The 71,513-nt window shown below is 43.8% G+C and overlaps 4 protein-coding genes and 2 long non-coding RNA genes across 7 annotated transcripts in view; 5 read left to right on the forward strand and 1 right to left on the reverse strand.

The window, feature by feature from the left end:
* Positions 1-1,567: 1,567 nt before the first annotated feature.
* On the forward strand, positions 1,568-6,467 carry LOC143498954 (E3 ubiquitin-protein ligase TRIM35-like). Its single transcript, XM_076993862.1, has 7 exons — positions 1,568-1,608; positions 1,750-2,229; positions 2,574-2,669; positions 2,780-3,010; positions 3,343-3,365; positions 3,691-3,809; positions 5,586-6,467. Exons 2-7 carry the CDS (start codon positions 1,825-1,827, stop codon positions 6,128-6,130), a joined length of 1,419 nt encoding a protein of 472 aa, XP_076849977.1. The 5' UTR covers positions 1,568-1,608; positions 1,750-1,824; the 3' UTR covers positions 6,131-6,467.
* Positions 6,468-20,527: 14,060 nt separating this feature from the next.
* On the forward strand, positions 20,528-21,752 carry LOC143498974 (uncharacterized). Its single transcript, XR_013126028.1, has 3 exons — positions 20,528-20,692; positions 21,275-21,459; positions 21,678-21,752. It is a non-coding gene; the product is annotated as an uncharacterized LOC143498974 (long non-coding RNA).
* Positions 21,753-24,829: 3,077 nt separating this feature from the next.
* On the forward strand, positions 24,830-38,969 carry LOC143498953 (E3 ubiquitin-protein ligase TRIM35-like). The gene is made up of 7 exons (XM_076993861.1): positions 24,830-24,890; positions 25,032-25,511; positions 25,858-25,953; positions 26,064-26,294; positions 26,635-26,657; positions 35,768-35,886; positions 37,168-38,969. The coding sequence occupies exons 2-7, from the start codon at positions 25,107-25,109 to the stop codon at positions 37,713-37,715; spliced, it is 1,422 nt and encodes a 473-aa protein (XP_076849976.1). The 5' UTR covers positions 24,830-24,890; positions 25,032-25,106; the 3' UTR covers positions 37,716-38,969.
* Positions 38,970-39,117: 148 nt separating this feature from the next.
* Positions 39,118-40,873, forward strand: LOC143498973 (uncharacterized). The gene is made up of 3 exons (XR_013126027.1): positions 39,118-39,781; positions 39,865-39,961; positions 40,295-40,873. It is a non-coding gene; the product is annotated as an uncharacterized LOC143498973 (long non-coding RNA).
* A 5,553-nt stretch (positions 40,874-46,426) lies between these two features.
* On the forward strand, positions 46,427-55,899 carry LOC143498956 (E3 ubiquitin-protein ligase TRIM35-like). 2 transcript variants are annotated; one of them, XM_076993865.1, is made up of 7 exons: positions 46,427-46,507; positions 48,818-49,147; positions 49,484-49,579; positions 49,681-49,911; positions 50,124-50,146; positions 50,530-50,648; positions 54,212-55,899. In XM_076993865.1, the coding sequence occupies exons 2-7, from the start codon at positions 48,893-48,895 to the stop codon at positions 54,748-54,750; spliced, it is 1,263 nt and encodes a 420-aa protein (XP_076849980.1). In that variant the 5' UTR covers positions 46,427-46,507; positions 48,818-48,892; the 3' UTR covers positions 54,751-55,899. The 2 variants fall into 2 exon arrangements, with proteins under 2 accessions (XP_076849980.1, XP_076849981.1); XM_076993866.1 differs by lacking the exon at positions 46,427-46,507 and adding an exon at positions 48,558-48,611.
* Positions 55,900-64,010: 8,111 nt separating this feature from the next.
* The window catches only part of LOC143498951 (E3 ubiquitin-protein ligase TRIM35-like), a 37,480-nt gene continuing 29,977 nt past the window's right edge, over positions 64,011-71,513 (reverse strand). Inside the window, exons 5-7 of the mRNA XM_076993860.1 lie at positions 68,593-68,629; positions 66,730-66,823; positions 64,011-64,896 (exon numbers count right to left, since the gene is read on the reverse strand). Coding sequence (XP_076849975.1) covers positions 64,340-64,896; positions 66,730-66,823; positions 68,593-68,629 — 688 coding nt within the window. The 3' untranslated portion in view covers positions 64,011-64,339. The remainder of the gene's footprint in view (positions 64,897-66,729; positions 66,824-68,592; positions 68,630-71,513) is intronic.

Here is a 71,513-nt window from a genome sequence, read left to right on the forward strand (position 1 = left end):
TCACTAGTCACTAGTTAGCTTTCTCTGCATTCAACTGATACATCAGTTGCTTCCGCTAACTCTAGGGAAGTCCATATTAGGAGATACACACACGTGAGGCAAAGTAGCCTGCTGGGCGCCTATGTTTTGGAACATGCTGTGCTTAAGATAACTTGCTTGCTAGAACTGCTGAATTGTGTTTAGGATTGTATATAAGCAGGGGGACTGCCCCCTTGTTCTCAGAGTTGTCATGCTTGAATGAGACTCTCATGTCTGTCTCTGTCTTGTGTTTGTCTTTGTCCATTTTATATATTTATATATTTCATCTATTTTCAGAAAAGTTCCCATGCTTTTCAATGAAGAAATGATTTCGCTAACACATGCTGATACTGTTGATAATGATAGAATGCTTTGCAATGAAGAAATGCTTTGCCTATGTACATAGATGTCACACAGATAAAATGATTAAACCTGGTACTGAGTTTCTGAAAAAAATATATGTTCAAATCTCCACTCTTCCGGTTCACTAGGTCCCCTAATCGTTTTCGCAGGGAAAATAGGGGTCCTGGTAGGTGAAGTAAAGCATGGTGTCCTGTATCCCTGCTCTCCCCTCCTGGGGAAGTGTCAACACCCCCCACAGGATGAGCAGGAGTATAGGGGTCATGGTGGGTGATCGTTGACCTTTCTTGACAGTTGTTGTGCTTGGAGTGCGAGCACGCCCACTCTGCACTCCTCCCACTCACCTGAGGCACCCTGAACACCCTCCCTTCACCCTATAGGAGCTGGGGTGCAACCTACTCCATGCACTCTGCCTCTGTGCTCACCAGCTCCTCCTCCTTTAACCCTTCACGACCACCCAGTCCCCTGGTTTCAGGTTGTGCTGCAGACTTTCCCGTGGCTTAGGCAAGGCCTCTTACACCGACCTGTGAATTAGTGACAAAACAAAAAACAGATTTGCACAATAATTCAGCATGCATTTGGCGGCCTGCCAAATTTTTGAAATCAACAACTTTGATTTTGCTGGTCCAGTGTCAGGAGTCTTGGCTTTTAACAATATATGTATTCATGGCAACGTGTGTTTAATGTCATTTCATTTAATTAATGTAAAAAATATTAAAGTTTTGAAATGAGATCTGATTCATCTTTTGACCTACTGAGTTTAGTCATTCTTTAATCACCACTTTATTTATTTGGCTGAGGTTACCGTGATTGAAACTCTTCCTCCACTCTCTGCTCTCCTGGTTTCTGCCCTTCTTACACACTGTGATCATTCTGTGAACAGTTACTCCAGGAACCAGTGTCAGGTGTCTTAGCTTTTTATGACATATTCATGATAACATGCGTTTATTGTAATTTCACATCTTTAAATTAAAAATATTAAGATTTTGAAATGAGAACTGATTCATATTTTGACCTCCTGAGTTTAGACATTCTTGTATGACCATTGAACACATCCTAACAGTGATCTGTTCTACAGCTGCAGAACTGTCGCCATCTGGTGGAGAAATCATGTATGTTTTGCAGCATATTAGCTCTTAAACCGAAGCTCCTCCTCCCTGTACAGACCTCCCTGTTTGAGGAAGTAAATCTGGGAATGACACACACAGTCTTTATTAATTCTGCGTTCAGGTGAGTTATAAATATTATGAAAACCTCTTAACTCTGGTATTTACTTCTTTCTGCCTTATTTCTGAAAGGAGTCTAAACTCCCTCAGCTGGATAAAGGACTACAGTGACTGATTCTCTCCTGTGCTACTGTGTTTATTACAGACGATCTAAAAGTGAAAGTGAAATTTGTACAGAAGGAGACATTACAGAGAAACAGCACAGCAGCTGTTGGAGGAAATGGCTGCTACAAACCCTCTGTCAGAAGAAGAGTTTTCATGTCCTGTGTGCTGTGACATCTTCAGGGATCCTGTTTTACTGTCATGTACCCACAGTGTGTGTAAAACCTGTCTGCAGCAGTTCTGGGAAACCAAGGGATCTCAAGAATGTCCAGTTTGTAGGAGAAGATCTTCTAAATCTGAACCTCCCCTTAATCGTGCATTAAAGAACCTGTGTGAGTCTTTTCTAGCGAGCAGGAGTCAGAGATCTTCAGCAGGGTCTGAGGTTCTCTGCAGTCTGCACAATGAGAAACTCAAAGTCTTCTGTCTGGAGGACCAACAGGCTGTATGTGTGGTGTGTCAGATTTCAAAGGAGCATAAAACTCATGACTGCTGTCCAGTAGAGGAAGCTGTGTGTGACTTTAAGGTATGAAATATACACTAATGTTTAACTGTAATGTTTTTCCAGTGTTTACAATTATCTTGAAATATATGTTAGACAGTCTAGATTAAATTTGTCAGATGATGAGATTTCAGACAACTAAATCAGACCTTCATTCATCGTGAAAATATAAATAAAAATATTGATATACATCCTGCTACAATATATCATACATCTCAATTTGATAGTAAAAGGATGATAAGGAATCATAGTAATCATGCCATTGTGTTCAGTCATTATAATCACTGTAATCTCCAGCACATCTATACAGATGCAGTGATGAGTCCTATAAGACTCACACTGTCCTCTACTAAACCCGTATTTTACAGAACAAACTCAAGACCTCACTAGAGTCTCTACAGCAGCATCTGAAGGTCTTAGAGGAACATAAACAAGTCTGTAAGAAAACAGCAGCACACATTAAGGTGAAAGGTCACTTTGAGTTCAGAATGGTGCTGTGATCACTGTCCACATACACCATAATGAAACACACACATTTGGACAGTTTATATTTCCTCATCATCTCCCATTCCAGTATCAGGCCCAGCACACAGAGAGGCAGATAAAGGAGGAGTTTGAGAAGATCCACCAGTTTCTAAGAGATGAAGAAGCAGCAAGAATAGCTGCACTGAAGGAGGAAGAGGAGCAGAAGAGTCACATGATGAGGAGGAAGATTGAGGAGATGAGTGGAGAAATAGCATCTCTTTCAGATCAAATCAGAAACACAGAGAAGGAGATGGAAGCTGAGAACATCCCGTTCTTACTAGTAAGAATCACTCAGTCTGTATCTTTCTCTCTCTCTCTCTCTCTCTCTCTCTCTCTCTGTCTCTCTCTCTCACACACACACACACACACACACACACACACACACACACACACACACACACACACACACACACACACAAATGCATAAGTAAAATGTTTTGACATTTGTTTTAGTTTGTGTGTGTGCGTGCGCGCGTGTGTGTGTGTGTGTGTGAGGGTCTTTAGACACATTGATGTTATCATATAAGGAAGATGCATGTTTGACCCTTATATAAACAAAATGACTAAAATTTGATTTCACTTTCTGTGTTTGTTCCTCTGTTTCCTTATCAGAACGTGTCGTCCACACTGAAAAAGTAAATGATTATTATTTCTGTTTGATATATTATGTTACACATTGTGTTTGTGAAATTGTTCTCATACATTCAAATCTTCAGTATGTGGTCTCTGTTATTTCAGAAACATGATATATGAAGACGGTATTTAAGAAAATATAAATACATTTTTGATACTGATTATGTGCAAAACGTGGTTAGATACACTGATATGTTTAATGAAAGATAATAATACAGCTTTGTATATTTCATGTGAAATTTTTTTCATGTGTTAATTTAAATGTTAAATAATTAGAATATGATATATGCTAAAATATTATGATAATACAGCTTTATACACTTCCAGAGTTCATCACACCCCAAAACAACATGAGAAGGTGTCAGGAGCTCTGATCAATGTAGCAAAACATCTTTCCAACCTGAAGTTCAGAGTCTGGGAGAGAATGCAGAAGATTCTCCAGTACTGTGAGTTTTGGTGTTCTTTGATTAATTAGAGTAATTCTGTTCTCCTCACAATTAGAACTCTTTAGAGAGAGAAACATTAACATTGTGTGTTTGGTACATGAACTATTCCAGTATTAAAGGCTGTATTAGTATAAACAGTGAGGGGGACGACCAGTTGACTGCTGGTCTGAGGAGAGACAGTCAGTCCATGAGGAGATCTACACCACCCACTCTCCACATCTACACACCACCCACTCTCCACCTCTACACACCACCCACTATCCCCTCTACACACCACCCACTATCCCCTCTACACACCACCCACTATCCCCTCTACACACCACCCACTCTCCACTCTACACACCACCCACTCTCCACCTCTACACACCACCCACTCTCCACTCTACACACCACCCACTCTCCCCTCTACACACCACCCACTCTCCACCTCTACACACCACCCACTCTCCACCTCTCCACCACCCACTCTCCACCTCTACACATCACACACTCTCCACCTCTACACACCACCCACTATCCCCTCTACACACCACCCACTATCCCCTCTACACACCACCCACTATCCCCTCTACACACCACCCACTCTCCACTCTACACACCACCCACTCTCCACCTCTACACACCACCCACTCTCCACCTCTACACACCACCCACTCTCCACCTCTCCACCACCCACTCTCCACCTCTACACATCACCCACTCTCCCCTCTACACACCACCCACTCTCCACCTCTACACCACCCACACTCCACCTCTACACCACCCAAGCCTCCATCCTATTAAGAGGAGTCGTAGTGTTCAGAGTAGTGAGGTTGTGAAGGTGGAGATCCTAGCAGTGCTGACAGATGGAGGTGGAGAAGGTTCTACACCCTCATTGTTCCAGGACCAGAACACACCACTCCAAACACCCAGACACATCTCCACCTCCCCACAGCCCAGAGTCCAGCTGAGCCCAAGCAGACACCCCTGCTCCAGCCTCTATGGGTCGGCGCCCCCCAGGGACCAGCAGGTTCCCTGCATGTCAGCCAGGACCCTCCCTTGTCTGTTTGTCTGTCCCTGTCGGTGTGTGTCCCTGTCACCATCTTAGTGTCTGTCCCTGTCCCTGTCTGTGTCCCTGACACCATGTTTGTGTCAGTACCTGAGTTTTCCTTGGTGTTGTTGTCTCCACATCACTGTGTCTGTCTTTCTGTGTCACTGTGTCTGTCCTTGTTGTTGTGTGTGTCGCCCCCTGTTGTCCTGGGGAGGGTGTTGTAGTTGTGGCACGTCGGTGGACTCCTCCCTGGAGGATCTGCTCCTGGGGGGTCTGGACACTGTGGTCCTCGTCCTCTGGTCCCGTCCTTCAGTCTGGGGACAGTCCACTGGTGTTAGTCACTCTGGGAGTAGTGCCCTTTAGTGCGGGAACTGTAACATTATCCACCCACTAATGAGGACACACACACACTTCAGTACACAGACACTAATAATACACACATGCAGTGTGACACTCAGTGTAACAGTAACACTGCACTAGTTAAGTGTCACATGTGATACTCAAATAATGAATCCAAGACATGTAGAAATATATTAATGAATAAAATAGACACAATTTCAAGTGTCAAAACAACAAGCACACAAGTACTGCAGTGTGTGTGGTGAACACACAACATCACCATCACTTCCCTCTTATCAACCTACTGCAGCATTTCACTCAGAGTAAAGGGCCTGCAGTCTGTAGATGTGACCTCATCACATAAACACATGAAGAACATGATGATTCATTCTGTTCTCTCTCCTCAGACCCTGTTACTCTGGACCCCAACACTGCACATCCAAACCTCCACCTGTCTGATGATCTCACTACTGTAGAATACAGCCCACAGAAATCACTGCTTCCTGATAATACAGAGAGATTTGATAAGTCTGTGTGTGTCCTGGGCTCTGAGGGCTTTAACTCAGGGACCCACTGCTGGGATGTTGATGTTGGAGACAGTGAACACTGGATACTGGGTGTAATTAGCGAGTCTGAATGTAGAAAGGGAGAGAGGGTCTGGGGTTCAGTGTTGTGTTTATGCTACAGTAAAACCATTGGTAAATACTGGACATGCTGCCCAGGACAGAAACGTCACCTCCTCACATCTAGAGAGAAAGTGCAGAGGGTCAGAGTTCAGCTGGACTGGGACAGGGGGAAAGTGACATTCACTGATCTTCTAACCAGTTCACACCTGCACACTATAACACACACTTTTACTGACACTGTTTTCCCTTTTTTCTATAATTACAGTTCCTCTCCTATGAGGATCTTACCAACAAATATATCAGTAACAATGGAACAGCAAAGTTAATGTTGCCTTGAATTAATCTGCATACATGTAATAATGAACATTAGATTATACACTGTAAAAAATGATTTTTTGACTTTATAAATATAATTAAGTTTTTAAGTACTATCTAAAAGAATAATCTAGTATTGTGAGACGGACAGATAGTCGGACAGACCGACTTCCGTACTGGACGCTGCACTCGGTGTGCTCACTCTTCCTCTCTCTACAGAGCTACAAGAACCTTCTGCTTTAGAGGCATTTCTCCCAGTCAAATCAGAACCAACACAATCACTGATACTGATACACCGTCACGCAAACATGGAGCGCTGGCTAAAACGCAAACCTCCATCATCTCAAATTGAACCCAGGGGTGTAGTGGGGAGGGGGGGGGGGGGGGGGGGGGGGCTGGGGGGCATTCGCCCCGTCAACAACTTACCCCTAACCCCCCTCACACTCAACAACTTACACTCGCCGCGACCCCTCAATTATTTTTTTAGGACTACACCACTGATTGACCCCGACTACCCCACCTCCACCTGTATCCCCTGTTTAACCTACCCCACCTCCACCTGTATCCCGTTTAACCTACCCCACCTCCACCTGTATCCCCTGTTTAACCTACCCCACCTCCACCTGTATCCCCTGTTTAACCTACCCCACCTCCACCTGCATCCCCTGTTTAACCTACCCCACCTCCACCTGTATCCCCTGTTTAACCTACCCCACCTCCACCTGTATCCCCTGTTTAACCTACCCCACCTCCACCTGCATCTCCTGTGTAACCTACCTGCTTTTAGCCACTATGGCCCAAAGCTCTGGAATTCTCTTCCTGAAGAGCTCAGAGGCATTTCATCCCTGCATAGTTTTAAGAGCAGTCTCAAAACATTCCTGTTTAGATCCGCTTTTAGTTAAGAAACTCTATCTTAATAGTTTTATCTTATTTACTTTACTTTTTATTATCTTACTTACTTCACTTTTTACTTTTTATGTTATTTTAATATTTTTATCTTTAATTTCTTTTAACATTTTCTTCTGTCTTTTTGTCTTTGTCTTATCTCCTTTTAATGTTTCTTTTATTTATACTGTAAAGCACTTTGAGTTACATGTATGTATGAAAGGTGCTATACAAATAAAGATTATTATTATTATTATTATTACCCCACCTCCAACTGCATCTCCTGTGCAACCTACCCCACCTCCACCTGTATCCCCTGTGTAACCTACCCCACCTCCACCTGCATCCCCTGTGTAACCTACCCCACCTCCACCTGTATCCCCTGTGTAACCTACCCCACCTCCACCTGCATCTCCTGTGCAACCTACCCCACCTCCACCTACATCCTCTGTGTAACCTACCCCACCTCCACCTGCTCAACAACTCTCAATGGCCGAGTTTCAGTTATCCAGACCCTCAATTTCTGTGCCAATCATGTTACCCACTGAACAAGGTAACATACTTTGCCATGTAACCATAGTGAATGTAAATGGAAGTTACTGATCTCTGATGTATAAAGAAAAAGCTTATCAAACTCATTCATTTATTTAAATCCTCCTTCCTTATTCCTCCCTCCCTAATTATTGTAGCATTTAATCAGTGGAGTCAAATTAAACACACTGAAAAGCATAACTTGTACCCAATGAATTCCTTGGAGTCTGTTCATTTTCTAAGAAACAACACACACAAACATGGGTCACAAAACCCATATCCCAAAAACTGTATCCCGTATTTTATTTTCAGTAAAACAGCCCTAATCATTTGCATTCGTGTTTCCAAGCCAGCCTGATAATGTCCTTCTCTCCCCATTCCTGGTAAGATTGCAGGAATGTGAACTTCTCCTCACTCATCATCATCTTCCTCAATGTCCTCACCAGGAACGTGTATGCCAGCCTGCACTGTAATGTTATAAAGCATAGCACATACACTATTATGTAACAGCTCCGTGCTGGTGAATACAGAAGCCCCCCTGATGACTTTTGAAGGCACTGAAAACCCATTTTCCTGACCATCCTCATATGTTTTGGTCTTGCCCTCAGCTTGGATTGTTTTGGACGGAAGTATTTGATACACTAGGCCAAGTTTTTAACACCCCTCTGCCCCCGAACCCATTGACAGCTGTATTTGGAATTCCACAAACCTCTAATATGCTCGTCTCTGAAAGACGCGTCCTGGCTTTTACCACACTGCTTGCCAGACGTACTATTCTCTTCAAATGGAAGCAATCTTCTCCACCTACTCACAACCAGTGGCTCCATGAGGTGATTCGATACATTTACCTTGAGAAAATGCGCTCTTTTAAATCTGGGGTTCTTCAATCTTTTCAGGAGACATGGGGACCCTTTTTTATCGGTTCTTTATGACCAGAACTTCCTCCCGGTATGACGTTCCAGATATTCTTAGCTATTCTCCCCATGGAGGGGAATATAAGATTTGTGTTGTATCTGCTTGTCCAATGACCTGCAGTATAGACATGTAACTGGAATTCTACCTTTTGTATTTTTTTATTTTTTTATTTTTTATTTTTATTTTTATTATTATTATTATTATTATTATTATTATTATTATTATTTTTGCTTATTCATTTATTTATTTTATTGTATTACTTTTCTGTTGCTGTTGTCTTTTTTGCTTGGTGGGGACGGGAGGGGGGGTTGTTTGATTCTGGGGTAGGTTCTCTTAAGGGTTAAACAGTTTTTGTCATTTATCTTCTGTAAATACCAATCTTTATTTTTTGCCAGGTGTTCTGCGGTTTTGTATATCTGTGTTGTGTTATAACCCTGAAAACTAATAAACATATGGGTACAAAAAAAGAAAACACATTTTCCAAATACCCAACGCTCGCTCCACAACACTGTGTGTTCTCCAGTGTGCCATGTTGTAGTTCTCTTCAGTCTCTGTCTGGGGGTTCAAGACAGGAGTTAGTAAATGTGAGTGGAGTGGATAACCACTGTCACCCAGCACATGTCCACCAGCAAACGCACCCTCAGTTGCCATCTGACACACTACTGAATTTGTCCAAATGAAAGAGTCACTTCAGGCCACTTGACACCATCACCACCATCACAACCACCAGCAGCACCAACACCACCATCACCACCACCAATAGTTAGGGCTCAAGAGGCTGGGGATGAGTGTGTGTGGGGATGAATGTGTGTGGGGATGAGTGTGTGTGGGGATGAGTGTGTGTGGGGATGAATGTGTGTGGGAATGAGTGTGTGTGGGGATGAGTGTGTGTATGGGGATGGGTGTGTGTGGGGATGAGTGTGTGTGGGGATGAGTGTGTGTATGGGGATGAGTGTGTGTGGGAATGAGTGTGTGTGGGGATGAATGTGCCATCCACTACACCAACAATTCCAGGAATTGTTGCAATGGCATGAAAACATATTTTGGTTTCTTGCAATGCATCCCTTGTTTGTGGAAATGTGATGTATGTTGGTGCAGGTCACAGAAGAGCTTTAGTCACAGCACACACACATTTACACACAGCAGCTTTGATTAGACTGTAGACATCACCAAGAGTGCTGCCATCCACCACTGGTATAAAAACAAAGTGCTGTCAGTAGCTGAATGGTGGGATTGAAGCAACATTTCTTCTGGTGCCTCTTGTTAACTCCTCCTGTATGAGACCAAAGAGAGCCATGATCTCCTCCCTAGGCAGGTGGTATCTGTCACACAGTACATCATCACGAAGATCAAGTTGACCCACCCTTAGACGCAGAACTGAGTTAAGATGAGCTGCCTGTTAATGATGATTACAGCGTCTTCTTTAACGATGTCTTTAGTTGAGAACCAATATTCTTTGTATAGCTGTCATGTTCACCACATAACCACCATTATCAGCATTCCTCTTGGTTACTTATGTGTAAGTAATTAATGAATGAATTTGATTTGGTTAAGAGTTAACAAGCTTAGTAGGCCAATTTGTAACCATTGCTTGGGGAACAATATATTATTTGAATTCTACAACTGTTCTACTGGAAAATTGCATATATTAATAAATACTATGTTGTACTTTAACCAATTTCAATAGTTTGTTTCATGAAAACAATAATTTCAATTTAGTATGTATATTTATGCGCAGTATTGAACTAAAGACCTTGGGTCTAATTTATTGGATGCAATTACATTTTCAAAAGTACATTTAACTTAATGGATTCGTGTTTGTACGCACGTGTGTGCAGTTCGGAGCATTTACAAAGGGATAATTAGCAGCCTCTTTCGTTTTTCAGACAGAACTGCACTCGCTAAGAACAACTTAACGAGTTACAACAGGGCCAGACCACTTGTTTGTGAACCTACAAGTTTAAGTATGACGTGGGTTACGAAGGCTTTTGGGAAACCAGTGTAAATTTAAGAATGTTCGTAAGTACGAGGTTACAAAGTACTTTAAGAACATTACGGGAATCTCAATCCTGTTCAGTTAGAATGCAACAATGATTGTGAATCAATTTCACCTGCTGTTGTGCAAATGGAACAGACAACAGGTAGAAATGATAATTAGCAAGACCCCCCCTATATAGCAGTGGTTCTTCAGGTGGTGACCACAGACCTTTTCTCTGTGGTATGTTTTGGTCACTTTGGTATTTTGTCAGTTCTCTCACCATAGAGGTATCATGATGCTGTGTCTACAACCCACAGAAGTTGCCCAGGTAGTGCAGCTCATCCAGGATGGCACATCAATACGAGTTGTGGCAAGAAGGTTTGCTATGTCTGTCAGCACAGTGTCTAGAGTATGGAGCAGATACCAGGAGACATGGAGGGGGCCGTAGGAGGGCAACAACCCAGCAGCAGGATCACTACCTCCTCCTTTGTATAAGGAGGAACAGGAGGAGCACTGCCAGAGCCCTGCAAAATGACCTCCAGCAGGCCACCAATATCCATGTTTCTGCTCAAACTGTCTGAAACAGACTCCATGAGGGTGGTATGAGGGCCTGACGTCCACATGTGGGGCTTGTGCTTACAGCCCAACACCGTGCAGAGTGATTGTCATTTGCCAGAGAACACCAAGATTGGCAGATTCACCATTGGTACCCTGTGCTCTTCACAGATGAGAGCAGCTTCACACAGAGCACATGACAGAGTCTGGAGACACCGTGGAGAATGCGCTGCTGTCTGCAACACCCTCCAGCATGACCGGATTGGCAGTGGGTCAGTAATAGTGTGGCGAGGCATTTCTTTGGAGGGCCTCACAGACCTCCGTGAAAATTAAAATCATGTTCTCATAATTATGTAAATATCTACTTTAAAATGTTTCGCTGTGCTCCTATTTAATGAATAAATACCATATAAGCGGATGTTTCCCTGCTTTTTCCATTAGCTCCGTCTTTGTGTTTTTTCTCGAGTTTCTTTAAACTTTATTTATTGTCTCTAGGTGTGACGTTCGTGGGTCGGCGAAGGACGAGACACAGAATCCTTATTTTCGACTGACGTCACTTTTAATCTTTAACGTGTATTGCGCAATAGCGCACGAGTAACACTCCTCAGACACACACACAACGTGTAGACTTAGACAACGACGAGCACAGGACACTAAGCAAGCGCACATTAAATAGACAAACCACATTATCCCCACGTGATCACGAGACGATTCACAGGTGAGACTATTAATCACACGACAAAACCCTAACCACGGATATCCACTGACGCAGACAAAGCACGTAGACAACGTTGACACACGCCCAAAAGGGAGGGGCCGGGGTCCTCAACGTGACAGACGCCCCCTCCAAGGGCACTACCCGTCCCGGGGTGCCAACAGGACCGAGTGCCCCGAACCCACGACGATGGGCGTATCCGACGCGCTCAGTCCTGCGTCTGGGAGGTGACTGCCCTTGGCGAAGCGTCCGCTACGAATCGCCTAGCACACCCTCCCTGGGAAGACGGGGGAAAAGACACACCAAACGGAACATTCACAAACACACACACAGGCACGCTTACACATAGTGGCACAAGAGGGAAAAATGGGTTAGGCACACACACGGGAAGACTGACAAACACTGGAACACACACACATGACATAGGCGCCAGGCTTCGCGCCAGAAGGAGAGCGAGTAGGGGAGAGAGGTCCGGAGCTGCTGGCGCTGCGTTGGGCAATCCCCCTCCTGCCTTCGCTGCAAACCCTCCGCCGGGTGCAACGCGGCTGGAGGACGTGCCCGGTGCAGCGCGGCGGGCGGACGTGCCCGGTGCAGCTCGGCGGGCAGACGTGCCCGGTGCAGCGCGGCGGGCGGACGTGCCCGGTGCAGCGCGGCTGGTGGAAGCGCTCGGTGCAGCGCGGCTGGTGGAAGCGCTCGGTGCAGCGCGGCTGGACTCTCCCCCCTGCTGACCATCTGACACGCCCACATCGCTCCGTGACCGCCCTCTGGAGTTGACAGCGGGCGCGTCCACCTCCATCTCGGTCGCCTCGCTGCCCCGGCTCCAACTCATGGGCTGCTCCGGGCTGCCACCCCGGGAGCAGTCCATCCTCTCTCCTCCGGAGCGATCGGAGGACGTGGTCCACCTCCCCTTCACGGTTCCCACGGAGGAGGGAAGGCTCTCTTCTTTGTCCTCCGTGTAGGAGCCTTCTTCCTCGGTGTAGAGGTCGCTGTCCGCGAACTCGGACACTCCCGAGCCCACGGACAGAGGATAGCCCTCTCGCTCCTCCTCCTCTCCGCCTTCCTCTACGGAGGGAGTGGGACCTACGGGCGGAGGGAGGTAGTCTTCTTCCTCCGACTCCTCCTCCTCCTCTTCCCCGTAGTCGACGGTAGACGCTTCGCACTCGGACGGAGGGTAATCGTCTTGCTCCTCCTCACCGTAGTCTACGGTAGACGCGTCGCATATTGAGGGGGGATAACCCTACTTGTCGTATTCCTCCAGCTCCTCCTCCTCGTAATCCTCCGCCCCGAACTCGCTCTCTGGGGTGGACTCAGTAGCACCGATAACGCAGGAGCCCACCCTCAGAGGCGAGAGGGCGCGGGAAGGAGACGGGTGTCTGGCTAGCCAGCCCTTCACTGCCTCCTGGCGGAAGACCACCGCCCACTCGGGACTGGAGGTTTCCCGAGCCAACCTCAGCAGGTCGGCACACAGCGGATCCCGTTCCAGCTGTTCCGACGTCGGCGTGACGTCGCCGTGCAGGGGTGAGTCCTCCCTCCCCGCAAGCCCACCCTCTGGGGGCGTCCCTGGCTCGTAGAACTCAGGGACGCTTACCCGTATGGGCGAGAGTCCCCGGGAAGGCGTGGGGTGCCTTTCTCTCTATACCCGTACCGCTTCCTTGCGGTACTCCGCCGCCAACTCGGGAATTGCGGTCTCCTGCGCCGCGCACAACATGTAGGCGCAATCGGGGTCAGCCTTCAGTTGCGCCAGAGTCGGCGTGGAGGAGGGCGATGCGCGGCGATGCCGCTTGCAGGGCTTCTTGCCCTTCTTCGGCTTGGTCTTGTAGCCCGGCATGTTGGTGTCTCAAACGGCTCGTCGTTCTGTGACGTTCGTGGGTCGGCGAAGGACGAGACACAGAATCCTTATTTTCGACTGACGTCACTTTTAATCTTTAACGTGTATTGCGCAATAGCGCACGAGTAACACTCCTCAGACACACACACAACGTGTAGACTTAGACAACGACGAGCACAGGACACTGAGCGAGCGCACATTAAATAGATAAACCACATTATCCCCACGTGATCACGAGACGATTCACAGGTGAGACTTATTAATCACACGACAAAACCCTAACCACGGATATCCACTGACGCAGACAAAGCACGTAGACAACGTTGACACGCCCAAAAGGGAGGGGCCGGGGTCCTCAACGTGACACTAGGCTTTTACGCACGCCCAGTGTGCATTTTATTTATATCCTAAGGATATTAGAATATATTTAATCGTAGTATGGATTGCAGCGAGGAATATCGAGTCTATTCCCGGGAACAATTGCAGAGCGTCTGTCTCATGGGAGACGCGGGGGCATTGTACAATCCCGGCGTTGCTGAGGCGGAAGTATCGGGGCTCGCTAACTAACAAAACCGACGAGCTGGCTAGTCTGGTGAAGAACCAGAAGGTCTACAGGGAGTGCAGTGTGCTGTTTCACAGGACAAGGACCCGAAGCTCAGCGGGAAGCGCAAAGGTGGGGGGCTCGCTCTCTTCATCAACACCAGGTGGTGCAACCCTGGCCATGTAAGCGTGAAGGAGGTTATCTGCTGTTGGGACATAGAACTGTTAGCGGTGAGCCTCCGACCATATTACATGCCGCGGGAGCTCTCACATGCCATCTTCGTGTGTTTACATTCCACCCCGGGCGGACGCGCAGGCAGCGTGTGATGTCATCCACTACACTGTCGCAGCGCTACAAACACAGCACTACAGACACAGCACTACAGACACAGCACTACAGACACAGCACCCTGACACCTTCCTTCTGATTGCTGGTGACTTTAATCACGTCACACTGGACTCACACCCTGCCTGCCTTTTTCCATTTTGTGGACTGTCCCACCAGGAAAAACAGGACTATTGACGCATACAGGGCCACGCCACTACCACCACAGGGGAAATCAGATCACAATCTGATGGTTTTCCTACAGCCTCAGTACAAACCACTGGTACTGAGGCAGCCCTCTACCTCTCACTCATTAAGAGTTTGGTCTCCTGAAGCAGAAGAAGCCCTCATGGACTGCTTCAAGACCACTGATTGGATCGTGCTGCTGCACCCACACGGTGAGGACATTGAGGGAGTGACACTGCGTTACAGACTACTTGAACTTCTGTATGGACGTAGCTGTTCCCACAAGGACTGTACGCTGATTCCCTAATAATAAACCCTGGATCACCAGCAACATCAAGGACCTCCTCAATCAGAAGAAGAGGACGTTCAAAGATGGAAACTTGGTGGAGCTGAAGCGTGTACTGGGGAAACTCAAGGTTCGTCTAAAAGAGGCCAAAGAGTCCTACAGGATAAAGGTGGAGAGAAGGCTGCAGGACAACAACATGAAGGAGGTCTGGGGTGCAATGAAAACAATCACAGGGTGCAAGAACAATAGCAGCAGCTCAGTGGATGGGGGTGTGGACAGAAAACCAGTTCAACTACTTCTACAACAGGTTTGACTGTCCTGCTCACGGCATGTGCTGTCCAACTGGGTTTGCTGCTCCAACATGTCTTCAACCTGAGTCTACGCTTAAGGAAGGTTCCTGACACGTGGAAGACAACATGCCTCATTCCAGTTCCCAAAAGGCACACCCGAAGGAGCTGAATGACTACAGGCCAGTTGCTCTGACATCCCACGTGATGAAGACCATGGAGCGACTGCTGCTGTGGTCACCTCAGACCTCAGGTCCACCAGGCTGAGGACCCACTGCAGTTTGGCTACCGGGAGAAGGTGGGGGTGGAGGACGCCATCCTCCATCTCCTGCTCAGAGCTCACTCTCACCTGGACAAGGGGAGCGGTGCTGTGAGGGTCATGTTCTTTGACTTCTCCAGCGCCTTTAACACAATCCAGCCCCTACTGACTGAGGGCAGTCATGGCCTAGTGGTTAGGGAACTGGTCTTGTGACCGGAGGATCGTGGGTTCGATTCCCAGACCTGAGTCCATGACTGAGGTGCCCCTGAGCAAGGCCCTTAACCCTCAATTGCTCACTTGTATAAAAATTAGATAAAAATGTAAGTCGCTCTGGATAAGGGCGTCTGCCAAATGCCGTAAATGTAATGTAATGTAATATGCCAATGAATAAGGATTTTTTGAAAAAGCAGTTTTCACAGTCAGTTGAAATGAGTAGATCAGAAAGGTGTTTAACTTTTGATATTTATTGCACATCAACAGACCAGTGCAGGATAAAATCCTTTAAAATCCCAAATCTTTGGGAAAAAAAAGAAGCAAAAGTAAACAGTTACACTATATACAGTACAGTGCATTTACATCTATCAAATTAAATTAAATTCTCTCAACCTGAGACAACTGGTTTGTTCACAAAAGAAGTAAACTTAACAATTAAACCTCTATACTTATTTAAATAAATCAAATACCCAGTCTGGTAGACATTCAGGAACTTCAAGTATTTTCTAAAATAATGTTTATATCGCCACCTGGAAAATGATAATTTTTTTTCGGCTTGCTCCTGACTCGCCATTTCTGCCTCTTCTCCGTTTGTGTCGTGTGCTTCGGCGTGCATGTAAAAACACTGGCTCTGATTGGCTACCATAACGCTGCCTTAGCCAATCGCTTACTGACTTGTTAAGTTAAACAGGTGTTACACCGAGAACCGTGATCTATCGAGATCTGTTTCTCCTCACTAGCCTGGACAGCGGTCCGCTCGCATTACTGTTAGTATATCAATATATAGTAACGCACCGCTTTTAATGACCAGTAACGTCAACGGCGTTGTAACGACAGGAAAAGTAATTAATTATATTATCCCGTTACTGACAAAATGACGCCGTTACCTAACGCCGTTATTTTTAACGGCGTTATTCGCAAGACTGGTAATCACAGCACATAAACACAGCAGAGGTTGGAAACCAGGCAGACAAATGAAATGAAGGATAAACTTATATATATGGAAGATAACTTATATATAAGTTGAACATTCATTCATTCATTCATAAATTCATAAACAAAACACCAAAGAAGTTCTTCAGAAACCAGGAAATGGAAGAGCGTCACAGTTCACCCATGACCTCCATGTCCATCCTCACACAGCTGGTCAGTGAAGTCAGATAGCCGGAGCTCTCAGGACAGGAGGTCATCAAAGATGACCAGTGGGGTCAGTGTGATCCCAGTGTGTCCTCATGTCCAGCACACTTTCCACTCAGTCTGTCAGGCAGTGAAGGACTTTGGTTCTTCTCTTTCTATGCTCCCTCTTCTTTCTTTCTTTCTTTCTTTCTTTCTTTCTTTCTTTCTTTCTCTCTCGTTCCTCTCAAGCTGAACATTACTGTTTTTCTCAGCACCTTTTCTCTGATTCCTTCAGCTTTTCGTCCTTCTGTCTCTTCTTTGTCTTCATGCTTTTCTCCTTTTTTATTTCATTGTTCCTCCTTGAACTCTTCCACCAGTTCTGTATTCATGCTCCCACACAGGTCCTTTTCTCCTCTCTCACTTTCTCTTTTCTTCTTCTCTCACTTTCTCTCACTTTCTGTCCTTTTCCACTCCACCTCTTTTCTTACAGCTTCTTATCTTTCCTTTGCCATCGTTCTATCCAATTCTCTCATTTTTTGTTCCATCTCAGTCCATCTCGCTGATCCTCTCAAGTTCGTACTGCAACCTTTCTCTTTCATAGGCCATTTTTTTGTTTTACATATTGTCTGCATTCTGGCCTTCAGTTCTTTCACCTCTGCAATTCTTGTTCTGCTTGATCCTCTGTCAGTCTCTCCATCTCTCTCAGTCTCTCCATCTCCTTCAGTGTGTTCAGTGTAATCTCTCTGGTCATCACATCCTCCATCTTTCTCTTCTCTTTCTTGCATTATGAATAGGGGTGTCTAAATCCTTGATTCGATTGTATTTCCGATTTTAGGGTCACAATTTCTTTAATTAATATTAATATTAATAACAAATAATAATAACAAAAATGAGAGGTCACAGAGGATACCTGCTATCTAGTGGCTTTTTTGGTAGCAGCAATGTGCACTATTAAAACAGCAATGTGCAACATAAAATAAATAATTAAAAATACAGGAACAGTCATGTACAAAATAATAGAACAAATAGAGCCATAATCAATCAATCAATCAATCAAATTTTATTTATATAGCGCTTTTTACAACAGTTGTTGTCACAAAGCAGCTTTACAAGTGCCGAGTCCTAGCCCCCAGTGAGCAAGCCAAGGGCGACAGTGGCAAGGAAAAACTCCCTAGTTTTTTGCATGAGGAAGAAACCTTGAGAGGAACCAAGACTCAGGGGGGGAACCCATCCTCCTCTGGCCGACACCGGTCACCATGACAACAACAACAACAATTTAGACAGAAAGAAGAGAAAGAAAATGAAAAATATGTAATAATGTCCATCATGATGTATGCATCCGGTTAGGCAGGAGGTGGCTGGCTCAGGATGGATCGCTGGTCTCCTCATCTCATTATTCCTCAAACAGGCGGGCAGCCATGTGGAGAAATGAAACAGGGAAAATTAGCTCTGTATGAGGACATATACAGGACAGGTAAAATTATAAACATTTCCGGAGTGTGGCAGCAACTCCGGCATTTAGTTAAATTATTACAGCCTAGCTAAAAAGGCAGAACCAGAAGGTAACATAGGCTTGGGGGTATTCTGAGACAATGGCATCCGTCCACTGCACTGTCAACAAACTTGAGTGACCACGAGCAGTGACAGGACGACAGCACCAGCGCCCCAGTCTACCATAAAACCCTTTGTCTATGAACCCCTGGATCTGTACTTTTATCTAAGGGGGATATTAATTATCAAACGCTAAACTAAATAAGTGGGTTTTCAACCTAGACTTAAAGATTGTGACTGTGTCGGAGTCCCGGACGCATTTAGGAAGATTATTCCAAAGCTGGGGGGCCTTACAAGAAAAGGCTCTTCCCCCTGCTGTTACCTTATTAATTTTTGGAACTAATAAAAGACCAGCACCCTGTGATCTTAGTGGGCGTGGGGGTTCGTAATAGGAAATAAGTTCCTGAAGGTACTCAGGAGCAAGCCCGTGCAATGCTTTATAAGTTAATAAAAGAATTTTAAAGTCAATACGGAATTTAACTGGGAGCCAATGCAGGGCTGATAGGACTGGACTGATATGCTGAAATTTTCTAGTTCTGGTCAGAACCCTGGCTGCGGCATTTTGAACTATTTGAAGTTTATTTAGATTCCTATTTGAACATCCTGACAGTAGTGCATTGCAGTAGTCTAATCTAGAGCTAACAAAGGCGTGCACCAATTTTTCCGCATCATCCTGTGATAATGCATTTCTTAATTTAGCAATGTTACGGAGATGTAGAAAAGCTATCCTAGTAGTATTATCTATGTATTTATCAAATGATAGGTCAGAGTCGAGTATGACGCCTAGGTTTTTGGCTACTGTGCCAGGTGTAATGGGGTAGCCTGCGAGATTAAGCATTAGATCTGGAATTTTCTGTTTTGAGGCCTTAGGGCCCAGAAGAAGAACTTCTGTTTTGTCCTCATTAAGTTGGAGGAAGTTTAGAGACATCCAGCATTTAATATCTTTTACACAGGCCTCAATTTTTCTTAAACTGAGTTTGTCATCAGGTTAGGCTGATATGTAAAGTTGAGTGTCATCTGCATAGCAGTGAAAATTGACACCATGTTTGTTTATAACTGTGCCCAATGGTAGCATATATAATGTAAATAATAGTGGTCCTAGAATGGAGCCTTGCGGGATCCCATATTTAACTTTTGTACGTTTGGATGGAATATTATTGAGCTCTACAAACTGATAGCGATTTGTTAAGTAAGAATGAAACCATGAAAGGGCTGTGCCAGAGACTCCAACCCAGCGTTCTAACCTTTCTAGCAAGATCCTACGATCAATTGTGTCGAAAGCTGCACTAAGATCAAGAAGCACTAACAGCGATACATAACCTTGATCTGAAGCAAGGAGGAGGTCATTTGTTACTTTAACTAATGCTGTTTCAGTACTGTGATGGGGCCTAAAACCAGATTGGAACTTTTCAAATATGTGATGCCTATGCAGATATAGGCATAATTGCTGGGCAACAGCTTTTTCTATGATCTTAGATATAAATGATGTGTTTGAAATGGGTCTATAATTAGATAGTACAGTAGGATCAAGATTTGGTTTCTTAATTAGAGGTTTAATAACTGCTAATTTACATGATTTGGGCATGTGACCTATTGTAATGGATGAGTTAACTATAGTTAGAAGAGGTTCAGTTACCGCTGGTAATACCTCTTTTAATAACTTTGATGGAACAGAGTCTAGTGTGCAGGTAGCACAATTTAAGGAAGAAATTATTTTCTCTAATTCTGATTGTGGGAGTGGATGAAAAGCATCAAGTTTTTCTCCCAGTATGCGATTTAAATCGATGTCAACCAAACCAGATGACATACCAGTTGTATTGCTAATAAAAGGTTTTATATTTTGTCTAATATTCTCTATTTTATTATCAAAAAAATCTATAAATACATTACTAGTGAGGTTTACTGGAATCTGAGGTTCTGCGCCTGCTTGATTTTTTGTAAGTTTGGAAATAGTATTAAAAAGAAATCTAGGATTGTTTTTATTTTTCTCTATCAGTGAGGCTAGGTATGCTGAGCGTGCTTTAGCGAGTGCCCGTTTGTAGTCAATGATGCTATCCTTCCAGGCACAGTAGAATACTTCCAACTTAGTAGATCGCCATTTACGCTCTAATTTACGTACATAACAACTCTATCCTACCAAAATTTCTTAAAAAACTATTTCTTTAATGTCTTCATACATGGAGGGTAACACTTTAGTTGTAAGATGCGACCCCTTATACTTTCACGAGTGACCCAGAGCCCTATAGAGAGAGAGAGTCGCGTCAACTCCGTTCACTCCAATGGACCAGTTTTTTACAGCAATGGCGGATCGTGGAGCCTGTCAATAGTTCCCGGAAGTTAGCAGCAAATACGAGCAGCGCAGTCAAACTGGAGCAGTGGACCATCTGTGATACACTTTTACAGGTTAGTACGCTTAAAAAATCAGATTGTGTATTATAAGGACATCAGAATCAAATTAGCATGTGCATTAAAATGTGAATTAAATCATTTTAGTGAATTATCCACCTCTTAATAAGCAGATTTAGGGAACTAAATCTATGCTAAGACAACGCGAATACGGTTAGCGAGATTTCACATTAACGACCGACAGCCTATTAATAGTAAATTCCTCTCTTAATGCCATCTCACCTAAACACGATGTTTTTGCGGGGTAGCTATAAGTATTGGTTAAATATAACATTTGAGTATGATTGTAGAGTGTGTTGGGTCGAGGAGGTGAAATGAAGATATCCATTTTGGAGTACCAGCTAACGTTTTATTTCCTTTTATTTTATTTATTTATCCTTTTATTTATTTTATTTTCCTTTTTATTTCGTTTTATTTATTTTTATTTTATTTTATTAACGTATTTACTCAGTTTTTGAAACTGCTGGATATAAAAGACATATACTATTTAGTGTGATTAAGTTTTAAATATTCTGTCACTTAAAGAAATAATATAATTATTAGGAGTTCATACTTATTATACCTGTGTCAACACTATAGCTGTGATCAGCAGCTATGGGCCCTGTCTTTACAGGTCCAGTGGTGCATCGTAGTGCAGGGGACTTCCTCTTTCTGAGTGCGGGGCGATGCACAAAAATGGTGGGAACAGCATCTGCTCTCAGCCTGGTCTTGCCCTGTTTGGTTCTGATGAACTGGTCTGCCTCAAAATGTGCCTGCAGAGTGATGTGAGTTTACTCCTCACACATGACAACTCAGTTTTGTCTACCCATATACATATCCCATAGTGGGTGAATACACAGTATTAGAGAACACTTACTGGATACGTATACACTCATTACACGTATAAAAAACAACCAAGGATGTGCAACAAGTTCAAATTCATATAACATCAATACTCATAATAATAATTTTCTCCTGTCTTTTTCTCCTCTCTCTCTTTAAGCCAAAGAACCATAGGGGATTCAATGGAGCCTGCAACTAGATAGCACCCTCAACCTGCACCCGAGTCTGTCTGGAGTCTTTGATTTTTTTTGTTCACTATTCTGTATTTTAATAAATGATGCATTAAGCTTTCCAATGGTGTGTTTATTGTGAAAAGTGCAAATGCAGTGTTTGATGCTTACCTCACATATATATTTGCTGTTGTAATCTTTAGTGAGGGTAAGATTGCTACTGCTTAGTTGAGACAACCATTTTTTTCTCCTCTCAGTATCAGTGGGGAAACCATACATTTTTGCTTGATTGGAGCATCCCCATGCAACACAGCAAACCATGGTGGACACTACACAAACAACACGGAGGAAAAGACACAGAAAAACTGCTTGACGATGTTCATATTTGAGATTATTAGAGATTTATTTAATGAATTAATTGTTGTAAATAAGTGTATTAAAAAGACAAGATATATATAATTTATCAATGTATTTTAATGTCATATACTTTCTGGATGTAAATGTAATTTGTTTTAATGTACCCTTTTAAAGTATATTTCTGCACAATGAAGTCAAAGAAAATTTTCCTTCTGTCAGAGAATGTACATTAGTCATTTAGATTACTTAGGTCCCCAATACCATGGGATTACAGAAATAACCATAATTTAAAGATATGTTAATGTTAGAAAATTATTCTAATCTGAATTTCTCACCCCTTCCTGTCCCTCTAAATATATAAATGAACGTAATATATAACAATTATAAAACAATCAAAGCATTAAACAGCAATATGCTCTAAAATTAGCCTAAAGTTGGTCGCCATATGTTCAGAATAATCCTCAAATCGCAGTTCTGTCTGTGTGTTTGTGCACTCAAATTGAACTTCCTGGAACTATCTGAAGCCTCCGTGAATCACGTGACCATCAAGCGTTTTGAACTTCCGTTGTCGCGACTCTCTCTCTATACGGCTCTGGAGTGACCGTAGCACTCGACTCCGCCCACCTCGCGCGAACCTCTGCGAACTGTGGAGGCATTTATACTTGCCGCGTCACATTCTTTGCAGTGTTGTCCGAAACAATATGTGGTAGTATAAAGAAACACCCCTCAAAAACAGGAAGGAACATTTACCTGACGAATTTTAATTTTGCTTTGTGTTTCAGATGTGAAAAGTGCTGGAATTTTGGCTAAAGTACTTGAAAGTGCTTGAAATTGTAATTACTTCGTTTCACAACAAATGGCTATCTGACTGAACAGTTCTCTTGTATTATGTTAACAAATACGAGCCTCTTGTAATTCCAGGACTAAACATGAGAGAATGTGAAGTGCTTTAATTCCACCTTGTAAAGGTGTATGAGCCCAGCAAACATGACTTTGTGCATTGCGCTGAAGCGCAGGGCGTGCAAAGTTACAAAATTCGAGAGGTGAACGACCTCCCGAATTGCCTGTGCGTGAGGCTCTCGTGCATGTGCGGAGCCACAGCGATTACGTCATTTTCAGCACGCGGACCCTCGCGCCGCTCGCAAAGCGTCAGTATAAACCAGATTGTCGATCCTCTTTTTGACTTTGAGGCTTTAGATCGTGACATAATTTCGATCAATTTTAATTAAATATCGAAATCGTGACACCCCTAATTATGAATCTCTCCAAATAGGTCACTCTGTCCTTTATTTTCTGGAGATCTCGTTCCATTTCATTCTTCTCCCAGGTCAGGTCCACCTTTCTCTCTTCCTCTGTTCTCCTAAGTGAGAGTGATCACTCTCTTTCTGTTGTGGAGTGTATCTTCCTCTCAGTGTGACACTGTACAGATGTCTCCATCACTCTTTTTAGTGAGGGCTCCTTCACTTGACCGTTCCATTCTTCTCCACTGCAAAGCTCTGCTATCATTGTTTGCAAATAGTGTAATATCATTTCAATGGTGTCTAAGGACCTCCTGGTGTTTTCAAATTCTTCCTCTCTTCTCAGTACTGCACTGTTGAGCTGTAACAAACGGACACTAGCGTTAGTGTTAAGATCTGGTGTTGCTGTTCCTGATCTACTGAGGATGGGCCCCTCTTGGGTTCTGTCCTACGTTGCTGACTGTTCAAACTGTGTCTGCCACTGTCTCTCACACACTCCTGCCTCAACACCTTCTAAAATATGCAATTAAAACATGTAACATCAACATTTTAACCACAGAGGGCATGAGCCAAGGAACAGTGAGTGAATTAATCTTGTTGTAGAAACCATGAAGTGATAACTCACTATTCTCACTGTAGGCTCAAACCTCTCCAATCATTCATCTAATCATTAGTAACAATAGTCCAGAGTTCTCAGTACTTTCAGCTGTGGTTGTTTCTGCTGGAGTGTCTCTAGCTGCCTCTCTCTCACACACTCCTGACTCAACACCTTCAATACACAATTAAAACATGTAACATCATCTATAAACACAGAGGACGAGAGCCAAGGAACAGATATTGAATTAATGTCAGTATACAAAAACTTTGATATGATAACTCTCAGTGATTTGATGACTTGGGCCTCTCTGAACTTTATCCACCAATCATAATAACAGAGTAGAGAGATCTGGTCATGTGACTCACATTTCTCATTATCTTCAGGTGCTCCATGTTTGATCTATTTTTCCTCTCTGCTCCTCCAGTGCAGGAGTCTCTCTGTCTCCTGTCTCACTCTCACACATAATGTCCTCCTGTCTCCTCTCTCTCTCTCTCTGTCTCTCTCTCTTCAGGTCTCTTTTTCATCTCCATCTCTCTCTGTATGGAGCTGTTCCTCCACTCTCTGCTCTATTGGTTTCTGCCCTTTTAACACAGTGTGATCAATCTGTGATGTTACTCCAGTGCTGGTCCAGTATCAGGAGTTTAGATTTTAATGACATGACAACAAGTGTTTAATGTAATTTAATATTTTCATATTTAAAATATGCTGAAATGAGATCTGATTCATATTTTGATCTACTGAGTTTAGTCATTCTTGTATGACCATTGAACACATCCTAACAGTGATCTGTTCTACAGCTGCAGCTCTCTACACTCTGCCAATACAGAGACAGATGAGGGTCGCCTGATTCACTTAGTCGTAATGAACTGTCGCCATCTGGTGGAGAAATCATGTATGTTTACCAGCTTATTAACTCTTAAACAGAAGCTCCTCCTCCCTGTACACACCTGCCTGTTTGAGGAAGTAAATCTGGGAATTACACACATAGTTTTTATTAATTATGCGTTCAGGTGAGTTATAAATATTATGAGAACCTCTTAACTCTGTTGTTTACTTCTTTCTGTCTTATTTCTGAAAGGAGTCTAAACTCCCTCAGCTGGATAAAGGACTACAGTGACTGATTCTCTCCTGTGCTACTGTGTTTATTACAGAAGATCTAAAAGTGAAAGTGAAGTTTGTACGGAAGGAGACATTACAGAGAAACAGCACAGCAGCTGTTGGAGGAAATGGCTGCTACAAACACTCTGTCAGAAGAAGAGTTTTCATGTCCTGTGTGCTGTGACATCTTCAGGGATCCTGTTATACTGTCATGTAGCCACAGTGTGTGTAAAACCTGTCTGCAGCAGTTCTGGGAAACCAAGGGATCTCAAGAATGTCCAGTTTGTAGGAGAAGATCTTCAAGAGATGATCCTCCCTGTAATCTTGCACTAAAGAACCTGTGTGAGTCTTTTCTAGCGAGCAGGAGTCAGAGATCTTCAGCAGGGTCTGAGGTGCTCTGCAGTCTGCACGATGAGAAACTCAAAGTCTTCTGTCTGGAGGATCTACAGCCTGTGTGTGTGGTGTGTTGGATTTCAATGGCACATAAAACTCATGATTGCTGTCGAGTAGATGAAGCTGTGTGTGACTTTAAGGTATGAAATATATACTAATGTTTTAACTGTAATGTTTTTCCAATATTTAAAATGATCTTGAAATATTTGTTAGACAGTCTAGGTTAAATTTGTCAGATGATGAGATTTCCGAAAACTAAATCATAACTTCATTCCCAGTGAAACTTAATATAAATAAAATATTGATTTACAACCTCCTACAAAGTATCAAACATATCCTTTTGATAATAAAAGGATGAAAAGGAATCATAGTAAACATGCCATTCTGTCCAGTCGTTAATCTCTGTAATCTCCAGCACATCTATATAGCTACAGTGATGAGTCCTGTAAGACTCACACTGTCCTCTACTAAACCCATATTTTACAGATCAAACTCAAGATCTCACTGGAGTCTCTACAGCAGCATATGAAGATCTTAGAGGAACATAAACAAGCCTGTGAGAAAACAGCAGCACACATTAAGGTGAAAGGTCACTCTGTGTTCTGAATGGTGCTGTGATCACTGTCCACGTACACCATAATGAAACACATACATTTGGACAGTTTATATTTCCTCATCATCTCCCATTCCAGTATCAGGCCCAGCACACAGAGAGGCAGATAAAGGAGGAGTTTGAGAAGATCCACCAGTTTCTAAGAGATGAAGAAGCAGCAAGAATAGCTGCACTGAAGGAGGAAGAGGAGCAGAAGAGTCACATGATGAGGAGGAAGATTGAGGAAATGAGTGGAGAAATAGCATCTCTTTCAGATCAAATCAGAAACACAGAGAAGGAGATGGAAGCTGAGAACATCCCGTTCTTACTAGTAAGAATCACTCAGTCTCTCTCTCACTTAAACAGACGTACAAAACATGTTAAATACACCAATGTAGAAGAAAAAGAATCACTCACTGGCCATCTTTCACTACCTCTCTCTCTCTCTCTCTCACACACACACACACACATGCATAAGTAAAATGTTTTGACATTTATTTTTGGGTGTGTGTGTGTGTGTGTGTGTGTGTGTGTGTGTGTGTGTGTGTAAGGGTCTTTAGACACATTGATGTTATTATCATATAAGGAAGATGCATGTTTGACCCTCATATAAACAAAATGACTAAAATTTGATTTCATTTTCTGTGTTTGTCCCTCTGTTTCCTTCTCAGAACGTGTCGTCCACATTGAAACAGTAAGTGATTATTATTTCTGTTTGATATATTGTGTTACACATTGTGTTTGTGAAGTTATTCTGATACATTCAGATCTTCAGTATGTGGTCTCTGTTATTTCAGAAATATGATATATGAAGAAGGTATTTGAGAAAATAAAAATACATTGATACTGATGATGTGCAAAAAGTGGAAAGATACACTGATATGTTTAATGAAAGATAATAATACAGCTTTATACATTTCCAGTAAAAGATTTTTCACGTGTTAATTAAAATGATAAATAATTTGAATACGATATATAATAATATATGTAACCCAGGTTATAAAAGCTTAGTATTTTAATTTTTTAATTAAATAAGCTAAGAACATATAAATAAATAAAGACACAAAAGTAACTTTATAAAAGAAACTTTATTCACTTGATAAATAATAATTATTTAATAATTATTATTAATTTAATTCCCAGCATATTTCACAGCCCTCCATAGTACGTCACACGCTACAGCCAATAAGGTGGTTAATTAAATCGATAGGCGCGGGAAATACTGTCGACCTGGACCCAGTTCTTCCTTTTGGTTCGAGCAGCCATCGTGAGCAGAAGGCATTTCTGTAAGAAAGTTAACAGAAACGTGATTCGTGATAAAAACTGCCGTGCTGGCAAGTAAAGCCCTCTTTAATTTAAAACGCGGAGCGGGTGGACCCAAGAAGCGCTTTATATTGAACGGGGAGTGTTTACTGTTGGGATACACGGAGTTTTGCATTGAGTTCAGATTGGACCCCTTTTCCATTTGATGGCGAGCCTCCCTGGATTTCGACTCTGGAAGCAGTCTGCAAGCGCTGTGGACAGCTGTGATTAGTGAAAGTGAAACTATTCGTTTGCTGTTGCTGAATTTCCATTCATCTGCAGAGCGGTAGGAGAAACGCGTACTTTTCCACAGACTGGATATTCCAACTGCCACCTGTGAAACAAACGGACATTAGTTACACTCACACACACAGATCACAAGAGAAATTATATTGTACAACTATTTGAAATATATATAGATATTTTATTGCTGATTGTAATTGACACCAACTAGTGAGTATATATATATATATATTATATTATTATTATATATATAATCTACCTATAGGTATTATCCTTATTGAATGTTATGATTGTTTTGTTTTATTTTTATTTATTTTAAAGAAAAATTATTTTTGCTTACCTTGTCATTAAAAAGAGGTTATCCCTAACCTCCAAATTCCAAAGCAGTGGTGCGGTGTCATCTCTGGTGTGGTGTCCTTGGCTCCGTAGACGATCCTAGGTTTTCTGATTGGCCCACAGTATTCCCTTTATATTTCCTATTAATTAACCTCAAACACTTACCCTTTGTATTCAGTATTGGTTAACTTATTTCAACTTCCTAGTCAGTCCGTTACATAAAACTTGGCGAGCCAGCCAGGAGCCTATTTACGCACACCCGAGAGCAGCACTGAACCACTGCCTAATCAAGCTAAGTTGTTTCACACGCTAACAATGGAGTTCATTGAATGTAATGGTGTAAAAGTCTCTAACTCTGTGGTAGTTAATGGATTAACTGGGCCAGACTATGATGAAGAGGTGCTTGCATTTCTGAAAGAACATGGTTCCATAAATAGGACGCTAAAAATAGATGACGTTAGTTCCGAGCTACATTCACAAGTAATTGTAGAATACAGTTCCGGTTCTGCTTTGCAGACATTAGAACCCCTTCTACCCTACCGCTGTACACTCACTGATAATACTGTGTGCTGCGTACGAGCTCTAGCGAGTGTTTACAGTCGGGGGGTGGGTAGTAAGATTACTCACACTTATGTAGGTGAGCTACAGAGAGTAGCTAAACTAAGTGGGAGGGATCTAGAAGAAGTCTTAAGAGAAGCCCTGGATCAGATAGGTGGTATCATTGACACACCCGATGTGGTTGAGTCAAAAATGGACTTTCATCCTGCATCGAGCCCCGACCAAACATCAGATCAAAACCCGTTAGAAGTTCCGTCCCAACACATAAGTCCAGAGTCTTCAGCCACAACATACTTGCAGCTGTTGGATTCAGCCTATGGTACTGTAGAGGATGGAGAAGAGTTGTTTGCGCAGTTCATGGGCACCCTGCAAGATGCAGGAGAAAAACCTTCAGCTTACTTGCAACGCCTTCAGTCTGTACTGAGTCAAGCTGAAAGAGCAGGTGGAGTTAAGGCTCGTGACATGAACCAGCATCTCCTTAAGCAGTTTTGCAGGGGCTGCTGGAATGAAAGTTTGCTAACAGACCTACAGTTAGAACACAAGCTAAAACACCCCCCACCATTTGCTGATATACTGCTGTTACTGCGTACAGCTGAAACCAAGCAGGAAGCTAAAGTTGCACGAAGAAAACAGCATCTAGGCCAGGGGTGCTCATTACGTCGATCGCGATCGACCGGTCGATCGCGAAGGAAGTGTCGGTCGATCGCGAAGGAATGTGCGTAGATCGCGTCACATAAAATAGTAGTAGATGAATCACACATCTGCACTGACGGTTGTATTTTGATTGACATTCACGGTAGCCAATCTGCAATCCACTCAACAAATTACGTTCGCCACCCCCCCCCCCCCCCCCCCCCCCCCGCTCAACAAATTACGTTCGCCACCCCCCCCCTCAACAAATTACGTTCGCCACCCCCCCCCCATCCCCGCTCAACAAATTACGTTCGCCGCCACCCCCGGTAGATCTTTCTGACTTGGTCATCTTATAAGTAGCTCGCAAGCTGAAAACTGTGGGCACCCCTGATCTAGGCATAGTAAAACAAAAAGCAGCACTGCACTTACACACTACTGACAACAGTGGTGAAGTTCCAGTGCAGCCAGTTCCCAGTGAAATGAGTGAACTAAAGAAAGAACTAGCTCAAATTAAAAGCCAGCTAACTTCCATTCTGGCACAAAAAAGTGAAAGAAAAGCCCGTGTGAAGTCAGAATCCTCGACAGGAGAACCACTGACAAAACCTAGACCTACAAGACCTGACCATGCGCAGAGGAAAGAAAGAAAACCTCACGCTAAGAAAAACACCAGTGAAAAGCCAAAGCCTTGGTATTGTTTCCATTGTGGAGAAGATGGACACATTGTGGCTAATTGCGAAGCTGAAGCTAACCCTGCTTTAGTTACTGCCAAAAGAAAAGAGTTAAGGGAGAGACAAAGAGTATGGGAGGGTGAACAGAGTCCTTTAAACTGAAGCCAGTTTCTGTCATGGGACAGTCAGGAACTAGGGCTCATTCACGTCCCACTATCAGGAAACCAGAAAACCCACATATTCGACAAGCTTCACTGAAATGTGCACAAACAAGACAGTCATGCGCTATACCTAAAGGACTGATAGGAACCAAATGTACAGCTCAAGTGAAAATTGAAGAAACTCAGACAAACTGTCTACTCGACACTGGTTCCCAGGTAACCACAATCTCCCAATCGTTCTCCAACCAACACCTACCAGCACACCAGATGAACCCACTTGGTGACCTGCTGGGAGTAGAAGGAGCTAATGGACAGACGGTACCTTACCTGGGGTATGTAGCTCTAAGTATCACTTTTCCCAAAGAATTTGTTGGAGTGGAGGTGGAAGTGCCGACACTAGCACTGGTCGTTCCGGACTTCGAGAGTTCGAAAGCTCAACCCCAAGTCCTCATTGGTACGAATACTCTAGATGTTTTGTATATGTCCGTCACTGACAAGGTTGTGGAAAGACACTATCCTCCTTTGTACGGTTATGAAGCTGTATTAAAAATACTCAGAGCAAGGCATAAACAACAACAAGACCTCACTCATGGGTTAGTCAAACTCCACAGCAAGAACCCTCAAGTCATTCCCGCTGGAGAAGATGTGGTTTTGGAGGGTTATGTTTTAGTCAACCAACAGACATCAGACACTATGGCTGTTTTAGAGCACCCCACATGTTCCACCTTGCCTGGGGGACTATTAGTAAAGCCCTGTTTGGTGAACATTCCTGCTAAGCTACCCCAAAAAGTATCCGTGATGTTAAAAAATGAATCTGAGCATGACATAGTGATGCCCCAGCAGTGCATCATTGCAGAACTCAATGCTATTCAGGCTATACTACCCCAGTCATCCAGCTTAGCTGGGCCTATGTCAGTCAAACCTGAATTGAATTTTAATTTTGATGATTCACCCATTTCTAATGAATGGAAAGAGCGCGTTACGAAGATGTTGGGAAGCATGCCTGAAGTTTTTGCACAAAATGATCTAGATTATGGGAGAACTGATAAAGTCAACCATCACATAAAACTCTCTGATGAGACTCCATTCAAACACAGAGCTCGACCTATCCACCCGCAAGACCTGGAAGCTGTTCGTCAGCATCTTCAAGAGCTGCTGCAGGCTGGTATAATCAGAGAGTCTGAATCCCCCTTTTCGTCTCCTATAGTAGTCGTGCGGAAGAAGAATGGCGACGTTCGCCTCTGTATAGACTACAGGAAGCTGAACCTTCAAACGGTTAAAGATGCTTATGCTCTTCCAAACTTAGAGGAGACCTTTTCCACCCTCACAGGATCAAAATGGTTCTCAGTGTTAGATTTGAAATCGGGGTACTACCAAATTGAAGTTGAAGAGGCTGACAAACCCAAGACTGCATTCGTGTGTCCCCTTGGTTTTTGGGAATTCAATCGTATGCCGCAAGGGATCACAAATGCGCCAAGCACATTCCAACGCTTGATGGAAAAATGTATGAGTGGTATGAACCTCAAAGAAGTCCTTGTATTCCTTGATGACTTGATTGTTTTCTCCAAGACTCTGGAGGAGCACGAAGCAAGACTGCTGAAAGTTCTGAATCGCCTCAAAGAATATGGTTTGAAGCTTTCTCCAACTAAATGCAAGTTTTTTCAAACTTCCGTCCGATATTTGGGCCACATAGTTTCCCAAAATGGAGTCGAGACAGACCCTGACAAGGTAGAAGCCCTAAAGACATGGCCAAAACCTGAAGGGTTGAAAGAGCTGAGATCCTTCCTTGGTTTTTCAGGCTACTACAGGCGCTTTATTAAAAATTACTCAAGTGTAGTCAAACCACTCACAGACCTCACTGTTGGATACCCACCATTGAGGAGAAGTAGCCAAAACAAGAAAGAACAAAAGCAGTATCACGATCCAAAACAACCATTTGGTAGTCGCTGGACTCCTGAGTGCGAACGCTCATTCCAGACCATCATTGAAAAACTCACCTCAGCACCTGTCCTAGGGTTTGCAGACCCCCAGCTTCCGTACGCTCTCCACACTGATGCCAGTACAACCGGAGTGGGAGCAGCTTTGTACCAAGAGCAAGAAGGTAAAATGAAGGTTATTGCTTATGCAAGTAGAGGGTTATCAAGAAGTGAATCGAAGTACCCTGCACACAAGCTTGAATTTTTGGCACTTAAGTGGGCAGTCACGGAAAAATTCAGTGACTATTTGTATGGGAGCCCATTTACTGTTGTGACTGACAGTAACCCACTAACATACATCCTCACTACTGCTAAGATGGATGCCACAAGTTACCGGTGGCTAGCTGCGCTGTCAACTTTCAACTTCAAGCTGAGGTACAGGGCTGGGAGGCAAAATTCAGATGCTGATGGTCTTTCTAGAAGGCCTCATGGTGAGCTGACCAACGACACTGTTTCCAGAAAAGAACAGGAACGAATCTATCAGTTTGCTAATACTCACCTGGAAGACTCAGATGTTTGTGTGAGCCAAGATGTCGTCAAAGCTGTCTGTGAAAAGCATTTTGTGAGACATACTTTGGATGAATGTCAGCATGACAATGACACTGTGGCACAGATACATTCTCTGGTTGTTTCTTCAGATTCCATTTCAGATGGTTTAGTTGATGAAGAACAAAGTGGGTTGCCAATAATACCACAAATGTCTGAGGGAGAGATCCAGAACCAACAAAGAGCTGATCCATGTTTAAGGGAAATCATCCACCAGCTGGAGACGGGGCAGACCATTCCTCCAACAGTCAGGAGAGAGCTACCACAAGTCACCCATTTCCTGAAACAATGGAAGAAGCTAAGGTTGTACAAAAACATCTTATATCGTCAGCGCTTAGACGAGGACAGTCCTACTTACCAGCTGGTCTTGCCTGAGACATTAAGAGCGGTTGTTCTCAAAAGTTTACATGATGACATGGGTCACATGGGAACAGAGCGGACACTCCATCTGGTAAGATCTCGATTTTATTGGCCAAAGATGTCGGATGACGTCGAAAGAAAAATCAAGACCTGTGACAGATGCGTCAGAAGGAAGACACTGCCAGAGAAGGCAGCACCCCTGATGAACATCACTTCGACCAGACCACTTGAACTTGTATGCATGGATTTCCTATCCATAGAGCCTGATCGAAGCAACACCAAGGATATTCTCGTGATTACAGACCATTTCACGAAGTATGCTGTAGCGATTCCCACACCAAACCAAAAAGCCCAGACTGTAGCAAAATGCCTCTGGGAAACCTTCATAGTACATTATGGGATCCCAGAATGTCTACACAGTGACCAAGGTCCTGATTTTGAATCCCATGTTATTAAGGAATTATGTCAGATTATGGGAATCCGCAAGTCACGTACTACGCCATATCACCCTCGCGGGAATCCTGTAGAACGCTTCAACAGAACTCTGTTAAACCTCCTTGGCGTTCTGAACGAGGAAGACAAGTCAAAGTGGAAGCAGTTCGTCAAACCCTTGGTGCATGCATACAACTGCACAAATAATGATGTGACTGGGTATACTCCATATGAGTTAATGTTTGGGAGACAGCCAAAACTACCTGTAGACCTAGCATTCGGCTTACCTCTGAGAAATAAGCATTATAAGTCACATTCCCAGTACATCCAAGATCTTAAGTCGCGTCTAGACGAAAGTTTCAAGTTAGCCAAGCAAGGGGCGGACAAAATTGCAAAAGCTAACAAGATCAGATTTGACCGGCGTGTCACGATCTCCAAACTAGAAGTTGGAGACAGAGTCCTTGTAAGGGCAGTCAGACTCCGTGGAAAGCACAAACTTGCTGATAAGTGGGAGCCGGACATCCACATAGTGGTGAAACAGGCTGAAGACTTTCCAGTCTACACGGTCAAGCCAGAGACTAAAGATGGTCCGCTCAGAACTTTGCACAGGGATTTGCTACTCCCTTGTAATTTCTTGCCGGAAACTACTCCAGAACTACCTGCTTCAGAACCTCCACAAAGACCTAGAACACGACAGTCTGTTGAACAAGAAGCTGTAAACCAAGATTGGGACTTTGATGTTGAACACCCATACCAGAGAGTCACAGAGCGACCAGTTGTCAGACCAACCCGTTTCACTACTATCTATGAAGTACCTGTGAGAAGAGAAATCCAAGAGAACCTGCTTGCAAAAGACTTGCCTGAGGAGAACCTGCCTGAGGAGAACCTGCCTGAAGAGAACCTACCTGCCAGTGATTCATCTAATACTCCTGATGACAACTTAAATGTCAGTGAACCTAGAAGTGGAACACGTGAAGAAATCAGACCTGAAAGCCTTTCAGTACACTTGCCATCAACATCCAAACCTGAGAGCATTGAGCCTGCTGACATACCTGCAATGTCACCTGAATCCCTTGTTGAGTTGGAGGTTGAGAAAGATCAAGATTCAAGTGCTCAAGTGGATGCGGAAAGACAAACCGAAGATGTTCTGCCTGGAGCTGAACAGAATGACGTGAGTGAAGATACTGACTCCAGTAACCCAGATTGTGTCAGGCAGTCCACCCGTAAAAGAGAGAAACCTGAGCGCCTACACTATGCTCAGTTGGGAAACCCAATGGTCTCCATTGTCCAGTCCTTATTCCATGGTCTGAGCTCAGCTTTCACAGAAGCCTTGAGAGACAGTCTAGAACCTGATTACTTACCTCGTCCCCATCCCAAACCTATAACTACACAGCCACACAGATGCACAGGGACGTGCATAAGTTCAAGCGGGGAGGGTGTAACCCAGGTTATAAAAGCTTAGTATTTTAATTTTTTAATTAAATAAGCTAAGAACATATAAATAAATAAAGACACAAAAGTAACTTTATAAAAGAAACTTTATTCACTTGATAAATAATAATTATTTAATAATTATTATTAATTTAATTCCCAGCATATTTCACAGCCCTCCATAGTACGTCACACGCTACAGCCAATAAGGTGGTTAATTAAATCGATAGGCGCGGGAAATACTGTCGACCTGGACCCAGTTCTTCCTTTTGGTTCGAGCAGCCATCGTGAGCAGAAGGCATTTCTGTAAGAAAGTTAACAGAAACGTGATTCGTGATAAAAACTGCCGTGCTGGCAATAAAGCCCTCTTTAATTTAAAACGCGGAGCGGGTGGACCCAAGAAGCGCTTTATATTGAACGGGGAGTGTTTACTGTTGGGATACACGGAGTTTTGCATTGAGTTCAGATTGGACCCCTTTTCCATTTGATGGCGAGCCTCCCTGGATTTCGACTCTGGAAGCAGTCTGCAAGCGCTGTGGACAGCTGTGATTAGTGAAAGTGAAACTATTCGTTTGCTGTTACTGAATTTCCATTCATCTGCAGAGCGGTAGGAGAAACGCGTACTTTTCCACAGACTGGATATTCCAACTGCCACCTGTGAAACAAACGGACATTAGTTACACTCACACACACAGATCACAAGAGAAATTATATTGTACAACTATTTGAAATATATATAGATATTTTATTGCTGATTGTAATTGACACCAACTAGTGAGTATATATGTATATATATATTATATTATTATTATATATATAATCTACCTATAGGTATTATCCTTATTGAATGTTATGATTGTTTTGTTTTATTTTTATTTATTTTAAAGAAAAATTATTTTTGCTTACCTTGTCATTAAAAAGAGGTTATCCCTAACCTCCAAATTCCAAAGCAGTGGTGCGGTGTCATCTCTGGTGTGGTGTCCTTGGCTCCGTAGACGATCCTAGGTTTTCTGATTGGCCCACAGTATTCCCTTTATATTTCCTATTAATTAACCTCAAACACTTACCCTTTGTATTCAGTATTGGTTAACTTATTTCAACTTCCTAGTCAGTCCGTTACATATATTATAATGGTAATACAGCTTTATACATTTCCAGAGTTCATCACACCCCAAAGGAACATGAGATGGTGTCAGGAGCTCTGATCAATGTAGCAAAACATCTTTCCAACCTGAAGTTCAGAGTCTGGGAGAGAATGCAGGAGATTCTCCAGTACTGTGAGTTTTGGTGTTCTTTGATTAATTAGAGTAATTCTGTTCTCCTCACAATTAGAACTCTATAGAGAGAGAAACATTAACATTGTGTGTTTGGTACATGAACTATTCCAGTATTAAAGGCTGTATTAGTATAAACAGTGAGGGGGACGACCAGTTGACTGCTGGTCTGAGGAGAGACAGTCAGTCCATGAGGAGATCTACACCACCCACTCTCCACCTCTACACACCACCCACTCTCCACCTCTACACACCACCCACTCTCCACCTCTACACAACACCCACTCTCTCCCTCTACACACCACCCACTCTCCACCTCTACACACCACCCACTCTTCACCTCTACACACCACCCACTCTCCACCTCTACACACCACACACTCTCCCTGGGACATCACCACCTCCACCTGCTCCTCCATCCTGCCTCCTCCTCCATCCTGTATAAATGAAGATACTAGGGGTCTATAGGAAGTCCGGTATCCTGAGTCTGAGCTCCATGGATCTCCATCCCTGAGGGACCAAGTGTGTCAGCTGAGACCCTCCCTTATCTTTGTGTCTGTCTTTGTGTCTTTCTGTGTCCTTGTCATCATATTTGAGTCTGTGTCATTTTCTGTCTGTGACTCTATCACTGTCTTTGTGTCTTTCCCTGTGTTGTCCTTAGTGTTGTTGCTCCTTGCCATCCCTGTGTCTGTCTTTCTGTGTCACTGTGTCTGTCCTTGTTGTTGTGTGTGTCGCCCCCTGTTGTCCTGGTGAGGGTGTTGTAGTTGTGGCACGTCGGTGGACTCCTCCCTGGAGGATCTGCTCCTGGGGGGTCTGGACACTGTGGTCCTCGTCCTCTGGTCCCGTCCTTCAGTCTGGGGACAGTCCACTGGTGTTAGTCACTCTGGGAGTAGCGCCCTTTAGTGGGGGAACTGTAACGGTATCCACCCACTAATGAGGACACACACACACTTCAGTACACAGACACTAATAATACACACATGCAGTGTGACACTCAGTGTAACAGTAACACTGCACTAGTTAAGTGTCACATGTGATACTCAAATAATGAATCCAAGATATGTAGAAATATATTAATGAATAAAACAGACACAATTTCAAGTGTCAAAACAACAAGCACACAAGTACTGCAGGGGTGTGTGGTGAACACACAACATCACCATCACTTCCCTCTTATCAACCTACTGCAGCATTTCACTCAGAGTAAAGGGCCTGCAGTCTGTAGATGTGACCTCATCACATAAACACATGAACATGATGATTCATTCTGTTCTCTCTCCTCAGACCCTGTTACTCTGGACCCCAACACTGCACATCCACACCTCCACCTGTCTGATGATCTCACTACTGTAGAATACAGACCACAGGACTCACTGCTTCCTGATAATCCAGAAAGATTTGATGAGTATGCGTGTGTCCTGGGCTCTGAGGGCTTTAACTCAGGGACACACTGCTGGGATGTTGATGTTGGAGACAGTGATGACTGGGAACTGGGTGTAATTAGAGCATCCGAATGGAGAAAGGGGGAGAGGTTCTGGGAGTCAGTGTGGAGTCTGAACTACCATAAACTATTCACTGATGAATACTGGACACGCTGCCCAGGACAGACAGATCACTACTTCACACCTACAGAGAAAGTGCAGAGTGTCAGAGTTCAGCTGGACTGGGACAGGGGGAAAGTGACATTCACTGATCTTCTAACCAGTTCACACCTGCACACTATAACACACACTTTTACTGACACTGTTTTCCCATTATTCTGCAGTTACAGTTCCTCTCCTATGAGGATCTTACCAGCAAAGATATCAGTAACTGTGGAACAGCAAAGTTAATGTTGCCTGGCTTGAATTAATGTTCATACATATCGTGAAATAATTGTAGACCAGATATCTATTACAATACTTTATTAGGGTGTTTTTCATCTATCCATTAGACAGGAAAATGCTGATGTTTTAGTTTAAGGAATCTTCTGAGGTGTTTTTCATCTATCCATTAGACAGTAAAATGCAGATATATTAGTTTAAATTATCTTCTGAGGTGTTCCTTGTGTGTTTACAGCTCCCTGCTGAGCTGTTTTGTCTTTGTGATTGTCAAGTTATGTCAGATTTCACTCAGTTCTGCTGTGAGGCAGCAGAGATTGTTCCTTCATCATCCTGTAACAGTAATAATCATATTTACTTTATATGAAGATACTCAGAACAAACATGCAGGATCTAAGTCCATTCAGTACTTACAACAGCAGAAGGCTCTATTACAGTAATAATACCAGCAATCACTGCAAAGGTAGCAGTATATTATTGTTCAGAGTGTATCAATGGAGCGTATAAATGAAAACATCATTCCACAGTTTATGAACTACACAGGGGTTGAAGTAGATCAGCTGTAGTGAGCTGCCTTGATCATAAACTCTTGTGTCCTGGGAGGTTGTTGGATCTGGTGAGCTTCCTCCAGGGATTCCCTCCGTTATAGGACAGACACAGAGCCTACTCTTCTGCTGGTGAAGGTGGTGGTGGTGGTGGTGGTGATGGTGATGGTCTTCTCCTGTTCTATGTGCCTCAGTCTTCTTCCTATTAGCTACAGAGACAAAATCAACTGTATGAAATAACTAGGCTACAATTAAGATCATTATATAGTTATGTACAAAAAGTCAGACCACTTTGTACTATGTTCTTGTATTTCATGTTGATCTGATGTCATGTGTGTTTCTGACCACTCAATTAGTAAATATTCAATTAAACAATCAATTACTTTAACATTATTTTGGCATGTGCTAAATATTTAATTATGTTTAATAATTTCATTTTCACTCATGCATTTACTCTGTTTGTTACGGAACAGTCCCGGACCCTTCCCTGTGGGCGTCCCGCTACGTTGTCTGCGTGTCGTTATGTTCATGTTTGTACTTCCGTGGGTGTGGGGCATTTGTGAGCGTGTTCGTTAGTATCACCTGTGCCTTGTCTCGAGGTCACATGGGTCTGTGTGATTCACCTATTTAATGTGCGTTCGCGCAGTGTCTTGTGCTCGTCTTTGTCTAAAGTTTCGTGTCTGCGCGAGTGTTGTGTTAGTGCTGCTCGCGCTCCATCCGGAGCTTCACGTATTTGAGTGAGATTAAATGTTCAATGTTCACCGCAAGACGCTAGTCGCGTCTACTCCTTCCTCCAACACCACAGCGTCACACTGTTGGTAATTTTGTGCCATGCTGATAGTATTTCTTTATCAGACTCCATAAGAATGTCTCCAAGTTCCCTTAGTTTATGATTATCCTTGACTGAGATTTTAGGGAAATCTTCAACCTTTTTGAGGAGGGCGTCCTCAATCACCTCTGGTGAGCCATAAACATCTTCCAGTCTCTGCCATAACATCCTTTGGCCTGAAGATGGATCATGAATGTGTACTGCTCTGATTCTTTTAGCCTGCTCACATGATGATGGCCCAAGCCATTTGCACAGCAAATCAAGTTGCTCTCTAGCAGAGAGCTTTAGATCTTCAGTGGAGCTGAGAAAAGACGCTTTCCAGGCCCAGTAGTTCTCTGGCTTATCATCAAACTTCAGCAGGCCTGAACTCATCAATTCACGTCGCATCAAGTACTTCCCTAGGTCAGCTGTTGCCGTTGGACCGGATGGGCTAGCATTGTACATGGGGAAATAATGTGTTTGATATGGCTGGGAAGGTTTGTATTCATTGCTGGTATGGTTAATATTGTGGTTTAATTCCCTTTTGATGTATGGTTTATTTTGTGCAGTGCTAGTATGCTGTTGTGAAGTCCAGGTGGCTTGTTCCTGGGACAAGTGATGTGGAGCTAACTCAACAAACTCATGGTCACTGACCTCACTTGATGGCATATCACCTTGATTCCTGCAGCTCTGAACACCGTTGTCCATGATAGGCTGGCGCACTGGTGAAGGTGAGGTTATAGGTGGCTTCGCATCAAGGAGTGATGTTGTGAATAAGTTTAATGAATCAGCTGTTACACTCTGGTAGGACTGGAGACCTGGCTGTTGAACGGACATCTGTGCTGCAGCGTTTTCACCATATGGTTCGGCTGGGTTTTGAGGCAGAATTATTTTTCTTTGTCGAGGTAGGCTCATTCGATCATAATCTTCAGCAGCTGCCTCTAGTATTTCAGCTTCTGCCTGAGCGGCTGCGGCCGCCTTTTCCATTCTCAATTCATGCAAATTAGCTTGAATGATAGCTTGCTGCTTTAACATCTCTGCCTCCTGTTTGGCGAAGGCCAGTTCTGCACGCGTAGCTTCAGCTTTAGCTCGTGCTTTCAAGGCAAGGGAGCTAGCTACAGACAGTTTGCTGGTTCGTGAGCAGCTGGATACTTGTGATCGCGTTTCCAGATCCTCAAAATCCACATCTTCTTTGTTCTGTGTCATGATAATAGCTTGTGTCTGTTTTCTAATCATAGGTTGGAGGAGCGTTGACCGTTGGAAGAGTTGCCTTTTTACTATTCTGCCCCTGCTTGTGTGTGTGTGGCTACTAGCTCGGCAGATAGACAACAGTTTCTCAAGAAAAGCCGGATGCCGAAGTTCTCTTCAAAAGCTTTACTCAAGACTCACTGTAAAACTATAAAGCAGACATACAAAATATATCTTAGTTACCTTCGTTTCCTTAGTGCAATTGTGTAACACTGTACATTAATGGGAACCGAACTGTTAGCTTAAAGGCTAACGTCTATGGAAAAATCCATATATATGCTAGCGGTTAGCATTTACAGTTAACTGAAGGAATATATAACTTATTTTCGTTCCTTAACCAAGGTTTACATCAGACGTAATCTCAGTATAAAGTTATACAACAACTAAACACAATAATACTCACAGGCAAATGTTTTCCTGGTCATATAATGCAGAGAAAGAACTGTGACTGTTTCGTTCCTTCATACAACCCGAACTAACTACGGGAACACTGAAGGCTCAAATGAATGTTACTGCAACAAGTTCTGACCACTAGAGGTCCCCAATGTTTCCTTATGTTAATAACAGAACATCACAAGTGTTACATTTGTGCCTAAAACTGCTCATATTCTCATATACAGTCATTAATATTTCAAGCTCCAGTGGTGTGTCATATGATGCTCTATTCTTTTTCACTCTTATGTCCATGAAAAATCCAATTTATCTGTGCTCCATTAAGAATATCTTTTATAGTTATGCGTGAATGCACTTCTGTCAGGGTCAACCTACTCAGAGTTGATCAACCCTGATTACTTTAACTCTGATCAGCTGTTTTGGAACTGGGTATCAGGGTTGCAGATTTTAGAGTTTGTTATTTTTAAAGTTTGTTAAGCTGCTTCCTGGTATAACCCCTGGGTTCATGTCCTGGGTAGGGGGGCTACCTACAGCGTTCATTACAATCACACTGTGACGGGCAGGGTGAGCAACTCAAAAAGGAAGCGATCACGCCAAGTCTCAGGGAAAGAGGATGGTTTAATAGAAAGTGTGCAAACCAAAAACCCGTGCATTGTTCCAAATGAAGGAAATAATAACCAGCAGTCAACTGGTACAAAGACAAGACGTATATAGACGAACAAACGACCCTCAGGTGAGACGGATCACGGGTCCCGCCCACCTGAGGAACGAACATCACGTGACCAAAAACAGGACCGCTGCCGCTGTAACCGGGGGCGACCGGTAGGGGGCCCCCCCACAACGTGACAGACCCCCCCACCAAAGCCGCACTCCCCTCCGGATGTGCGGCTTACAGCGGCAGCACACAAAACACAACAAAGGGGCGGGAGGGCGGGGACAAGACAGGGACCCGTTCCCTGCCGTCCTGAGCTGAAACACAAAACACACATATAAGCTCCTCGTCACAGGACGCAGACCAGGCAGGGACCCGTTCCCTGCAGTCCTGGAGCTGAAAACATAAAACACATAGGTTAGCTCGCCTCCTGGGCGGGACCCTGGACCGACTGGGCCGTCAACAAGACGATAACCACGCCCCGGTCGGATAACCACGCCCCGGCCTTAGGCTGCTTAAGCCCCACTGCTGTGTGCGGACCGGGAGCACATGGCCCAACACACGTCACAGGTGTGGATGTGTGCAGGCCGCCACACTGGGGTGCGGCCACGCCTTCCACAAACACCTCCCGAACCTACCTCCTTGCTTGGAGCTGACCCCTGCCCTTTTCGCTAGGGGTCACCCCAGACTCCTGGGGAGTGAACCCCTCCCGGGGCCCCTCATCTCAAGGTGGACTCCTCCACCCAACCCAGGAGCGCCAGAGACCAGGGCCCTGGCAATCCGCAACAGGGACACGCTGGTCACCCCGAGCTTGAAGGGGAGGGTCTCCTCCTGGAGACCCCACTAGGTCCGGGAGTACCGCAGTCCACCACCAGGAGCGACCTGCAACACATCACACACACACACGCACACAGACGACACACAACACATAACGCGCACTGCCCTGCCTGTTAAACCCCCTTTACCCAGGGGGGAGGAGACCCCTTCTTAGCCTGAGGAGACACCCTGCCGCTAACACCCCATGCATCCTCTGCCTACTTAAAGGGGTCCCTCCCAACAGGACAGGTCTCCCAACGGAGAAGCGCCTTCTGAGCCACATGCTGTGCAGTAGCGAACCGTGACCTTTAAACCTGGGCCCGCTACGCTACCCCCCCCCCCCCCCCCCGAATTTTTTTTTTTCCTTTCTTAATAAACTGCAATAAAGAAAAACTGAGACGACAGTACAGCTTTAAAAACGCAATAAACAATAATATCTGTACTAGTTAACGTCTTAAGCAAAATAAGTTTCCAAACAAAATAAGGTTCAAGCGGAATATGTAAACAACGCGCACGAGGACATCAAAGGGATGAATCGAAACTAGCTAGCGGTGGTGCTAACGACAGCTAGCGTCGCCATAGCGGGCGGAAATTATCATACAGTTAAGCCCGCCCACTAAGAGAGAAGATATGATTGGTCAATTTTGCTCTCGTTTGAAACTGGTATTGCGCTGAATTATAACTGCCAGGCCCTCTGTAAACGAACAGCGGGCATCACAGTCCTGATAGGGGGAGACAGGCTCACAGGCTTCCACTTAACCCCTCACCTTCCAACACAGATTGAATAGACACGGGTGAATATTTTATTTGCTTATATTTTTGTAATTGTTTAGATGTCGAATGTCAAACTGTAAGTAGATAAAATAAAATTGGATAATTATATATATATAATGCTTTAAGAATATTTTAGGCCCTCTGAGAGGGCGTAGAGGGCCCTGACGGTTCCCCACTGATGCTGTGGCTCAGGAACCCCATAGCTCCCCCCCAAAAACATATTTAGGGGGGGCCCCTCTGGGGAATAACAAAACAAAAAACACAAACACAACATATAACATATACGCACCTGAGATGCCCTCCATGCCACATCCAGTGGCACGGGACCTCTAATGGGCCCCTCCCCACACACAGTGAAGAGGGGTGCAAGAGAGGAATTACATAAAACAAAGCACGCTACGCTCTAGGACAAAACGAACACGCAAAGACAGAACACCAACAAACGGACAGGACCCACCGATGCGCGCGCTCTGTGGAGCGCGACGCGCCTACTCCAGCTCTCTCTTTCTCTCACCGTTCTCCCAACGGGATCCGCAGATCTTTGGAGAGAGAGAGCTATACGCGAGCGGCTTGCGCGTCACGCCCACAGCGACGCGTCCCTCTGGCTCGCAGTCGCTCACCCCCGTCACCGCGGGATATCGGGTGAGCGAGGCAAAAGGCGCAGAGAGACCCTCGCGTCTAACGCGGTCTAGCGTGCGGCACGCACCGGTGGACCCGACTACATACACACACGAACACCACCAGCGAAACACACACACCACGGCACACTCACACACTCGCTCACGTCCGCGTCGTTATTAAAACAAAACACTACAACGTACATACACACACACACACATACAGACGATAACGGACAACGGACGTGCGCAATGTGAGGCACCGGTAGTTTCGCTGGGCGAGAGCGGAGTCTACTGGTCCCCAGCTCTAGTCACCGCCGTGTGACTTACGGGTTTAAACACAAACATTTAAACACGGCGGGACGAGTGGGGACAGACTCAACACTCTCTCAGACAATACACGACAAACACACAGCACGTAGACAAACACTTACCACGAGACATGACCACGAACGAAGGAGAAAGCAAAGGAGACTGGCGGCTTCCGAAAGGTGGCTGGTTATTCTGTGACGGGCAGGGTGAGCAACTCAAAAAGGAAGCGATCACGCCAAGTCTCAGGGAAAGAGGATGGTTTAATAGAAAGTGTGCAAACCAAAAACCCGTGCATTGTTCCGAATGAAGGAAATAATAACCAGCAGTCAACTGGTACAAAGACAAGACATATATAGACGAACAAACGACCCTCAGGTGAGACGGATCACGGGTCCCGCCCACCTGAGGAACGAACATCACGTGACCAAAAACAGGACCGCTGCCGCTGTAACCGGGGGCGACCGGTAGGGGGCCCCCCCACAACGTGACACACACAAATCACTTTAGCACAGGGGTGTCCAAACTTTTTCATTGAGGGCCACATACATAAAAATATAGGAGGGGCTGGGCTAGAAAATAGATATACAGCCTTAACGTTAGTGTATTAAAGTTAGAGAAATCAATTAAAAGTGGTCAAATATTTTATATTGTTGAATATAATTCAATTGTCACGGTGAGGCGGCCCCCTACCGGCCGCCTCTGTCCACAGCGGCTGTTGTTGTTGTTGTCTGGTGACGTCATGTGCGTCCCTCAGGTGGGCGGAGCCCGTGATCCGTCTCACCTGAGGGTCGTTTGTTTGTCTATATATGTCTTGTCTTTGTACCAGTTGACCGCTGGTCATTATATCCTTAATTTGGAGATTTTAGGTTTGCACACTTTCTATTAAACCATCCTTTTTCCCTGAGACTTGGCGTGATCGCTTCCTTTTCGTTGCTCACCCCCGCCCGTCACATCAATAAATGGATCTTTACTGATTTATTAAGACAAAAAAGTTTGGTAGCTTTTTCTCAGAACAGCAGCCTCAGGATTATTCTTGGAAGGTTTACAGTACAGAGAAAAAACACTAAAGGGGAAAATGTTAAGCTCGTTATTTACTTTATTAACATTCATTTGAGACAATTATCAACATTAACATACTGAACTTAATAACACCCGTGCATGTAATTTTAGTAAATTATTCTGGTGAGTATCAGCTGCGGTAGGTATGTATATAAATCGGACCATCCAGCTGCGGGGCTGATCCGTACATTATACCAGAGGCGATTGTTCTAAGACTGCAAGGGAAGCTTGGATTGCCCTAAATTGTCAAAAAATAAGTGATCAAATATATAGGGGAGACCAGGGACAGTTGTAACACTTTTTGTGATTTTTCCAATGAATCAAAAACCATTTACACTGGAATAGCCAATTTGCTGTATTATGAACTTCAATGTGTCAACTACTGAAACAATGTATATAAGTTGGTTTATGAAATATGTACAGGTTGCAAAATTGATTTAAATACAGTCACTCCAATGTTACAACCGTCCCCACATGCCAGGGACGGTTGTAACATATAAAATTTACTTAATTAGACAATCAAATACTCAAAATGAAAAAGATTATTTATCATTCATGTTATTGATGGGGATGAAGGTTCAGATACCACACATGGTGTGATGGGAGGATGAAGGTTCAGACACCACACATGGTGTGATGGGGAGGATGAAGGTTCAGACACCACACATGGTGTGATGGGAGGATGAAGGTTCAGGCACCACACATGGTGTGATGAGGGGGTGAAGGTTCAGGCACCACACATGGTGTGATGGGGGGATGAAGGTTCAGACACCACACATGGTGTGATGGGGAGGACGAAGGTTCAGACACCACACATGGTGTTATGGGAGGATGAAGGTTCAGACACCACACATGGTGTGATTGGAGGATGAAGACACCACACATGGTGTGATGGGGAGGATGCTGCAGGTGGTGTGTAGGATGCCACTGTTGCCACAGTGGGTGTTGGGGCTGTAATACATGCAACTGCATTCACTGCAGCTGCAGTGGAAGATCAAACCTGTGGTGTCACTGCAGGCGGTGGGCGATCTGTGACCAGGGATAGTTCAAAGTCACTGTCATTTAAAATATCTCTTTTAAAAAGCCAAATTCCAGTGCAAAAGTTGAAGTGCGGGCCATATTCTATTGTGTTTATAAAATGTCTTGCTGGTCCCCTCACACACTGCTCTCTCAAATACTGATACATGAACTACAATAAATGAACTACTTTTTTAAAGAACTTATCATTGCTTAACTAACTTATTTTATTATTTACAAGTACAATGAAAATTAAAATCATGATCTCAAAATTATGTAAATATTTACTTCAAATGTTTTGCTCCACTCCTATTTAATGAATAAATATTAAAACCTGAAGTTCAGTTAGCGGATGTTTCCCTGATTCAAGTACTTGATAGTAAACTGTCGCCATCTGGTGGAGACATCACACTTTTTCAACTCCTTTATTTCTTTACAAAAGCTCCTCCTCCCTGTGAACTCCTGCCTGTTTGAGGAAGTAAGTCTGGGAGTGACACACTAGTCTTTATTAATTCTGCGTTCAGGGGGGTGTTCCAAGAAGCGGGTTAAGCGAGAAAACCCGGGTAAGTTAACTCAGAGTTCACGGAAACTCGAGGTTTTCCGTTCCAGAAACCGAGCTTAGAGAGAACCGGAGTCAGTTACTATAGCAACTTATGCTCTGAAGCTAACCTGCTCGCTGGCAGGTTAACTTGGACCTGACCCAGAGTTACAAGCACGTCATCATGACGTGTCCTTTCCTCGAAGATCATGGATATTGAAGCTCAGTTTATTCGCTGAGTTCTTCGTCGGGAACGCCTTATAAAACCCCGAATAGACATAGGCCTACTATCATTTTCGGATAATTTTTTTAATTAATGAACGTTATCGTTTTCAGCACAATCCATTACTTACATCAATAACTTTATTATTATAATAACATTTCAAATATTACACATCGCGGATCAGCCCTAAATTCTCTCCAGATTGTTATATATTGGTCTTCGTTTTTTGCTAGTGGAAGTTTTCTTTATAGTGGAGATGCGGAATCTGTCAGCAAAGCTACTGTATGTCGGTCTGTCCGAAAACTATGTCCGGCATCAAAATGACTAGTGCCCGGTTTTGTGGTGTTTCCTGGGCTTAAGCCAGTTATGGACATCAAAGAGGAATTCCACAGCATCATTGGTTTGTCTTTATTTCACACGGACAATAAAGAAATTAAGCAAAGGAGAAGCAATATATAACGAACTTCATTCCATTTACATTTTAAGGATTTCCTAGAGTGATTGGCTGTATTGATGGAACCTACATATGCTACCTATTCCAGCACCATTAGAACATGAAAATTCATCCATAGCATTAATGTACAGGTACTAACCTTTATCATCCTTAATGAATAATGTACTTATCTTTAATGGTAACAAAAATAACGTAGCTATTGTAACTGACCGTTCTTCCCATCAAGATCATATGTGATGCTTCCCACCTCATCACAAATGTTGAAGCCAGATGGCCAGGATCCGTGTATGATTCCACACTGTACAACAAATCTGAACAGAGTAGGCCTGCGGTAGTTTTGCTAGTTGTTCACATGCAGTGTAATAGTTAAATCATTGCAAACCCTAGTGTGATTATAGGACATGATGACGGCCTCCTTCATGGAGACAGAGGGTATCCCTGCCTGTCCTATAGGCCTACCTTATGACTCCCTATTCAGATCCTGCACCTGGACCACAGTCCCGCTACAATCAGGCCCACAGCAAAACAAGGGCAAGAATTTAAATGACCCTAGGAATCCTCGAGGCCAGGTTCCAGTGCCTGAAGGGGCTCAGAGTAACCCCTGATAGGGCGTGCCACATAATAATGGCATATGTGGTAATACACAACATTGCAACCATCCAGGAAGAGCAACAGCCTACCATCTCTGACATGCCCACAGAAGAGGAACCTTACATGCATGTGGGTGACAACAGAGATGGTGGAGTTGTCATAGACTCCATCTGCAATCACTGCTTTCCACATTAAATCATGCACCACCACCCACCCCACCATCCACCCTGTAACCTTTTAATATACATTACAGTCAAATTCACTGTTATGTTTCATTATTTCATTTTTCCTGTAAATAAATATATTTTACATTTTAAGAATAAGATATAGTTATGTACAGCCATACCACTTTGTACAATATTCTTATACTTCATTTTTATCTGATGCCATGTGTGTTTCACACCACTCAGATTAGACCTGGAATTAGTAAGTGTTCAATAAAAAAATATTTAAAAACGCAATACAGTATTATAAAGGTGGAGAAAATAATAATATAATCGCACCCTTCTGCTAAATATAAAAATATAATTTTCACTCACGTATGAACTCTGTTGGCAATTTTTTGACATGCTGACTGCCTTTCTCTAGCAGCTACCGCAGTATTACATTTACGTTTAATAATATCTAAATATTCTGCTTACGCAGTCATTAATACTTCAAGCTACAGTGGTGTGAAATACGATGTTCGGCGTTTAAGTCCATGATAAATCCTATTTATCTGCGTTCCATTAAGAATGCCTTTCATAGTTACGCGTGAACGTGCTTCTGTCTGGGTCAACCTACTCAGAGTTGAGCGACCCTGATTACTTTAACTCCGATCAGCCGTTTTGGAACCGAAAACTCTGAGTATGTCAGATCGGGGTAAGACAACTCCGAGTTCAGGGTTAAGTTTAGAGTTTGTTAAACCCGCTTCTTGGAATACCCCCCAGGTGATTTATAAATGTTATGAGAACCTCTTAAATCTGGTATTTACTTCTTTCTGCTTTATTTATGAAAGGAATTTAGACTAAAATCTGGATAAAGGACTACAGTAACTGATTCTCTCCTGTGCTACGGTGTTTTTGCAGACGATCTAAAAGTGAAAGTGAAGTTTGTACAGAAGGAGACATTACAGAGAAACAGCACAGCAGCTGTTGGAGGAAATGGCTGCTACAAACACTCTGTCAGAAGAACAGTTTTCATGTCCTGTGTGCTGTGACATCTTCAGGGATCCTGTTCTACTGTCATGTAGCCACAGTGTGTGTAAAACCTGTCTGCAGAAGTTCTGGGAAGCCAAGGGATCTCAAGAATGTCCAGTTTGTAGGAGAAGATCTTCAAGAGATTATCCTCCTTGTAATCGTGCACTAAAGGACCTGTGTGAGGCTTTTCTAGCGAGCAGGAGTCAGAGATCTTCTGAGGTGCTCTTCATTTTAACTGTAATGTTTTTCCAATGTTTACAATTATCTTGAAATATATGTTAGACAGTCTAGATTACATTTGTCAAATGATGACATTTCAGACAACTAAATCAGACCTTCATTCATAATGAAACATAATATAATTAAACCATTGATATACCACCTGCTACAATATAGCAAACATCTCCATTTGATAGTAAAAGGATGATAAGGAATCATAGTAATCACACCATTGTGTTGTCGTTATAATCTCTGTAATCTCCAGGACATCTATACAGATACAGTGATGAGTCCTGTAAGACTCACACTGTCCTCTACTAAACCTGTGTTTTACAGGACAAACTCAAGACCTCACTGGAGTCTCTACAGCAGCATCTGAAGTTCTTAGAGGAACATAAACAAGTCTGTGAGAAAACAGCAGCACACATTAAGGTGAAAGGTCACTCTGAGTTCAGAATGGTGCTGTCCATGTACACCATAATGAAACACACACATTTAGACAGTTTATATTTCCTCATCATCTCCCATTCCAGTATCAGGCCCAGCACACAGAGAGGCAGATAAAGGAGGAGTTTGAGAAGATCCACCAGTTTCTAAGATATGAAGAAGCAGCAAGACTAGCTGCACTGAAGGAGGAAGAGGAGCAGAAGAGTCACATGATGAGGAGGAAGATTGAGGAGATGAGTGGAGAAATAGCATCTCTTTCAGATCAAATCAGAAACACAGAGAAGGAGATGGAAGCTGAGAACATCCCGTTCTTACTAGTAAGAATCACTCAGTCTGTCTCTCTCTCACTTAAACACACGTACAAAACATGTTAAATACACCAATGTAGATGAAAAAGAATCACTCACTGGCCATCTTGGCCATTTGACATTTGTTTTAGTGTGTGTGTGTTTGTGTAAAGGTCTTTAGACCCATAGATTTTATTATCATATAAGGAAAAGCCACAATTGTCCCTCTGTTTCCTTCTCAGAACGTGTTGTCCACATTGAAACAGTAAGTGATTATTTCTGTTTGATCTCCACATTTTTACACATTGTGATTGTTCTGATACAATCAGACGACTGGCAGAACTTGTGGGCTGAAGTAGGAAGTGAGGAGATGACAGACAGGTGTCAGTGATGATGGAGTATGTGGGTGAATTAGAAAGGGGGAGGGGCTGTGTAGAGGAATGTATGGAATGTGAAGTGGGCGGCTCCCCTGTGGGTCTGACCCCGCCTACCGTGACACTGACCATGTGCACACATTTCAATACATATTGATGGATTTTATGAAAGATTTCACATGTTACTTTTAACGTTAAATACTTTGAATAAGATAAATAATGATATAATATATATAATATATTTTAATAATATAATAGCTTTCTACATTTCCAGAGTTCATCACACCCCAAAACAACACGAGAAGGTGTCAGGAGCTCTGATCAATGTAGCAAAACATCTTTCCAACCTGAAGTTCAGAGTCTGGGAGAGAATGCAGAAAATTCTCCAGTACTGTGAGTTTTGGTGTTCTTTGATTAATTAGAGTAATTCTGTTCTCCTCACAATTAGAACTCTATAGAGAGAGAAACATTAACATTGTGTGTTTGGTAAATGAACTATTCCAGTATTAAAGGCTGTATTAGTATAAACAGTGAGGGGGACGACCAGTTGACTGCTGGTCTGAGGAGAGACAGTCAGTCCATGAGGAGATCTACACCACCCACTCTCCACCTCTACACCACCCACTCTCCACCTCTACACACCACCCACTCTACACCTCTACACACCACCCACTCTCCACCTCTACACCACCCACTCTCCCCAGGACACCACCACCTCCACCTGCTCCTCCATCCTGCCTCCTCCCCCATCCCTAACAAAGGAGAATCAGTGTAAGAGGTTCCTGTGCTGTATGTTGGGTTTGGTCTCCTCTACCAGGAGGAGGACTCATCTCACAGATGAGAGGAAGACCATCACTCTGAGTCTGACCCTATAGGGCTGTATGAAGTGGGACATGGGTCTTTGAGACTCCAGGCTAAGGGGCTTCCCACAATCCTCCATCCTATTAAGAGAAGTCATAGTGCTCAGAGGAGTGTGGTTATGAAGTTGGGGAGACCCTAGCAAACACCCCAGAGACAATGTGCACTGTTCCAGGAACAGGACACACCACTCCAAACACCCAGACACAACTCCACCTCCCCACAGCCTGGAGTCCAGCTGAGCCCAAGCAGACACCCCCTGCTCCAGGGCTATATGGAATGGTGTGACCCTGGTAGGGTCTCCCAAGGCAAATTGGTCCTAGGTGATGGGCCAGACAAAGAGTGATCCAAAAACCCCTATGGAACTCATAAATAACAGTTACCCTCACCCGGATCAGGGTTATCGGGGCCTCACCCTGGAGCCAGGCCTGGGGGAGGGGCCCCTTAGTGAGCGCCTGGTGGCCTGGTTTCTACCCATGGGGCCTGGCCGGGGACAGTCAGAAAGAGATACTTGGGTTCACTCTCCCATGGGCCCACCACCTGTGGGAGAGGTAGTAGTAGGGGTTCAGTGCATTGTGGATTGGGCGGTGGCCGAATGTGGGGGCATTGGCGTACTGATCCTCTGTTACTGAACCTGGCTCTTGGGACATGGAAGGCAACCTCTCTGGTTGGGAAGGAGCCTGAGCTGGTGTGCGAGTCTTAGAGATATCAACTAGATATAGTTGGACTCACCTCAACACACATTTGGGTCCTGGAAACAATCCTCTCGAGAGAGGCTGGACTTTATTCTTTTCTGGAGTTGCCCAGGGTGAAAGGCGGAGGGCAGGAGTGGGCTTACTCATAGCTCCCCAGCTCGCTGCCTGTGTGTTGGGGTTTTCCCCCTTAGACAAGAGTGTTGCTTTCCTACGCCTTCGGGTTGGGGAATGGGCTCTGTTGTTTGTCCTTATGAACCAAATGGCAGTTCCAACCTTCTTGGAGTCCTTGGAGGGGATACTAGAAGGTGCCCATTCTGGGCATTCTGGGGTGACTTCAATGCTTATGTGGGCAGCGACAGTAAGACCTGGAAGGACGTGATTGGGAGGAATTGCCTTTCCGATCTGAACCCGAATGGTGTTTTGTTATTGGACTTCTGTGCTCGTCAGAGTCTGTCCATAACAAACACCATGTTCAAGCACAGAAGTGTCTATAAGTGCATGGCAGAGGAACCTGTCAGAAAGGTCTTTAACTCCCACTTCCAGCAGAGCTTTGACCGCATCCCAAGGGAGGCCAGAGACATTGAGTCTGAATGGGCCTTGTTTCACGCCTCTGTTGTCAATGCGGTGGACCAGAGCTGTGGCCACAAGGTTGTCGGTGCCTGTCATGGCGGCAATCGCCAAACCCAATGTATTCTGAAGAAAGAGTCCTATCAGGCCTGGTTGACTCGTGGGACTCCGGAGGCGGCAGATGGGTACAGGAGGCAAAAACTCGGGTGTGGGAAGAGTTTGGTGAGACCATGGAAAGTGACTTTCGATTGGCTCCGAGAAGATTCTGGAAAACCGTCAGGCAACTCAGGAGGAGAAAGCGGTTCCCAACCAACAGTGTATACAGTGGGGCTGGGGATCTGCTGACCTCAACTGGGGATGTCATTAGGTGGTGGACGGAATACTTTGAGGATCTTCTCAATGCCATCATCACGTCTTCCATGGAGGAAGCAGAGCTCGGGGACTTGGACGGGAGTTTGCCCATCACTCAGGCTGAGGTGACCAGGGTAGTTGTGAAACTCCTTGGTGGCAAGGCTCCGGGGGGACCGGAGATTGTGCTCCAACTATCGGGGGATCACACTCCTCAGCCTCCCTGGTAAGGTCTATGTAGTGGTACTGGAGAAGACAGTCCAGTCGATAGTCGAGTTTCAATTACAAGAGGAACAATGTTGGTTCCGTCCTGGTCATGGAACACTGGACCAGCTTTTCACCCTTGCGAGGGTCCTAGAGGGTGCATGGGAGTTTGCTCAACCAGTCCACATGTGTTTTGTGGATTTGGAGAAGGCATTCGACCGTGTCCTTCGGGATTCCTCTTGGGGGTGCTCCGGGAGTATGGACTACGAGGCCTGCTGCCACAGGCTATCCAGTTCCTGTACAAACAGAGCAGGAGCTTGATTTGCATGGCCGGAAGTAAGTCAGACTGGTTCCCGGTGGGAGTTGGACTCAGCCAGGGCTGCCCTTTGTCACCGATTCTGTTCATAACTTTTATAGACAGAAATTCTCTGCGTAGCCAAGTGGTGGAGGGGGTTCGGTTTGGTGGCCTCAGGATTCCGCGTCTCCCATTTGAGGATGATGTGGTCCTGTTGGCATCATTGGGCCAGGACCTACAGGTCTCACTGGATCAGATTGCAACCGAGTGCGAGGCAGTCGGGGTGAGAATCAGCACCTCTAAAACTTGGACCATGGTTCTCAGTTGGACAAGGGTGGAGTGACCTCTCTGGGTCGGGAATGAGTCCTTGCCTCGAGTGGAGGAGTTCAAGTATCTCAGGTTCTTTTTCACGAGTGATGGAAGGATGGGACGAGAGATTGACAGGCGGATCGGTGCTGCGGCTGCAGTATTGCAGACGCTGTACTGGACCGTTGTGGTGAAGAGGGAGCTGAGCCAAAAGGCAAAGCTCTCAATTTACTGGTCAATCTACATTCCGACATTGAAATTGTCAATGAAGTTTACCTTCTGATGTGCATAGGCTGTAGCGAACCAGCTGTTTAGAGCCAGCAGTCTGGTAATGTGACCACTGCCTCGACGTGCAGTTGGTATTGGTCCAGAAATGAAAACTTCACACTGGGAAAACTCCAGAATGTCGAGCAGATGGTTAAAATCTTGTTGTTTGTAAACATCACTAGAGACAACATGTAAACATATTATAATTAATCAAATAGACACAATTTCTATCTTCAAAACAACAAGCACACAAGTACTGCAGGGGTGTGTGGTGAACACACAACATCACCATCACTTCCCTCTTATCAACCTACTGCAGCATTTCACTCAGAGTAAAGGGCCTGCAGTCTGTAGATGTGACCTCATCACATAAACACATGAAGAACATGATGATTCATTCTGTTCTCTCTCCTCAGATCCTGTTACTCTGGACCCCAACACTGCCAATCCAAAACTCCACCTGTCTGATGATCTCACTACTGTAGAACAGAGACCATACAAATCACTGCTTCCTGATAATCCAGAAAGATTTGATCCGCATGTGTGTGTCCTGGGCTCTGAGGGTTTTAACTCAGGGACACACTGCTGGGATGTTGATGTTGGAGACAGTGAAATATGGGAACTGGGTGTAATTAGCGAGTCTGAATGGAGAAAGGGAAACTCTTACTGGAGTTCAGTGTGGGGTCTGTGCTACAATACAGGCACTTACTGGACACAGCGCCAAGGACAGACTCATCACTACCTCACACCTACAGAGAAAGTGAAGAGGGTCAGAGTTCAGCTGGACTGGGACAGGGGGAAAGTGACATTCACTGATCTTCTAACCAGTTCACACCTGCGCACTATAACACACACTTTTACTCACACTGTTTTCCCATTATTCTATAATCAAAGTCCCTCTCCTATGAGGATCTTACCAGCAAAGATATCAGTAACAGTGGAACAGCAAAGTTAATGTTGCTGTCACGTATGGCCTCGCCCCCTCCCTTGGCTGTCACTCCGGGTTCCCTTGTGTCTGTGTTTCCGTGTCTGTTGCTCCCTTCCCGCTCGTTTGTCTTCGTGATTCCTTGTTTATTACCACGCCCCTCGTTATTACCGTCACCTGCCCCTCGTTTATGTCATTGTATTTAAGTCCCGTCATTCCCCAGTCGAGTCATCCGTGGTTTTGTTTGTGCTTTCACTATATGCCTTGTTTCGCGTCCAGCCCGTTCTCCTGTCGTGAGTACTTCTCGTTTTCAGCCCAGTCGCCCTGTGTTTCATGTACCTGGTTGTTCGTTTGTTTCCGTGTTCTACCCGTGTTTCATTTTCTTGTATTCAGTATGTCACTCAGTGTTTCATGTTCTGACTCCCTCTCGGATTTGACCTACGCATTCCTTTTCGACCCTGAGTTTGGTATTCCCTTTATTAAATCTCGCTCTCCTCAGCATTTGTGTCCGTCTCCTCGCTCCGCAGCACATGCAGCGTTACAGTTGCCTTGAATTCATCTTCATATATATACACACACACACACACACACAGTATATTGGAATACTTTCAATACATGTTTAACCGCAATCAAAATTTATCCTCCGCTTTTAACCCATCTGTGCAGTCAGAACACACACACACACTAGTGATTACTAGGGGGCTGTGGATCACACGTGCCCAGAGCGGTGGGCAGCCCTAGCCCAGCGCCCGGGGAGCAGTTGGGGTTAGGTGCCTTACTCAAGGGCACCTCAGTCATGGACAAATTTGTAACTCCAAATCTGAACTGTACATGGAATTGGGACCTAGCCTACTGGAACCAACTCGGCGAACTCAGTCTAAAAACACCAAACTCGACAACATTTCAACCAAGGAAAGGGTAATTATTTTTGAAACCATTATTCAGCTTTCCAGTCCTTAAGGGCAAAGGACCACAGTAACAAAGGACCATGTGCCTTTGAATTTGAACACTGTGATATGAGATTGATATAAAAAACAACTTATGATCTTTCATGTACATCAGTATTAAGTGATCTTTTCAGAATACCTGTTATTGTATAATCACCCCACATTGATGCATATCCATGTATCACTGTGTTTTAGTAGTTAGATCTACCCGTTCTTGTAGTCTTGAACTGCATAGTGAATACAGGCATGCATATATATATATATATATATATATATATATATATATATATATATATATATATATATATATATATATGCATGCTCATTAATTCTGTGAGTTACAGTCATAGAGACCTGTGTATTTCCATATTCATGTGCTGCATTATTTTAGACATATCAATACACTTGTATTCCGGTGTAATATTAATTTAGATTCATATATAACCAAGTATCAACATGTAATGTGCGATATTAGGCATACACATATCTATGTATTAGTTCGTATGTTACTCATTGAATGTAATCATTCTCATGTGTGCGTATGTGACCTCACATTCATGCCTGTCTGTGCATTATGTGTCATTTTTTGTCCAAAAGTGGAAATTAACAATGGCTCAATGTGTAAACTAATAGAACCAAGTTAATACTTATTTAGGCAGAGTATGTAAGTCAATTTATTTAGGAATTAGAAAATGTCTTAGGGTTAGGGTTAGCCATATAATCCATTTAAATCTAATGATCACAGACAGTTGTTTATCATTCGCTGTTGTTGTTTAATTATATATTCTTTGTTGTTCACTATTATATGCCTGGTTTAGATCAATAGATTCACATATAGGTTTAGTTTCACTTTGAGCCAAATCATTCCATATGCTATTCTTTATATCAATTGTAATATTAACCATTTAATAAATATGTAATGTAATTAATCTGGTCACGGTGGTAAATACATATTTTGGTCGATGGTATTAGGTCACTGCGCGGAATCAGAACTTAACCCTTTAGTAATGAGACTGATTAAACCATATTCCACCTATCTCCGTTATCACAATACTGGTTCCTGAGCAATCAGGATGGTGCCCCGTTCATAATCCATAAATAACATATGTCTCCGCTACACCTTTCATTCTCCTCTTCCATCTAATCTTCACAGGGCACTGTGAGCTCAAGCACTATCATCTGTTTTGTTCTATCAGAGGTGATGATAATGTCTGGCCTGAGCGATGTTGGAACTATATGCTGAGGGAACTTTAGCTGCTTCCCCAGGTCGGGCTGCAGCTGCGAGTCAGAGCCTGTGTGGAGGAGACCTGACCTTGCCCTTTGCTGTTGGCAGGGTGCCTCACCAGCCTTGACAAAAACAATGCTTGTCTTTGGGGCAAGATGATGTTTGCATGTGCTTATGGCACTGCTAAGACATGCTGCCACTGCCTTCAGCATGTGGTCATGGCGCCCCGTTGTAATGAGCCCCTTGCTGATCATAGCTGGCAGGCTGGTGTCTCACTTTTGCCCCATGTATGGAGGTTGGCTGGGCTTGGAAGAGTGTCATATGCAGCCTGAACAAGGAAATGTACCCGTTGAAAGTCAGTCTGTGTGATGTTTGCCCATGTGATTTTTCGTTGCTGGATACTCTGCCACTTTGTCCATGCTCCCTACTCACTCTCTCCTCTTCCAGGCCTGCTCGAATCAAAAGCTGTCTCTCCTTCCCTGTAGCCTTGCTCTCTCGGGTCTTTGGAAACAGGCCCAGGCAGCCCTGCCGGTGGCTACTAGGGCTGAACGATTTTGTAAAATAATCTAATTGCAACTTTTTAATCTATAAATTGCGATTGCGATTCAAAATCGCGATATTTTCCCACTGTTTTCAGGAAACTCTGTTTCGGCATTTTTTATACAGCTCAGATACAGGGTTGCCAACTTTTCAAGATCGCTTGGAGTGAGACTTGAACCTGGAGTGGGTGGCGAACGTAATTTGTTGTTAGGGGGGGGGGGGGAGTAAAATGGACTAAATTTAAGTATTATTATTATATCGTGATCGATCAATCGCCTGTGGTTGGCGCTAGAGCAAACTAGTAACTTTTTAGTCTAAGACGCTCAATGCGTGAGAGTTGGCAACCCTGCAGGTATAGCAACTTGGCTAAAATATGTGCGTGAGGGCATTTGGTAGCGCATATCCAGTGTGTTTAACAAAGCCTTGAAGCCGGGCTTGTTCACTAATATCGGGCATCGTGTCTTTCACTATGAACTCCGTTACTGCCCGAGTTATTTCAGCGTGCCACTTCGGATTATATCCATAAGGAGTTACACTTTCAAACGGTTCGGTCAGTGAACCCTGTCTGCTGGACCGGTCAAGCTATCCGCGCTTTCGCGATTCCTCCGTGCTTTAAATCTTATTGCGCCTCCTTTGCCACGCTAGTAGCTAGAAGACAAATTCTGGTCAAATGGAAAGACTTGAATCCCCCAACATTCGCACAGTGGATTAAGGATATGGTGTATTTTATCAATATGGAGAAGATTAGGTACACTCTTAAGGGATCAACAGATAGATTTTCATTAATTTGGCAGCCCTTTCTTATTCAAGTTGAGTCTTTGAGTTCTGTCAGTTTAATACTTCAGTAGAATGAGCAAGCCATGTAATTAAGAAAATTGTTTAGCTATGCCTTGGTACTGTCTTCCCTCTAATGCTTATAGCAGTTTATACTGAAATATACTGATTATACCCCCTATCAGTGATTCCCAATTTATCATTGTTTAATATGGTTTATATATTTTTATTTGTTGGTATTATTATTATTGTATGTATGTCAGAATGTGCACATATTTGCGTAGGCAGGTATGTGCGTATGTATATTATGTTATTATTTATACGTGTGTAATATAATGTTATTATATTATTTACGCATACTAAAGCTGTATAAGTGCAGAGAAACACTTTGACGTATTTGAAGACGCAACACTGGTCGTTGGCATTTTAGCCTTACAAATATCATACGAGGCTTTGTGGTGTTTTTTTAAATGCTGAAGAAGGTTTGTAGTGTTGCCTCGTGTCGTAGCGACAGTAGCAAGTCACGTTTTGCAGGGTACCTGACGTTAAGCAGCATCTTTTTAAAAGCCAAAGTAATTTCACACAACTGATGTGCTGCCCCTCTTTGGTATTAGACTTTCAGTTGTGTCAGCTTCTGTCGAGCCTGAAGCCATTGTGCAACAAGTTAAAATGCGCTGTGTTAACTTCACTTCTCCACCTCCCTGCCTTCTGCTCGAGTTTGCTCCGTTCGTCCTCGGCTCGGCTCGCTCCCAAGTCACGTGACCAGTTTAAATCGCAGCCTGTGTGATTAGAGAATCGCGTTTTAAAATATCGTGAGATTATCGTTCAGGCCTAGTGGCTACCGTCCCCACCAACCCCTGCCTAAGACGTGACTCTGCCACCTCCACTGCTTTCTCTGCTCTCCACCTCCTACCAGTCCTGACCTCAGTTCCAGCTGCTGCCAGTTTCTGGTCCCGGGACTCCCTGTACTGAAGTGCTTCTCTTGTTCATGACACCTTGAATTCCTCCGTGAGACCACTGAATGGAAGCTGTGATATATTACTGGTCCCATACAGGGCTACACTGCTGAGGCTGCGGGGGAGGCCCAACCATTTACGTAGAAAGCTTGTTATTTTCCTCTCCAGGGACTCCACCGTTGACACTGGGACTGAGAAAACCAGCAAAGGCCATAGGACACGTGGTAAGATGGAGTGCTGGTAGATCCATGCCTTGAATCTGCCTGGCAGGCCTGACTTGTCAACCTTAGTGGGCCAACATTCTAGCTGTTTGACTTTTGAATGGAATACTTGTCTTTTAGAGATGCGTCAAACTATTTCCCCAGACTCTTCGCTGGCTGCTCACTGATGGAGGGGATTACAGATCCAGCCAAAGAGAAATAGAATCACCTTTCCCCTTTTTAACAAGGATCTTGATTTGGTAGGTTTGAAACTCATCCTTGCCCAGTTGATAAGCTTTTTGAGGCCTTGCAAAATCCACCTCCCTCCTGGAACTGATTTTAAGTCCATGTACATTCTTGCACAGCTTGCCGCAGATACATTTCATATATATATATATATATATATATATATATATATATATATATATATATTAGGGGTAGGACTCGATCACTGAGGAATGTGTTTTGCACTTATTTAATGTGCGTTCGCGCAATGTCTCGTGCTCATCTATGTCTAAAGTTCGTGCTTAAGTGAGCTGCATGTTTAATGTGCTTGCGCCGGACTTCACCATTGCACTTGAATAAACGTGTGTGTGTGTCAGCACCAAATCCTTCGTCGTGCCTGCCTCCTCCTCTCATCACAGAAAGACGAGCTGACAAAATGCCAGGATACGCGTCCCGTACGAAGAAGGGAAAGAAGGCCAAGCGCCGACATCCGTCTTCCCCGGCGTCTGCCCCTGCGCACGTAAGGGAGGAGAACGCAGAGGCATTCTTCGAGGCGGCGTGGAGAGAGGGCTACCACGTGCTTCTGAGGGAGTCTATCCCCTGATCCTCTGGGGGTGGAGCCTTCTCATCTGGGGGTGGAGCCTGATCCTCTGGGGGTGGAGCCTTCTCATCTGGGGTTGGAGCCTGCACCTCTGGGTGTGGAGCCTGCTCATATGAGGTAGAGCCAGCTCATATGGGGGTGGAGCCTGCTCCTCTGTGTCTTGGCGCTTTGAGGGTTTACTACCTGAATGGTTTGTTTCTTGAGTGTTTGGATCTCCCTGCTGAGCTGTTGTGTCTTTGTGATTGTCAAGTTATGTCAGTTTTCACTCACACTTGAAGAGCCTGGTCAGTGCTCTGAAGGATACAAGAAGACAGCTCAAGTCCTCCTTACATGGTAGTTTACTGAGGTTTTAATTTTGTTTTTCAGGTAGAATTAGATGATCAGTAGACAGTGGATAGAAAGGACATAGTAGTAGTAGTAGATTAGGACATAGTAGTTAGGTTAGTTTAACTTAGGTTGATATACTTTAAAATAAACAAAATAAACAAAACTTGCATAACTGTAAGTCAAGTTTAAACACATCACACTGTCATTATAACTGTTGTAGTTCAGTAAATCAAAGCAACCAAATTTATGTGAGTCCATGCAAATACAGGTTTACCCATTAGCAGTATACACTTCATTCACCATAAGCACTACATGCTTCTCTCAACAATATAAATTGGCCATCCTGGGGGGGATGGCGCTGTTTGGCTGAGGGGGCGTTGTCCGGGGTCTCCCTCTCCCGCCTGCGGGGGCAGGCATGCGGGGGTCACTGGGAAGTGTGGCCCTGGGACTCCACTGCTCCTGGGGGGACCATGGGTGGGTGGGATTCCCGGGTCTTTCTCTACCTACCTCTGGCCTCTGGGGGAATGTTGTCGCAGCTTTCTACCCTTGCTGGTAAGTACATTCTGTACATTTATACTGTTGAACTTTTAGGTTGCACATAAACACACATTCATACATACACATACATGACAGTCATTTGTGCTAAATGTCTTGGGTACTTTCTGCTCTTCTTTGCAGTGGTCATATGAGCTGGTTGTTTTTTTTTTCCCTGTCCTTCTGTCTTTTCCCTTTTTATTTTTTCTCTCCCCCTCTTTTCTTGGTCCACCTAACCCCAATAATTATCACTTTGCATATTGTTATCACTATATTATACAGAATTGTTATAATTGTAATTTGATCTGTACATAAAAACAAAGTTGTCCTCTAAAGATGGGGGGGGGGGGGGGTGGTGGAGGTGGGCCATTAAGAAAAAAAAAAAAAGAAAGAAAAGAAAGAAGCCTGTGTGTTCCTTTGTTCACAAGCATTTTCCCAATCAGGTGTGCAGGTGTTACAACTGCTTCAGGAAGTTCAGAGTGATCTCTGTGGTTGCTCATACTCACTTCTGCCCCCTGCTGGTTCAGAGGCTTGGAGTGAAGTCACAAGTGAATGTTTGTGAATGTCTCCATGGATAAATGTTTGAGTGATGCTCAGTGTGCTTCAAGTTGACACAACAGTGATGGAGAATGAAGACTAAGAATAATGCCTTATTTACACCAACAACTCCACCCCTCCCCGCTGACGCAACATGCGGAGTGAAATGAAAGAAAATCACTGAAACAAATACATCAGCATTTCACTGTCTAATAGATAGATGCCATAATGCACACTATATTGCGAAAAGTATTTGCTCACCCATCCAAATTATTCAAATCAAGTGCCCCAATCACTTGCATGGCCAGAGGTGTATAAAATTAAGCACCTAGGCTTGCAGACAAACATTTGTGGAAGAATGGGTCGCTCTCAGGAGCTCAGTGAATTCCACAGTGAAACTGTGATAGGATGCCACCTGTGCAACAAATCCATGAAATCTCCTCGCACCTAAATATTTCACAGTCAACTGTCAGCTAAGAAAATGGAAATGTTTTGGAACAGCAACTCAGCCACGAAGTGGTAGGCCACATAAACTGACGGATCAGGGTCAGCAGATGCTGAAGCACATAGTGTGAAGAGGTCACCAACTTTCTGCAGTCAATCACTACAGACATCCAAACTTCATGTGGCCTTCAGATTAGCTCAAGAACAGTGCACAGAGAGCTTCATGGAATGGGTTTCCATGGTCGAGCAGCTGCATCCAAGCCATACATCACCAAGTACAATGCAAAGTGTCGGATGCAGGACTCTAGAGCAGTGGAGGCACGTTTTCTGGAGTGACGAATCGCGCTTCTCCATCTGGCAATCTGATTGACAAGTCTGGGTTTGGCTGTTGCCAAGTGTAAAGTGGAGGGTGGATTATGGTGTGGGGTTATTTTTCAGGAGCTGGGCTTGGCCCCTTAGTTCCAGTGAAAGGAACTCTGAATGCTTCAGCTAAGACATTTTGGACAATTCCATGCTCCCAACTTTGTGGGAACAGTTTGAAGCTGGCCCCTTCCTCTTCCAACATGACTGTGCAGCAGGGCACAAAGCAAGGTCCATAAAGGCATGGATGGCAGAGTCTGGTGTGGATGAACTTGACTGGCCTGCACAGAGTCCTGACCTCAACCCGATATAACACCTTTGGGATGAATTAGAGCGGAGACTGAGAGCCAGGACTTCTCGCCCAACATCAGTATGTGACCTCACAAATGTGCTTCTGGAAGAATGGTCAAAAATCCCCATAAACACACTCCTAAACCTTGTGGACAGTCTTCCCACAAGAGTTGAAGCTGTTCTAGATGCAAAGGGTGGAACAACTTCATATTGAACCCTATGGATTAGCAATGGGATGTCACGTAAGCTCATACGTGAGTCAAGGAAGGTGAGCAAATACTTTTGGCAATATAGTGTAAATACTTCAACTAATACATTAGCATTTTGCTGCCTGATGAATATAAATACTATGGAAAACACCTTTAAGTGTTTGTTCTAATAGATCTACTATCTAATGCAATATATGTAGTGGGACTTTAACGTGTTAATTTCGATTAATTAATTACAACGAAAATAACGAACTAAAAACATTTACGCATTTTAACGCATTTAACGCATGAGACACTTTTGCACCGTAGAATGTTTCTCAGTGCACGAGTTCCAGACACACAGATTATATGGACGCACAATAAGATCATGATGGAGATGACTGAAGAGGCTACGCTGGTGGATGGGAAATTTAAATATAAGAAACTTCCAGATGGAAGTACAAACACAAATAGTGTTATTTGCACTTTATGTAGGAAGGAGTTCGCTTATCACAGGAGCACTTCCACCCTTCGTTACCACTTCAACGTAAAACATGTTGGGGCTAACGCGCAGCTCAGTAATGATAACTTAGCTGATAAATGTATTACTAGTACGAGCAGTGTCGCCAGTCAACACTCGACCACATGTCGGGGTTCGAATTAAGAAACAAAATGTCAAAGTCCACGTCAGACAAATTGACCAATTCACTGGCGAGATGGATTGCTGTGGACTATAGACCGCTCTCTGTGGAGCTCTCCGTTCGCGGAAGTTCGTGCGAGGTGGGCGGAGTCGCGCTACGGTCACTAGTGAAAGTATAATGCAGGCTTTACAAGAAGCGCTGCAAATTGCATCAGCTGATGCAGGTTACGAACTGCCGTCCAGAAAGTCAATGTCGAAGAAAATCCAGCAGCTGTATGATGAGGAAAGGGAAGTAAAACAGGTTATTGTGAAAAGTGCCACAAATGTGGCTCTGACTGGGGATCACTGGACCTCTGTTAGCAACAAGAATTATCTTGGTGTGACAGCTCATATTAAAGATGATGAATGGAAGATCCAGCCATTTGCTTTGAGCATGCAGAAGACCACTTCTAGGCACTATGGAGATGCCTGTGGCAGAGGCCTGGAAAATTAAAGAAAAAGCCTAAAAAAGCGTAATACCATCTAAAATGGTATTAAAAAACATTTTCTGATTTACTTCAGTTCTTATTCTTCCAATATCCTGAACAAAACTCATTTTTGGTCAGAATTTCCAGTGTTCTGAAAACTGTTTGCTCTGTTTTCTGCACTCATCTATTGGTCTGTGTAGAAAAATAAACAAGATGTTGAAGTTTATGATTATGTTCACTGATTCATTTATCATTCAAATGTAAATTAATGTTTCTCATGTTAAATACTGAAATGCGATTAAAAGGTGATTATTTTAAATTTTTTAATCGCATCCCACCCCTAATATATATATTGAAGATTAATTAAAGGCAACATTGACTTTGCTGTTCCACTGTTACTGATATCTTTACTGGTAAGATCCTCATAGGAGAGGAACTGTAATTGCAGAATAATGGGAAAACAGTGTCAGTAAAACTGTGTGTTATAGTGCGCAGGTGTGAACTGGTTAGAAGATCAGTGAATGTCACTTTCCCCCTGTCCCAGTCCAGCTGAACTCTGACCCTCTGCACTTTCTCTGTAGGTGTGAAGTAGTGATCTGTCTGTCCTGGGCAGCGTGTCCAGTATTCATCAGTGTATTTACTGTACCCCAGACCCCACACTGAGGCCCAGAAAGAATCTCTCTTTCTTGATTCAGACTCTATAATTACACCCAGTTCCCAGTATTCACTGTCTCCAACACCCACATCCCAGCAGTGGGTCCCTGAGTTAAAGCCTTCAGAGCCCAGGACACACGGATACTCATCAAATTTCTCTAGATTATCAGGAAGCAGTGATTTCTGTGGGCTGTATTCTACAGTAGTGAGATCATCAGACAGGTGGAGGTGTGGATATGCAGTGTTGGGGTCCAGAGTAACAGGGTCTGAGGAGAGAGAACAAAATGAATCATGTTCTTCATGTGTTTATGTGATGAGGTCACATCTACAGACTGCAGGCCCTTTACTCTGAGTGAAATGCTGCAGTAGGTTGATAAGAGGGAAGTGATGGTGATGTTGTGTTCACCACACACCCCTGCAGTACTTGTGTGCTTGTTGTTTTGACGCTTGAAATTGTGTCTGTTTTATTCATTAATATATTTCTACATATCTTGGATTCATTCTTTGAGTATCACATGTGACACTTAACTAGTGCAGTGTTACTGTTACACTGAGTGTCACACTGTATGTGTGTATTATTAGTGTCTGTGTACTGAAGTGTGTGTGTGTCCTCATTAGTGGGTGGATACTGTTACAGTTCCCGCACTAAAGGGCGCTACTCCCAGAGAGACTAACACCAGCGAACAGTCCCCAGACTGAAGGACGGGACCAGAGGACGAGGACCACAGTGTCCAGACCCCCCCAGGAGGGGGGAAGCCCCTTAGCCAGGAGTACCAGGGCTCCGTGTCCCACACTTTATAGCTCTGGTGCTGATCTTCCTCTTCAATGGGGGTAGATCCTTCTCTTGGTAGTAATATGAGCCAACATACAGCAAAGAACCAGGAAGATCTGGAGGAACTACGGTTTCTCCCTTTTTTCTCCTTTTTGTTGGAGGTATTGATGTCCTAGGGAGAGTAGATGGTGTGTAGAGGGGAGAGTGGGTGGTGTGTAGAGGTGGAGAGTGGGTGGTGTGTAGAGGGAGGTGGAGAGTGGGTGGTGTGTAGATGGAGGTGGAGAGTGGGTGGTGTGTAGAGGGGGAGAGTGGGTGGTGTGTAGAGGTGGAGAGTGGGTGGTGTGTAGAGGTGGAGAGTGGGTGGAGTATAGAGGGGAGAGTGGGTGGAGTATAGAGGGGAGAGTGGGTGGTGTGTAGAGGTGGAGAGTGGGTGGTGTAGAGGTGGAGAGTGGGTGGTGTGTAGAGGTGGAGAGTGGGTGGTGTGTAGAGGTGGAGAGTGGGTGGTGTGTAGAGGGAGGTGGAGAGTGGGTGGTGTGTAGAGGGGGAGAGTGGGTGGTGTGTAGAGGTGGAGAGTGGGTGGTGTGTAGAGGTGGAGAGTGGGTGGTGTGTAGAGGTGGAGAGTGGGTGATGTGTAGAGGGGAGAGTGGGTGGTGTGTAGAGGTGGAGAGTGGGTGGTGTGTAGAGGTGGAGAGTGGGTGGTGTAGAGGTGGAGAGTGGGTGGTGTGTAGAGGTGGAGAGTGGGTGGTGTGTAGAGGTGGAGAGTGGGTGGTGTGTAGAGGGGGAGAGTGGGTGGTGTAGAGGTCGAGAGTGGGTGGTGTAGAGGTGGAAAGTGGGTGGTGTGTAAATTTAAAATAAATTTACGGCATTTGGCAGACGCCCTTATCCAGAGCGACGTACATTTTTATCTCATTTTTTATACAAGTGAGCAATTGAGGGTTAAGGGCCTTGCTCAGGGGCACCTCAGTCATGGCCTCAGGTCTGGGGATCGAACCCACGACCCTCCGGTCACAAGACCAGTTCCCTAACCACCAGGCCATGACTGCCCTAGAGTGTAGAGGTGGAAAGTGGGTGGTGTGTAGAGGGGGAGAGTGGGTGGTGTAGAGGTGGAGAGTGGGTGGTGTGTAGAGGTAGAGAGTGGGTGGTGTGTAGAGGTAGAGAGTGGGTGGTGTAGATCTCCTCATGGACTCACTGTCTTTCCTCAGACCAGCAGTCAACTGGTCGTCCCCCTCACTGTTTATACTAATACAGCCTTTTTTCTCTCTCTATAGAGTTCTAATTGTGAGGAGAACAGAATTACTCTAATTAATCAAAGAACACCAAAACTCACAGTACTGGAGAATCTTCTGCATTCTCTCCCAGACTCTGAACTTCAGGTTGGAAAGATGTTTTGCTACATTGATCAAAGCTCCTGACACCTTCTCGTGTTCCTTTGGGATGTGATGAACTCTGGAAATATAATAATAATCTTTATTTGTATAGCACCTTTCATACATACATGCAACTCAAAGTGCTTTACAGAATAAATAAAAAAGAAACATTAAAAGGAAGCAAAAACTAAATTAAAAGAAATTAAAGATACAAAGGAAACAAAAACAATAAAATAATGTAATAAAAGTGACAAATTATAAAATTATAGACAACATAATTATAGACAACACAAATCGCTATCAGTTTGTAGAGCTCAATAATATTTCATCCAAACATACAATGGTTAAATATGGGGTCCCGCAAGGCTCCATCTTAGGACCACTATTATTTACATTATATATGCTACCATTGGGCACAGTTATAAACAAACACGGTGTCAACTTTCACTGCTATGCGGATGACACTCAACTTTACATATCAGCCAAACCCGATGACAAACTCAGTTTAGGAAAAATTGAGGCCTGTGTAAGAGATATTAAATGCTGGATGTCTCTAAACTTCCTACAATTAAATGAGGACAAAACAGAAGTTCTCCTTGTGGGCCCTAAGGCCGCAAGACAGAAAATTCCAAATTTAATGCTTAATCTTGCAGACTATCCCATTACACCTGGCACAGTAGCCAAAAACCTAGGCGTCATACTCGACTCCGACCTATCATTGATAAATATATAGATAATACTACTAGGATAGCTTTTCTACATCTCCGCAACATTGCCAAATTAAGAAATGCATTATCACAGGATGATGCAGAAAAATTGGTGCACGCCTTTGTTAGCTCTAGACTAGACTACTGCAATTCACTACTGTCAGGATGTTCAAATAGGAATCTAAATAAACTTCAAGTAGTTCAAAATGCCGCAGCTAGAGTTCTGACCAGAACTAGAAAATTTCAGCATATTAGACCAGTCCTATCAGCCCTGCATTGGCTCCCAGTTAAATTTTGTATTGATTTTAAAATTCTATTATTAGCATATAAAGCACTACACAGGCTTGCTCCTGAATACCTCCAGGAACTTATTTCCTACTATGAACCCCCACGTCAACTAAGATCACAGGGTGCTGGTCTGTTATTAGTTCCACAAATTAACAAGGTAACAGCAGGGGGAAGAGCCTTTTCTTATAAGGCCCCCCAGCTTTGGAATAATCTTCCTAAATGTGTCCGGGACTCTGACACAGTCACAATCTTTAAATCTAGGTTGAAAACCCACTTATTTAGTCTAGCATTTGATAATTAATATCCCCCTTAGATAAAGGTACAGATCCAGGGGTTCATAGACGAAGGGTTTTATGGTAGACTGGGGTGCTGGTGCTGTCATCCTGTCACTGCTCGTGGTCACTCAAGTTTGTTGACAGTGCAGTGGACGGATGCCATTGTCTCAGAATGCCCCCAAGCCTATGTTACCTTCTGGTTCTGCCTTTTTTTTAGCTAGGCTGTAATAATTTAACTTAGTGCCGGAGTTGCTGCCACACTCCAGAAATGTTTATAATTTTACCTGTCCTGTATATGTCCTCATACAGAGCTAATTTTCCCTGTTTCATTTCTCCACATGGCTGCCCGCCTGCTTGAGGTATAATGAGATGAGGAGAGACAAGCGATCCATCCTGGCCGGCCACCTCCTGCCTAACCGGATGCCTACACCATGATGGACATTATTACATCTTTTTCGGTCTAAATGGACATTATTGCATCTTTTACATTCTGTCTACATTCTGTCTATATTGTTGTTGTTGTCATGGTGACCGGTGTCGGCCAGAGGAGGATGGGCTCCCCCCCTGAGTCTTGGTTCCTCTCAAGGTTTCTTCCTCATGCAAAAACTAGGGAGTTTTTCCTTGCCACTGTCGCCCTTGGCTTGCTCACTGGGGGCTAGGACTCGGCACTTGTAAAGCTGCTTTGTGACAACAACTGTTGTAAAAAGCGCTATATAAATAAAATTTGATTGATTGATTGATTGATTGATAATGTAATAATATAATAATAAGATGGAACACAGTTTTTTTTTAAACTAAAAGCAGATATAAACAGGAATGTTTTTATACTCTTCTTGAAGCTGTACAAGGGTGAAATACCTCTGAGCTCTTCAGGAAGAGAGTTCCAGAGCTTTGGGCCATAGTGGTTAAAAGCACCCTCGCCAATCTTTAATCGGCTTTTAGGAATAGTATTTCAACTATATTTCAACCACATTTCAACGTTGAAAGTCGGTTGTGTGCCAGCTGGGTAACCAGTGCATTATTATTATGATTGAAATAATTAAGAATTCACCCAAAATCTGTTGCTACCAAAGGCATTTTTATTTTAAAAGTGCTCACACTTTTCTAGAGAAGGGTCATTCTACAAAAACGTCCACTTTTGACAGGTGGAAATTTTTCCTACATAAATTTCTTTTTTTAGGATTTTAAATTATACTACATTATTACTAGGACTGGGTATTGATTCAAATTCCATGAATCGATCTGATTCCAATTCTGAAGATTAAGAATCAATTTTTTTCGATTTAATTCGAATTAATCGATTTGATCCGATTCGATCCAATTCGGGGTTTAGTGTTATTAAAAATGTATTTGAGCTGTTTCCTGACTGTACAGAAGCAACATGTTAAAACTAGTATTATATCGATATTAATCAGCAAATAGTTACTGGTAGTTACTGATGGCTGGAAGACTGGTGAAAAGGGTCATCATAAATCTACCTTCAAGAAAGGTAATCCAGGACAATAAACAGAGGACATCTTTGAGGTGTCTATATCTGCAACAGTGGACTCCTACTGGGACACTACCCAGCAGGCATTTCAACGTTGAATCAACGTCGAATGTGACGGTTGAATCAACGTTGGATTTTGTGTCGATTTTGAAAGGTGAATCAACGTTGATATGCCAACGTTGTTTCAATGTCATACATCCAACCTTGAATAAGCCACAAAACTCACGTTCATGCTCAAAATTGCATGGGAGAGAGGAAAAAAAACAACTGTAGGCTATGCCATAATGAAAAAATAACAATTTTATATATTTTTTATTCTCTCTATAAATTTCTTCTCGGAGAACCACCACACAATCAGGCACCTCAGTCATGGCCTCAAGTCTGGGAATCGAACCCACGATCCTCCGGTCACAAGACCAGTTCCCTAACCGCCAGGCCACGACTGCCTTGCTCTACTCTATCCTACTGTTATTGTGAAGTTGTGTTTCTGCCTCAAAACATTTCAAACTGTTTCATTGCCTGATGTTGTCTTCCTGGTTAATACCTGCCTGTTTTTGATGACGTTTTTGGACGAATTAATAAATAAATAAAAATTATATTATTATTATTATTAGTACTAATAATAATAATTAATACCTCTTTCAAAACCCTCAGCCAATGCCAAAGAGTTGTTTGTACTTTTTTATTGTATTGTGTTTTTTGAACTTGAAATGGTAATACAAAGGCAGGTTGAAGATATTACGTTGATTCACCGTTAATAGTTCAACGTTTGCGCAACCATTTAAGATTAAACCTTGATTCAACGTTGTTTCAACGTTGAAACAACAACAGACAGTATTTCAACTATATTTCAACCACATTTCAACGTTGAAGGTCGGTCGTGTGCCAGCTGGGTAACCAGTGCATTATTATTATGATTGAAATAATTAAGAATTCACCCAAAATCTGTTGCTATCCATTTTCCAAAGGTTAAAGTAGGGCATACCAGTGACTTGCACTAAAGCTTTGAAGAAAATCTTAAGGTAGATGATAAAATTTGTAAAAAATGAAAAATGACATTGAACTTACAATGTGTCTATTTTCATTCATCTTCAGAGAGGAAACAAAATGACTTCCTGTGATGTCATCAGCATAGCTTTGTATATTAAAATAATAGTCTTTTGTCATACGGTAACACCAGTGACATGAATATTGGGGACGTACACATTTATTATGTATTTTATTATATTTATTTGCAATATTGTATTTTTAAATATTTTCTGTGATATAGTGGACCTTTATGGACACATAACTATGTTTTCCATTAAGAAATAAAGCCGTTAGTTTCCCAGCATGACAGCGAGGACAGGCATTTTTGGGCATACAAAAGTGGACATTTCTGTAGAATGACCCAGAAATGTAAAGTTGAGTGTCATCTGCATATTGATGATAACTAATACCATGTTTGTTAATGATATGTGGTAACGGAAGCATATATAGGTTGAACAGTAATGGCCCAAGAATTGATCCTTGGGGGACGCCACAAGTTATTTTTTGACGTGTGGAGGAAGAGGTACCTAATGCTACTGTCACGTTGAGGACCCCGGCCCCTCCCTTTTGGGCGTGTGTTTACGTAGTCTACGTGCATCGTCTGCGTCTGTGGATATCTCGTGGTGATGGCTATGTCATGTGATAATCCGTCTCACCTGTGAATCGTCTCGTAATCACCTGGGGTTAATGTGGTTTGTCTATTTAATGTGCGCTCGCGCAGTGTCCTGTGCTCGTCGTTGTCTAAAGTCTACACGTTGTGTGTGTGCTTGCTAAATGTTATTCGTGCGCTGTTGCGCAATACCTGTAGAAATAAAGTGACGTCAGTGGAAACTACGGATTCAGTGTCTCATCCTTCGCCACAGCCCCAGCGTCACAGAACGACGAGCCGTTCGAGACACCAACCCAGAATGCCAGGCTACAAGGGGAAGCCGAAGAAGGGCAAGAAGCCCAGTAAG

The sequence above is a fragment of the Brachyhypopomus gauderio genome, unplaced genomic scaffold (genome assembly GCF_052324685.1).
Source record: "Brachyhypopomus gauderio isolate BG-103 unplaced genomic scaffold, BGAUD_0.2 sc127, whole genome shotgun sequence".
NCBI lineage: Eukaryota > Metazoa > Chordata > Actinopteri > Gymnotiformes > Hypopomidae > Brachyhypopomus > Brachyhypopomus gauderio.

Coding starts and splice junctions, on each gene's coding strand:
- LOC143498954 (XM_076993862.1), top strand. CDS start 1,825: ATGGCTGCTACAAACCCTCTGTCAGAAGAAGAGTTTTCATGTCCTGTG. Junction 2,230..2,573: donor AAGCTGTGTGTGACTTTAAG/GTATGAAATATA, acceptor CGTATTTTACAG/AACAAACTCAAGACCTCACT. Junction 2,670..2,779: donor AAACAGCAGCACACATTAAG/GTGAAAGGTCAC, acceptor CTCCCATTCCAG/TATCAGGCCCAGCACACAGA.
- LOC143498953 (XM_076993861.1), top strand. CDS start 25,107: ATGGCTGCTACAAACACTCTGTCAGAAGAAGAGTTTTCATGTCCTGTG. Junction 25,954..26,063: donor AAACAGCAGCACACATTAAG/GTGAAAGGTCAC, acceptor CTCCCATTCCAG/TATCAGGCCCAGCACACAGA. Junction 26,658..35,767: donor GTGTCGTCCACATTGAAACA/GTAAGTGATTAT, acceptor ATACATTTCCAG/AGTTCATCACACCCCAAAGG.
- LOC143498956 (XM_076993865.1), top strand. CDS start 48,893: ATGGCTGCTACAAACACTCTGTCAGAAGAACAGTTTTCATGTCCTGTG. Junction 50,147..50,529: donor GTGTTGTCCACATTGAAACA/GTAAGTGATTAT, acceptor CTACATTTCCAG/AGTTCATCACACCCCAAAAC. Junction 50,649..54,211: donor GCAGAAAATTCTCCAGTACT/GTGAGTTTTGGT, acceptor CTCTCTCCTCAG/ATCCTGTTACTCTGGACCCC.